Source organism: Salvelinus alpinus, chromosome 11, assembly GCF_045679555.1.
Source record: "Salvelinus alpinus chromosome 11, SLU_Salpinus.1, whole genome shotgun sequence".
NCBI lineage: Eukaryota > Metazoa > Chordata > Actinopteri > Salmoniformes > Salmonidae > Salvelinus > Salvelinus alpinus.
The window spans coordinates 59106880-59167957 of record NC_092096.1 but is presented as its reverse complement, the minus strand read 5'-3'; the positions used below and the strand labels follow the sequence as shown (position 1 = coordinate 59167957).

General features: G+C 42.7%; 1 long non-coding RNA gene and 1 pseudogene across 1 annotated transcript; both read left to right on the top strand.

Moving 5' to 3' along the window:
* Positions 1–17606: 17606 nt before the first annotated feature.
* On the top strand, positions 17607–18998 carry LOC139534928 (uncharacterized). The gene is made up of 4 exons (XR_011667036.1): positions 17607–18354; positions 18442–18618; positions 18709–18770; positions 18853–18998. It is a non-coding gene; the product is annotated as an uncharacterized lncRNA (long non-coding RNA).
* A 36413-nt stretch (positions 18999–55411) lies between these two features.
* On the top strand, positions 55412–58531 carry LOC139534566 (NXPE family member 3-like; annotated as a pseudogene).
* The last annotated feature ends 2547 nt before the right edge of the window (positions 58532–61078 follow it).

The following is a 61078-nucleotide window of genomic DNA, read 5'->3' as shown; positions in this document are numbered from 1 at the left end:
TAGAAACCACAAGGGGCTACTGTAAGATTTATATTCCATATACTCCATATATTGATGTGTATTGAGGGCTTATCTGTAAAATAGAACTAGTCTCAGCATGACTCCCTGTCAAAATAAAGGGGCTTATCTGTAAAATAGAACTAGTCTCAGCATGACTCCCTGTCAAAATAAAGGGGCTTATCTGTAAAATAGAACTAGTCTCAGCATGACTCCCTGTCAAAATAAAGGGGCTTATCTGTAAAATAGAACTAGTCTCAGCATGACTCCCTGTCAAAATAAAGGGGCTTATCTGTAAAATAGAACTAGTCTCAGCATGACTCCCTGTCAAAATAAAGGGGCTTATCTGTAAAATAGAACTAGTCTCAGCATGACTCCCTGTCAAAATAAAGGGGCTTATCTGTAAAATAGAACTAGTCTCAGCATGACTCCCTGTCAAAATAAAGGGGCTTATCTGTAAAATAGAACTAGTCTCAGCATGACTCCCTGTCAAAATAAAGGTTAAGTGCAATTTATAAAGCAGAATTGTATTTGTATAGGCTAGGTGAGAATTTATCATGTGTTTAAGGTCCCATCAATCAAATTTCAATCAAATGTATTTATAAAGCCCTTTTTACATCAGCAGGTGTCACAAAGTGTTATACAGAAACCCAGCCCATGACATTTGGTTGAATTGTCAGTTTGAGTTTGAGGACAATTTGCCAGTTGTTCCTCTAAACATTAGGAGTGTGTGGGAACCATAGAGAATGATAAAGGCCTCTTGTGGCCAAAAGGCCGTTTTAGAATGGGCAACGCCATTGAGGGCTTCCACCATGTTTCCCCATTTTAAAGTAGTCAAATGGGTGGGGATTCCTATGGGTTGTAGCCTCAATAGTGCTGCCCATGCTGTCTCAGACGCTATAATGGGACAGATAAAGAGAATGGCGCCGAAGTAGTTGGCTGCCGTTTTACGATCCCGTAACCAATTGTGTAATTGTGTATGTTTTTTTGCATCATTTGTAACTTCTTTTGTACATAATGTTTCTGTCTTATGAACAGCGATTACCGAGTGGCTAATCTGCCTTTGCCGTCGGTACTATTGGCCAACGTACAATCGCTGGATAGTAAATTGGACGAACTAAAAGCACGTATATCCTACCAACGGGACATTAAAAACTGTAATATCTTATGTTTCACCGAGTCGTGGCTGAACGACGACATGAATAACATACAGCTGGTGGATTATACACTGTATCGGCAGAATAGAACAGCAGCCTCTGGTAAGACCAGGGGTGGCAGTCTATGTATATTTGTAAACAACAGCTCGTGCACGATATCTAAGGAAGTATAGGTTTTGCTCGCCTGAGGTACAGTAGAGTATCTCATGATAAGATGTAGACCACATTATCTACCTAGAGAGTTTTCATCAGTCACTGGCTACATTAATAAGTGCATCGATGACGTCATCTCCACAGTGACTGTACCTACATACCCCAACCAGAAGCCATGGATTACAGGCAACATCCGCACTGAGCTAAAGGGTAGAGCTGCCGCTTTCAAGGAGTGGCACTCTTACCCGGAAGCTTATAAGAAATCCTGCTATTCATTGACTACAGCTCAGCGTTCAACACCATAGTGCCCTCAAAGCTCATCACTAAGCTAAGGACCCTGGGACTAAACACCTCCCTCTGCAACTGGATCCTGGACTTCCTGACGGGCTGCCCCCAGGTGGTAAGGGTAGGTAACAACACATCCGCCACACTGATCCTCAACACAGGGGCCCCTCAGGGGTGCGTATTCAGTCCCCTCCTGTACTCCCTGTTCACTCAGGCCAGGCACGACTCCAACACCATCATTAAGTTTGCCGATGACACAACAGGGGTAGGCCTGATCACCAACAACGACAAGACAGCCTATAAGGAGGAGGTCAGAGACCTGGCCGTGTGGTGCCAGGACAACAACCTCTCCCTCAATGTGATCAAGACTAAGGAGATGATTGTGGACTACAGGAAAAGGAGGACCGAGCATGCCCCCAATCTCATCGACGGGGCTGTAGTGGAACAGGTTGGGAGCTTCAAGTTCCTTGGTGTCCACATCACCAACAAACTAACATGGTCCAAGCACACCAAGACAGTCATGAAGAGGGCACAACAAAACCTATTCCCCCTCAGGAGACTGAAAAGATTTGGTATGGGTCCTCAGATCCTCAAAAGGTTCTACAGCTGCACCATCGAGAGCATCCTGTCTGGTTGTATCACTGCCTGGTATGGCAACTGTTCGGCCTCCGACCGCAAGACACTATAGAGGGTAGTGTGCACGGCCCAGTACATCACTGGGGCCAAGCTTCCTGCCATCCAGGACCTCTATACCCGGCGGTGTCAGAGGAAGGCCCTAAAAACTGTCAAAGACTCCAGCCACCCTAGTCATAGACTGTTCTCTCTGCTACCGCATGGCAAGCGGTACCCGGAGCACCAAGTCTATGTCCAAGAGGCTTTTAAACAGCTTTTACCCCCAAGCTATAAGACTCCTGAACATCTAATCAAATGGCTATGCAGACTTTTTACATTGCCCCCCCTTACCTATACTTTCGCTGCCTCTACTCTCTGTTATTATCTATGCATAAGTCACTTTAATAACTCTACCTACATGTATATATTACCTCAATTACCTTGACTAACCTGTGCCCCCACACATTGACTCTGTACCGGTACCCCCCTGTATATAGCCTCGCTATTGTAATTTTACTGCTGCTCTTTAATTATTTGTTACTTTTATTTCTTATTTTTCTTAAAACTGCATTGTTGGTTAAGGGCTTGTAAGAATTTCACTGTAAAGTCTACACCTGTGTTATTCGGCAGACGTGACAAATAAATTTGGTTTTGAATTGATATAAACATGAGTCCTCTATCTATCTCTATGGGGGGAACACAACTGTCTGCCCAACAAAATTCCTCAATAGCAAATGGGAACTGGGAAGTGACTACCATTGTGGTGTATCTTTGGAGCTCCCAATAATCTGTCTGTCTGTCACTCCCCGGCAGTAGCAGGGGACAGTGATATGTTATAGAGTGGGTTATTATATTGGGTATATTCTGTGATTGGGTATTGTCACGTCTGCTCCTGTTCCTCCCCTCTGGCATACGACGTCGCCAGAGTACTAACCACCGGTCCTGGGATTCATCATTATACACACCAGGCATTCATTATTACACGCACCTGTTAATCATTATTATTCACACCTGGACTCCATTACCTTCATAATTTCCTCCCCTTTATATGTCACTCTCCCATGTTCACTCACCAGTTGGTGTTGTTGTTGTGTATTGGCGTTCTGCCTTATGTTAGTGTCTTGGTTTTGTTTAATTAAAATGTTTCGCCTGCTTTGACTCACTGCCCCATCATTAGAGGTATTATGCTCTGCCGCATTTTATAAGACAATAGTCTGAATCAAAAACACAATTTGAAGAGCTGTGAACCTCCTCTGACTGTAACTATAAAGTAGTTTTACTCAAGTGGACGAAGAGTCTGTGGCTCTGCATCACCAGAGGGAATCTTCCACCAACCTGAGACTTAAAGAGGTCCGTGTATCCACAACTGACAGCACTTCATACATCTGGACAGAGAACAATTCGAGAGTTTGGGATTATAAGGTTCTATCTGTCATTTTTGTCAAAGTTTAGTTATTGACATAGCCTTCTTCTGTTAAATGTTCTCTACCTTTTATAGTACCCGAAAAACCCCAATTCATGTTAAGTTCAAAAGAATACAAGATAAAAACCGCTGACACTATTCAAACCAATGGGGTTTCGGAACTTTAAAGCAAATTATCCCAGAATCATATTTTTGCAGATACGTTTAGTTCCAAGCTCTTGAAATGACAGGACTACTCTAAGGAGCAAGAAGCACTTGCCTGCATGGATTACAGTTGGCTTAAACCTGAAGAAAAAGCAACCATGGCCCCACCTCAAAAATGAATCAGCGCTATATGGCTTACATTTACATTTTAGTCATTTAGCAGACGCTCTCATCCAGAGCGACTTACAGTAGAGTGCATACATTTTTTTACATTTTTTACATACTGAGACAAGGATATCCCTACCGGCCAAACCCTCCCTAACCCGGACGACGCTATGCCAATTGTGCGTCGCCCCACGGACCTCCCGGTTGCGGCCGGCTGCAACAGAGCCTGGGCGTGAACCCAGAGACTCTGGTGGCGCAGCTAGCACTGCGATGCAGTGCCCTAGACCACTGCGCCACCCGGGAGATGCTTGCTGGCGGTCCTGGGTATTGTAGGTCTGTCTGTACTACCTTGGTCTGCTGTAGAAAGTCTTCTCACAGGACTCATGTTTGGAACAGGCAGAGATTCATATGAAAGATAAGGAGCTCTATTCCGTCTGTATTGCTGAAGTGTTACAGATTGCGCAATAGAAATGTAAAGGTAATTTTTGATTGAGCTGACATACTGTATGCAGTGAATGCAGTCTTCGCTAACATGGGAACATTATCTTTGAATTTAAATCACATTAATGCTGAACTTCTGCGATACGGATTGAGCCCAAACAAAAGAAAACAGCTAAAACGTATGTGTTTCAAGGTGCAAGAAGTGATCCAGAGACAATCTGACGTAACATAAAGATGAGATGGAACAAAAGGTGGTGATTTTGCTTTTTATCTGATAAACTCTGTAACTGAGTGGAACAACAACTTCAACAATTAAATAATCCTGGTCAATCAAGAACTTTGAGCATCTGGGACTTGCCTCTGAAATTAAACAATATTTACACCTACCACATAGTACAGTATTTATACGCCTCTTGACTCCCTACGGAGAATGATGCTGCAGATCTGTAGCATGTCCTGTAACCTAGAATGCATTGAACTGACATATTTAATGTGTATTTTCATTGTCTTTGTATTTTTCCTGTTGCTGTTTAAAGGTGAGTTTACAATGTTACAGATGTAGGATCTTAATTTCATCACCCAGGAAATGAAAAACGTGTAGTGTATTTGAGGTTTAAAAAGGCTTCTGAAGTTTGTAATTTCCACTTTCAAATTTCAGACCTGATTTTCCCTTACGAAAAATGTATCAACCCCTACAAAAATTGCCATGAATTATAATCCACATAAAAATACATATTTCTTGTTGCTGCATGATTATTTTCCTCCTGTAAGAAACTGACTGTAACTTTATATTCAGGCACTGATATTTTGTTATTTTACCATTTTATAATATGCTGTAATGTGCTGTATGAAAAGCCTGTATGCTAATATTCAAATTAAAATCAAAAAAAAAAAAAATAATAATATTTTATTATTAAGGGAAAATGGTATAGAATGGAATATAGTAGAATATCTTAATTGTTTTCCAGAGGGACCTTTCATTGTGGCATTCAGAAAAATGGACCTACATTCAGATCTAAGGTCATTTCAGATAAAAAATAATGTATTCATGAACAGGCCCACTGTTTGCCCATGGAACACTATAGTCATTGGATGTCTGAAGTAACATGTATGTCCTGACATGGACACCTTACAGAGGTTCTACTCACTCAATCCAGATCTGTTCCTGGCCAAAGACCTAACTTGACACTTGAGGAAGCAAAGGAGCATCCTAAACTCTGTAAAGGGCGACACAAAACATTTGAAATTGGCAACTACACTCAGTGGCCAGTTTATACACCCATTTAGTACCTAGTCAGACCTCCCTTGTCTCTAGAACAGCCTGAATTCTTAGGGGCTTGAATTCTACAAGGTGTGTCATTCAAACGTTGCTCAATTAGTATCAAGGGACCTAACGTGTGCCAGTAAAACATTCCCCATACCATTAAACCACTGCCACCAGTCTGTACCGTTGACACCAGGCAGGAGGGGGCCATGGACTCATGCTGCTTACACCAAATCCTGACTCTGCCATCAGCATGACGCAACAGGAACCGGGATTTGTCGGCCCAGACAATGTTTTTCCACTCCTCAATTGTCCATTGTCCAGTGTTGTCTTGTTTTTAGCTGATAGGCGTGAACCCGGTGTGGTCATTAGCTTCAGTAGCCCATCCGTGACAATGACTGACGAGTTGTGCGTTCCGAGATGCTGTTCTGCACACCATGTTGTACTGCACTGTTTTTGCCTGTTTGTGGCCTGCCTGTTAGCTTGCACAATTCTTGCCATTCACCTTCGACCTCTCAGCGAGTTGTTTTCACCCACAGGACTGAAGCTGACTGGATGTATTTTGTTTGTCGCACCATTCTTGGTAAACCGTAGACACTGTCGTGATGTGACTATCATTAACGTGATGACTGCTATTTATCGAATAATTACCTACTACATTTAATTATTACTTGATTAAATTAATAATGTAACAATCAACTCATTAGGAATTTGGGGCACCACGGGTAAAGTTGTTTACCGAGTTACTATCCTCTGACTTAATCTTCTGAGTTTATCTAAATAACAGTCAATTATTTATTATTTCCTCATATCAGTCTAATTTTGAACGTCGTTGACTTCGGAAATCTGCACAAACCCTAACGTAAGTGATGAATCAGCGAAACACAAATTGGCTTAATTATTTATTCACTAACTAAATAATCACAGAAATACATAAACACACACACACACACAATATAGGTTATTGATTACTAACATAATGCAATGAAAACAGTCCCTAGTGGACTAACAAAAACATGACCATTTGGTTACACAATGGAAAGGGGGTGGGAAAGATAGAGAGGGAGAGACAGAGAGTCAACTTATCGTACATACATTTGGAAACTACGCTCACCATATCCAGAATATTTAGCACCCTAACAACCGCTCATTCGGATTAGAAATGCAACATATATTTACGCGTAGATGTCTTTCTCTGTCGTCTCTCTGTTGAAACCACTTGGTCCGTCTATGGGGAGTAGTTCCATGTAAGACTGGTTGTCCACCGGAGGTCACAATGTCCTTCTTAGTTGTAGGCTTCTTTGTCTTGGAATGTTCTTAGAATGGATACCTCCAAGTGTGAGAGGGATCTGTCCTTCCCTCCCGTCTTTGGTCAATTGTCCTAGACTACTTCACATACCCAGCTGCAGACTGTGAATGTTTGGTCTCGTCTTCACCTTCTTCACTCGTCGAGAGATTCAGAGGATCTTACCATTTTTTGGTCTTGTAGTTTAAACTATTTCAACGTGTGGACCACGTCCTCACGTTCTCTGGTCTGTATTTAAATTCTCAGAGAGTCCTTTTAAGCACTCTGGCCTTGGAGAGCATTCCGTCCTGTTGACACAATGTCTGTGCTCACATCACATGGCGTGGTTACTGACTGGGCCCAGGTTTATATGAAAAGCCATTATCTCATTTAGAAGGCTAAACTAACATTTCTATCTTTTCAAAAGTATTATTTTACTTAATCATTTATTTCATACAATATTTAGATGCAAACCTGATAACTAGGATGTCTACACTTTGAGTTACAGTTATCTTGTTATACAGTCTTTCTGATAATTTTAATGACATCACAAAATAGACATACATTTTCCATATTTCATCCCTCATCATCCCCAACGTTTGGATGTTAAAATATATTGTCCCAGTGTCCGTTGTTTGATGTTAAAGTTTTGGCAAGAGTCTCTCTCTACACACAGCACATTCCTTTGTTCAATACTGCAGGGCAAGAGAGAGAAAGTTTACGACCTGCGTTAAGTCATAAAACCGGCCCAACTCCCCCATCCTCTCTGGTGGGAGGGGGGGGGGGGGGGGGGTTGGCTATCTGTCATCCCTGTGCCGAGCTGATCTGGCGCCTTTGAGCCTCACCAAGGAGAGAGAGTCATGACAACACTGTCATGCGTGAAAAGCCCAGGAGGCTGTTTCTGAGATACTGGAACTGGACAATCATACCACGCTCAAAGCCGCTTAGGTCACTCATTTTTCCCATTCTAACATTCAATCGAACAGTAAATGAAAGCCTCAATGCCTGTCTGCCTGCTTTATATAGCAAGCCATAGCCACAGCTAACCATTTTCATGAACCAGATGGGGTACCGAATACACTGGCCACTGAGTGTATGTCGCAATAGTAAGAAAACACAGAAGGACAGTCATTTTATGTTTTTCATATCCCCTTGGCCTCCTTTGAGAAAACCCCTAGAGATCTTATCAGAGGATATTGTTGTGTACAACGTTCAAGGCCCATAAGCATTCACTTGAAAGTCCTTTTAATTAAAGCACGTCCCTCAGTGTGAGAGTCTAACTTCCTATTTTTTCCTACGTTCTACAGCTTGTGATGTGAGCTTCTCATGCAAATGAGGGCTGAATTGCTGGACATCTAAAACCACATTGATTTAAATTGATCTGCTGAAGAGGGCCTCTGTTTGCTTTGGAACTAATGAAGTAAAAAAAAAAACATATGGGACCTCTTTTTTTTCTCTCCCTCTGACGCTCTCTCCCTATGCCCAGATCCACACACCTGCCATATGGGAGTGGATGAGAGGAGGGAAAGGATGGAAGCAGCACCTAATGTACGTTCAGTCTCATTCCAAAACACAGCTGAAGGAATCAAAAGTCTCTCTCTTGTCTCTACTGTAGCTTGCTCTCTTGGGCTGGTGCAAGTGAAGGTCACCCTCAACGTCTGCTTGAAGAGTCTTGTTAGTCCATTTACTTAATTTTGTCTTGACTGGACATGCCCAGGTACTGAAAGAGGGTGAGGGAATAAGTATGGGGACATTGAATGTATCAGTTCAGTTTATGCAATTACACACTTTCACAATAAAATATACCTTTTTGCATGTGAACAAGTTATATAGCCCTTGGCTGCACACACCCTAGTGGGCAAAATTTGTCATGGGACGTCATAATGATGTCATTTTCTGGTTGAAATCTGTGTTTTGGGTTGAAGAGATTCCAGTTTACAACCACATAAATATGCATTTTTCTCACCAATAAAACTGTGTAAGATTTAGACAGTTTACAACCTGACCATGACTTCACAAAACAAGCTGATGTCTTTTCAACTAACTTTGCACACAACCAGGATATTATTATATATTATTTTATACAGCCACTGTAACCTTCCCCTGAATCTAATTTCATACAGATGGCTTGGAGATAAAGTTGGAAAGTGTCAAGTGGAGAATTCTGATGTGCTCCAGCCAGGCTAGAGCTATGGAAGCCGGTAGAGCTAGGCCAAGTGGCGCTTTAGCAGAAGGGACAGTAAAAGTTGGTAGTACTGTGGTAGTACTTTTCTGTTTCATTCAGCTTCCAAAAGCTTTCTCCCCACTGAACACAACCCAGGGGTAAAGCTCCACCACCTTAGGATGGGAAGTAGCATAAAGTACAAAGGAGCTGAACAGATGTGAGCAAAAACATCTTCCTTTCTAAACCTAAATAATGCATAGAATAAACAAAAATATTCTGAAAACAGACCCCACCCAGTTAAGCTGCTTGGTGTGAATTAGGCTACATTAACAGAACAGCTCCTAACGTAAACAATAATGACACCCCACACTTCCCCCAAGTGGCAAAGCAATTTGATTGCGTCAGAAGCTATACATTGGGCTGTTTATCACACAATTACATTTTGATGAAGTCAATTTCCTTCTCATCAACTGTCACTTTAACTCACGACTCTCCAGCAAGTAAAAGCCTGGTTTGGACGCCATTCCCCCTCTTTTAGTTATTTTCTCTCGCCCCATCGTTCCTTTCCATATCTGCCAATTCGCCAATAAATAAATTATGATAATTTCTGCTAATAACCAGAGACAGTGCCAGAGAAGGAAAGAAAACAACAGAATTTTCTGTGAAAAGTGTTTCTCCATAGGGCACTTTAAGACCACTTCCTGTGACAAAATTAGGCAGATTTTTTGTTGCGGGTAACTAAAACTATGGTGCGAAGTAGGTATGGAGTCTATTGCCAGCTCGCTTGCACCAGCCAGAATGGCATCACGTAGCGGCTACTGCCGACGCCAACTAACAAACAGCAGGTGACCTCCCCCACTCTCCATTTGCCAAGCTTCACACCTGCTTATTAGCCAATCTTCTGTGTTTAATATAATGCATGTGCCAGCTTGCCGCAGAACCAAACGCAGCACATACACATCTGTCTATAAACATACATGTAAAAATGCACACATACTTACTGTATGTATCAATGGAACAGTTCCACAGAAGTGTGAGTCTGATCCTTCAAACACAACAACATAATGGCTCCACTAGATTAAACACAAATCTCCTTTTTTGACCGAGTAAGGTTTATCAGCTCTTTTTTCATTTCCATTTCTGCTATGTATCAAACACTTCCCGTTCAATGTCAGGCACATGATGTAGACCTGACCTGTTTTTGAAACATGACAAAATAAAATTACTAATACAATTGCTTAGAGAAAGTTGAACAATTTATATATTTTTTTCTCACAAAAAGGTAGGGGTCCAAATTATTGACACTCCTGTTTTCAAAACCTTTCAATACCTCACCTTGCGAGGATATTGTACACCATTCCTCCATACAGAATCCTTCCAGATCCTTGATATCCTTTGCCTGTGCTTATGGACTGCCCTCTTTAAGTCAATCTACAGTTTTTAATGGGTTTCAAGTCCGGAGACTGAGATGGCCATTGCAAAATGCTGATTTTGTGGCCAATTAACAATTTATTTGTGGATTTTGATGTGTGCTTGGAGTTATTATCTTGCTTGAAGATCCACTAGCGGCCAAGTCAGCCTCCTAGCAGAGGCAACCAGGTTTTGGGCTAAAATATCCTGTTCTTGGTATAGTTCATGATGCCGATAACCTTAAGAAAAGTGCCAGGACCAGTGGAAGCAAAATAACCTGATACCATAAAAGATCCACCACCATATTGTGCAGTAGGTATGGGCTTTATTTCTATGGAAGTCTATGCGTGACTTAATTCAATCTTAAATTGTAATGGGCAAATGATACATCAATATTATGTTTGAAATTCCTTTTCCTAAATGGGTATACATTTTTAGTGTCAAAATTCTAATTCAAAATAATATATTGCATTATCATTTTCCTGATTGAGTAAGCATATTGCCTGCCAATTTGAAAAAGAAATAGCAAAGTCTGTTTCATATTTCAGTTCCATGGTACTATCCAGTACAACACTGACACATAATATATTTTTTATGTAAATGCTTGCCATGTTTGCCATTTAATTTCCTTGTGACAGCATGAATTGTGAAAAATAAAATAAATTCTCAATTGCCGTTCACAATGCTTTTCCATATTCTGTGTGGTTTAAGACTATCAAAATTCAAATGATCTATGAAATTCAATCAATCAGTTGCAATGCTTAATTTTGCAATTTCGTTTCCTCATTCCTCCTTTGTGTTTTCAATGTGTTAGACATGTCAATCAAACACTGTGGGCGGGGTTTCGGTAACGTGAGGCAGAAGAGGTTGCCTGGACATGCTAGCAATAGATACACATGGCGAGGTGTGGCTTGATGTGACCACGCCCCGGAGTGGGGTACAGATCTAGGGTACTCCTATTACGGCCATGTAATTAGCCTAACTTTGACGGCATCCTAAGCAAACTCCTGACACTTTTTTGTCATTTCAATAAACGTTTTCATCAGCGTCACGTGTCGTTATTAACATACAGTACTTGGCTGTCACAACAAAAGATTTCCATAATACTTATTCTACCCCGCTAATGTGTTACCCGACGTGGTTTCACCTACATTAAAGCTAGTAAAACTGTTGCATTGTACTTACGTCACTGTTTGTTTACCCCTAGCTTTTCACAGGTTAACTGACGTTAGCTGGCTGGCTAGCAAGAGAAGTTAATCTCAATCTAATTCGCTAGTCTTAGATATGCCACTTAACTACTTCCAGTCTTTGCCTGCCCTTGAACGGTCTGGTATTTAAAAAGTTGATTCTTGTTGGCTTGCCTATATGTCCTTTCAACTTGGCAGGTACCAGCTGTGCAGACAATCCTACCAAATGGCCCAGGTTTACACTGGCAATACACATAGCTAGTTACAGTAGATACAAACAAGTGTTAGCTAGCGACTTACCGTGAATGAATTGCTTCGAACACACAAATGTATTGAGTAACCGGAGCTCACAGATTTCCATCATCATCGCGGCGTATAGCCTGAAACCATGAGGTTCATCTAATCTGGTCCTTGGCCAGTTGATAACACAGTGTCTGTGTTATTTTGCCCATCTTAATCTTTTATTTTTAATGGCCAGTCTGAGATATGGCTTTTTCTTTGCAACTCTGCCTAGAAGGCCAGCATCCCGGAGTCGCCTCTTCACTGTTGACATTGAGACTGGTGTTTTGCTGGCTCGATCCTAGGCCCCACGCTCTTCTCAATTTACTGCAACAACATATCTCAGGCAGTAGGAAGCTCTCTCATCCATTTAAACTCAGAAAAAAAAGAAACGTTCCTTTTTCAGGACCCTGTCTTTCAAAGATAATTCGTAAAAATACCAATAACTTCACAGATCTTCATTGTAAAGTGTTTAAAAACTGTTTCCCATGCTTGTTCAATGACGCATAAACAATTAATGAACATGCACCTGTGGAACGGTCATTAAGACACTAACAGCTTACAGACGGTAGGCAATTAAGGTCAACCTCTAATTCCTCCCAAACCCGGATCCGGGAGCACCCCCCACAGTAAAAAAGCTGACTAGCATAGCCTAGCATAGCGTCACAAGTAAATACTAGCATCTAAATATCATTAAATCACAAGTCCAAGACACCAGATGAAAGATACACATCTTGTGAATCCAGCCATCATTTCTGATTTTTAAAATGTTTTACAGGGAAGACACAATATGTAAATCTATTAGCTAACCACGTTAGCAAAAGACACCACTTTTTTTACTCCACCAGTTTTTTACTCCATCAGTAGCCATCACTAATTCGACCAAATAAAGATATAAATAGCCACCATCCAAGAAACAACTTCATAAGATGACAGTCTGATAACATATTTATTGTATAGCATATGTTCTTTTAGAAAAATTTGCATATTTCAGGTATAAATCACAGTTCTACATTGCAGCTGCAATCTGAAATAGTGCCGAAGCTGCCAGAATAATTACAGAGACCAACGTCAAATACCTAATTACTCATCTTAAAACATTTCTGAAAAATACACAGCATACAGCAAATGAAAGCCCAACATCTTGTGAATCCAGCCAATATGTCAGATTTTTTAAGTGTTTTACAGCGAAAACACAATATAGCATTATATTAGCTTAGCACAATAGCCAGAAACACAAGCAATTTACCAGCAGCACAGGTTAGCGATCGTAACAATACAGCAAAAGATATATAATTTTTGACTAACCTTGATATACTTCGTCAGATGACAGTCCTGTAACATCATATTACACAATGCATATAGGTTTTGTTCGACAATGTGCATATTTAGCAGCACAAATCGTGGTTATACAATGTGATCAGTGGCAACAGGTCATGCATTCTGGCCGGCGCCATCTTGGAAAGGCACCTAATCTAATCAATAAATAATCGTAAACTTGACTAAAAAATACAGGTTGGACAGCAAATGAAAGATGCATTAGTTATTAATGCAACCGCTGAGTTAGATTTTTAAAATTAACGTTACTAGACATACAGTGTGCGTTACAGCCAGACTAGTGCCGCAATAATGGCGGACAAATGCGTTTACATTTTTCCACATAAATACGGAATAACATCATAAATAGCTCTTACTTTTGGACGAGCTTCCATCAGAATCTTGGGCAAGTGGTCCTTTGTCCAAAATAATCGTTGCTTGGTTGTAAAACTTCGTCTTCAACTTCGGAATTAGCAGCTAACATTAGCTATGTGGCCACAACATGCCCAAATGTTCAAAGCGCAATACTAAGGAAATTCCGAAAATAGCAATATACTCGCATAAACTGATATAACTCGGTTTAAAATAACTTCGTTATGATGTTTCTAACACCTATATCGAATTAAATTACAGACGGATATAGCTAAGGCCGATAACTGAGCGTTTCAAAATGCCATTCTGAGGTCTTGCTTTGCACAATGACGAACGTCGAAAAGAGAGCTCCCTTCGTTCCTTGGCCTTTTATGAGCTCTGAGAACTACGTAGACACTCCATTCCACTTCTCATTGGTTACTGACATCCAGGGGAAGGCGGGTGCAGTTCATGTCGACCCATAGGATACATACAGAGCTTTAAACTGATCTGAGAACAGAGCCTCGTTTTCAGGCCCTCGCAGTTCCTGTCATGAATTTCGCTGCAGAAAGAGTTCTGGTTCACCCACAGACATAATTCAAACGGTTTTAGAAACTAGAGATTGTTTTCTATCCAATAGTAATAATACTATGCATATTGTACGAGCAAGAATTGAGTACGAGGCAGTTTAATTTGGGAACGATAAATGTCCAAGTTGAAACAGCACCCCCTGTAGTGTCAAGAGGTTATTAAGGTCACAGTTATGAAAACTTAGGACACTAAAGAGGCCTTTCTACTGACTCTGAAAAACACAAAAAGAAAGATGCCCAGGGTCACTGCTCATCTGCGTGAACGTGCCTTAGGCATGCTGCAAGGAGGCATGAGGACTGCAAATGTGGCCAGGGCAAAAAATTGCAATGTCCGTATTGTGAGACGCCTAAGACAGCGCTACAGGGAGACAGGACGGACAGTTGATTGTCCTCACAGTGACAGACCACGTGTAACAACACCTGCACAGGATCGGTACATCCGAACATCACACCTGCGGGACAGGTACAGGATGGCAACAACAATTGCCAGAGTTACACTAGGAATGCACAATCCCTCTATCAGTGCTCAGACTGTCTGCAATAGGCTGAGAGAGGCTGGACTGATGGCTTGTAGGCCTGTTGTAAGGCAGGTCCTCACCAGACATTACCGGCAACAAAGTCGCCTATGGGCACAAACCCACCGGCGCTGGACCAGACAGGACTAGCAAAAAGTGACGAGTCTGACGAGTCGCGGTTTTGTCTCACCAGTGGTGATGGTCGGATTCGCGTTTACCGTCGAAGGATTGAACGTTACACCAAGGCCTGTACTCTGGAGCAGGATCGATTTGGAGGTGGATGGTCAGTCATGGTCTGGGGCGGTGTGTCACAGCATCATCGGACTGAGCTTGTTGTCATTGCAGGCAATCTCAACGCTGTGCATTACAGGGAAGACATCCTCCTCCCTCATGTGGTACCCTTCCTGCAGGCTCATCCTGACATGACCCTACAGCATGACAATGCCACCAGCCATACTGCTCGTTCTGTGAATATCAGTGTTCTGCCATTGCCAGCGAAGAGCCCGGATCTCAATCCCATTGAGCATGTCTGGGACCTGTTGGATCGGAGGGTAAGGGCCAGGGCCAATCCCCCCAGAAATGTCCGGGAACTTGCAGGTGCCTTGGTGGAAGAGTGGGGTAACATCTCACAACAAGAACTGGCAAATCTGGTGCAGTCCATGAGGAGGAGATGCACTGCAGTACTTAACGCAGCTTTAGGCCACACCAGATACTGACTGTTACTTTTGATTTTGACACCCCCCCCCCCCCCCCCCCCTTTGTTCAGGGACACGTTATTCCATTTCTGTTAGTCACATGTCTGTGGAACTTGTTCAGTTTATGTCTCAGATGTTGAATCTTGTTATGTTCATACAAATATCTACACATGTTAAGTGTGCTGAAAATAAACGCAGTTGACAGTGAGAGGATGTTTCTTTTTTTTCAGAGTTTATATGCAAATGATAGTCTTATACTCAGCTGGCCCCTCCCCGGATTTTGTGTTAAATACTCTACAACAAAGCTTTCTTAGTGTCCAACAAGCTTTCTCTACCCTTAACCTTATTACTACCTCTGAGGGTTTAGAGCTTGAGGTAGTCACTTCATACAAGTACTTGGGAGTATGGCTAGATGGTGCACTGTCTATCTCTCAGAACATATCAAAGCTGCAGGCTAAAGTTAAATCTAGACTTGGTTTCTTTTATCGTAATCGCTCCTCTTTCACCCCAGCTGCCAAACTAACCCTGATTCAGATGACCACCCTACCCGTGCTAGAATACGGAGACATAATTTATAGATCGGCAGGTAAGGGTGCTCTCGAGCGGCTAGATGTTCTTCACCATTCGGCCATCAGATTTGCCACCAATGCTTCTTATAGGACACATCACTGCACTCTATACTCCTCTGTAAACTGGTCATCTCTGTATACCCGTCGCAAGACCCACTGGTTGATGCTTATTTATAAAACCCTCTTAGACTCCCCCCTATCTGAGATATCTACTGCAGCCCTCATCCTCCACTTACAACACCAGTTCTGCCCGTCACATTCTGTTAAAGGTCGCCAAAGCACACACAGCCCTGGGTCGCTGCTCTTTTCAGTTCGCTACAGCTAGAGACTGGAACGACCTGCAACAAACACTCAAACTGGACAGTTTTATCTCAATCTCTTCATTCAAAGACTCAATCATGGACACTCTTACTGACAGTCGTGGCTGCTTTGTGTGATGTATTGTTGTCTCTATCTTCTTGCCCTTTGTGCTGTTGTCTGTGCCCAATAATGTTTGTACCATGTTTTGTGCTGCTACCATGTTGTGTTGTTACCATGTTGTTGTTATGTTGTGTTGCTACCATGCTGTGTTGTCATGTGTTGCTGCCTTGCTATGTTGTTGTCTTAGGTGTCTTTATGTAGTGTTGTGTTGATCCCTTGTTGTGACGTGTGCTTTGTCCTATATTTATATTGTGTTTATTTTTTATTTTTAATCCCAGGCCCCCGTCCCAGCAGGGGGCCTTTTGCCTTTTGGTAGGCCGTCATTGTAAATAAGATCTTGTTCTTAACTGACTTGCCTAGTTAAATAAACGTTAAATTAAAAATGAATACATAAAAAGTTCAAACAACAACAACAAAACGATGTAGCACTCTGGTGCACTGCAAACCATGACCTATTCTGTATCTTACATACTGTCAAATGTAATGGTGTGTGTTGATTAGTTGTTGTTCATACAAGGACATGTACATAGCTAGACATGACCAGATAGCCATTGAGGTGAGACAGGTAGCCTCACTGTAACGATTGTTCTCCTCCTTCTCCTCGAGGAGCATGGATCGGACCAAAACGCAGCTTGTGGAGAATACATGTTTGATTTATTTTTAAAGAAGACGAAACGAAGAACACTGAAAAAACTATATAAAACAACGTCAACAGACCTGAACATGTGAACTTACATATAACGAAGAACGCACGAACAGGATCAGACTAAACAAACGAAACAGTCCCGTGTGATAACAAACACTGACACGGAAAACAAACACCCACAAAACACACGTGAAACCCCGGCTGCCTAAGTATGATTCTCAATCAGGGACAACGATTGACAGCTGCCTCTGATTGAGAATCATACCAGGCCGAACACACAAAATCCCAACATAAAAATCACACATCGACAACCCACCCAACTCACGCCCTGACCATACTAAATAAATACAAAAACAAGGGAAAACAGGTCAGGAACGTGACACTCACCAACAGCAAACACACCTCCATAAACTTATTGTGTAAGAGGAAGTTGGTTTGATGATGATTATATAGTTTCCTCTGTACCAAATATTGTTATTGTGGGAGGAGGGGGCTGCTCATTTCACTGTTAAATGGATCAGTGTCACGTTCCTGACCTGGGGCCTGTTGCACAAAAGTAGAATTAAGACATCCGGGATAAATGACTCAGCTGAGCTCAATGAAGCCAAAACATGTGCGTCCAGGCTTAATTGGTTGCACAAAGACCAAGCCAGGATGAGCAGACACGGATTCATTAAGCCAGGTGAAACCAATCCTGGATAGGTGCGCGCTCACGGCTCACTCAAATAGACCCCGCCACAGATCACAGATTAACTGATCTACCATGGCAACTAGAGCCGCGTACTTTTCCCCGTCGGAAGCACAAATCCTCATGGAGGCATACGAGGAGGTAAAATATATAATTAAGAAGAAAGGCAACACCGCCACAGTGATAAAGCAAAGAGAAAAAGCGTGGCAAAGTATTGCAGACCGCCTGAATGCGTAAGTAGTGCACAATTACACACTCACCGCTCCGCTGAAACATCACAATTACAATTCAAATATTTAATTCACATCTCCAAAAATGCAGTTGTACTGTAATTATGAAACGGTTAAATTTTTAATTGAAATGCACTGCAGATATGAGTGAAATTGTGTAAAGTAACTCCATCACACTGTATAAAGCTATGATAAACTTTTTGATATTTTTACTGAAAACAAGACAAAAATACCAAGTAATTTTTTGCAGTGTGACTCCATTAAATGTGTGTGTGTGTGTGTGTGTGTGTGTGTAGATTAAACATGAACGGGCCAAAACGGACATGGCAGCAGGTCAAAATCAAATACAAGAACATTCTGCAGAATGGTATGGTCCCTGACTAATATTTAACAAAGCACAAGCATATATTGTACCCAGAAGGTGCCTGCTCACACATTGTCTGTACTGTTTTAGCAGTGAAAAAGAATACCCACAGACAAGGCACGGGTGGTGGGTCACCAAAGGCTGACCTTACCCCAGCAGAGGACATGGCCTTGGAGCTAAATAAAGGCAGGCCCGTCTTAGAGGGGATCCCTGGGGGGAAAGAGACGAGCATAGGTTCCTCCCAAGATGCCACCCGCTTCATTCAAGGTATGTCCTTCCATCTCTACATGGGATACAACCACATTCATAATGAATCAATTTGGACTGTCTGACTTTGGTTTACCTATTGCCTTGCAGTGTCTGGCAGCACTGTGTTCCTGTTAGAGCCACCAGCACAAGCACCAGACGATGCTGATCCAGTGAGTACTCCATCAAAGGCATACTGTAGGCCTGGCATGTCTTGTCTACTAGCTTCAATATGAATCCGATTAAATGTGATAGGGTGAAGGCCCCAGTGCAGCAGCAACAGCACATGATGGAGACGATGATGAGGAGGAGACCATCTCTCTGGATTCCAGAAGGCATGAGGTATCATGTTAAGACTGTGAAAGTACTATTTACTCTACAATGGTGAGGAGTCCTCATCAAAATCAAAAAATCTAAAACCTTTCACAGACCCCCAGGAAGCACAGCAGGCCTACAACCATGCCCATGCCAGGACCAGGGCCAGAGTTGAAATGACCTTTGGCCTCCTGAAGGCACGCTTTCACTGCCTTCACAAATTAAGGGTCAGCCCTGTTAGGGCATGTGATATTACTGTGGCTTGTGCTGTCCTCCACAATGTGGCCTGCCTGAGGAAGGAGAGGGCCCCCAGAGTGCCACCAGCCATGGACTGGGACAATCCGGCAATCTTCCCTGATGACGACAGTGGTCGGCTGCTGAGGGACCAATATGTGTTGAATTATTTTAGTTAGTATGTGTGCTTTCAATTTTGGTTAAATATGTCCTGCGGTGGCAGAGGAATTTGGTTTTTTTTGGGTTCGTTTTTTGACGAATTTGGCCTCTTATGATGTTTGTGCGGTATACTGTGTGTAATACAAGGCTGCAGGGAGGCTACTGCATCCATTCATTTGTCTGTTCAGTTGATGTGTATGGATTTGTCCTGCATTTATTTTAGTGTGCAGACATGCAGGGTGTGTTATATACAGACCTTTGAATGTGTATGTATCATTTTGTATAATATGCTTGGATTCTGTGCTTTCCATCTTGTAGAGTCACTGTGACTTCAGTTTCGAAAGGATTTGATGGTTTACCTGCTTTGTTTTGTCCTTATTCAATAAAGGAACATAATGTTACACATTGTGTTTTTATATTCATATGGAATGTGTATTTGTTTATATGACAGAGTACTAGGGCCACACTGAAGAAAAAGGATAAAGTCATAAATTTATGAGGCTGGTTCTTTCTGCAGAAAAGCTACATATTGTTTTTACAGTTTTGATACTTATGACAATGTGATACTTAATATTCTGGCACATCAGCATGTCTTTGTTTATGAAACCATACTGAAGTACAATTTCACGAAATGCCCCACATCTGTCATTTTAACAACTGTCCTCCTTTAAAACAACTGGTTACAATATTATGACTTGTGTTTTTTTCCCCTCTGTGGCCCTAATATTCTATCATTTTATATATAGCCTTATAGTCTATGGGAAACTGTAAATTATCTAATGATAGCAACATCATCTAAAAATAATTTTTTATCCAAAATCATTGAAATTAATGATCACAAACGTTTAAATAATAACAGTGGGTCTAGTTATATGTGATAACAATGTATAGTGAGCAGTGAAATAACTATTGGTTTCCATTTGTGGTGACTGCTGACTGACATTAGGGATGAGATTAAATAGATCCTGGAATTTAGCCTGGTCTGGAGCAGGCTAGCTCCACAGAATAAATCTCCATGGTAATTTATACCATAACATATCCTCCTGCCCCCTATCCATCTTTAGTGCAACCGGATTACGGATCAATTGAGCCAGGATCACCAAGATATCCTGGCTTAATCCCTTATCCTAGTTTTGTGCAACAGGCCCCTGTTTTCCTTTGTTTTGTATTTGTTTTAGTTGGTCAGGGCGTGAGTTGGGTGGGTTGGTCTAGGTTTGATTTTCTATGTTGGGATTTTGTGTTCGGCCTGGTATGATTCTCAATCAGAGACAGCTGTCAATCGTTGTCCCTGATTGAGAATCATACTTAGGCAGCCTGGGTTTCACCTGTGTTTTGTGGGTGTTTGTTCCTGTGTCAGTGTTTGGGCCACACAGGACTGTTTCAGGTTAGTCACGTTTGTTGGTTGTTGTATTTTGTAGTGTTTGTTGTTGTCCCATTAAAATATGAATACTTACCAATCCGCATCTTGGTCCGATCCATGCTCCTCCTCGTCTGAGGAGGAGAACGACTACGACAGCCGTTACAATCAGGCCTTTGTTGACAAGCATCTGAACTGCCATAACCTCGTATCACGCTCAGACAGCCTTGGATATAAGTGCAATTTGATGGCACTGATATTTTGCCGTCTCGGCCACGTACATAGGCTTACGGTATGTGGCCTTCAGATTGCAGGCCTGTCTAAGAGCAGAGCAACTGGTGAAGCACTGCTCTGTTACAACTGTTATGGGCAGCCTACAGTAGCTGTACGGAGAAAGATGATTTTTGTATTCTTGTGTCCTTGTGTCCTTTTATCCAAGACCTTTGAAATGTTTTAATCATTGTTAATGTAATGCAATTTGTGGATTCAAATAAAGTACTGGTATTTAATGTCATCTTAAATCAAATGTTTGCATGCGTGTGTGGTTTAAGTGAGGGATCAGCAGTGTGGCCACTTTTGTTGGGTTGTATTACAGAAATCTCACAATAAAAGTAGTGTGTGTGTTCTGTCCGATACATAATGTTAGAGGTACGCAACCCTGGTCCTGGAGTGCTGTAGGCACTTCATGTTTTTTTTATTTAACCTACCTGGAAGACCAGGTGTGTTGAATGAATGCAATAACTTTTTAATTAGCTAAGTAGCTCAGGGTTTGGGGTTGAAAAATGGGGATAGGGGAAAGAGAACCAAGGGGATATTTTGTGAACAGTAGGACGTAGATAGGGAGAGATTGTATGAATGTACAGCAATGGTCACCTATCATTTGGCACACTCTTATGCAAGCATTCTGTCCCCGTATGTACTTGGCCTCTGGCTACAAATACATTTTGCACAATGAATCCTTCTATCTAACCCATAACAGATTAGTCACTACTGCTAGTCCACTTACATAGTTATAAGCATACTAAAATGTCCTCAAGTCAATTGTACTGTATCATCCAGAAAGTCATATGTATTGATGTGCTATAACATTAGAATTCTGAATACATGTCAAAGCAAAACCCCTACTATCAATGACAGTTTTCAATACTCCTCGTTGAGTCTATCACTCAAATTCAAGAACTTCAACTTAGCACACACCAACACAGTTAGAATGTACATTTACAAACAGGGGACCGTATACAGACAGTTTGTACTTATTACCAGTAATAACTTTTCTCATTACAGCCACCATTTATCCCTGTCTTAAACTGTTGTGAGTGGCATGTTAATGTCAGATCGGTATCTCAATGCATTCGTAGTCTAAATTACTATACATTTCGATGTATGCAGACCTCCACACTCAACATGATACCCCAAATAAACAATTACGTGCACGGTTGCTTCTGTTCACATGGAGGCCACTTTAATTACTTGTGAGACCTCCTCCCTTTCGTCAATTCTCTAAATCTGTTTTAGAATAAGATGGAATAAAGTGTCTCACGAGGTTAAAACCCCTAGGGCTTTCCTGAGTCTGCGAGGAGTGTTTGTTTGTGACAAAGAACGCATTGTTCCTACTCGATCAAGTGTAATTAGCATTGTGATTTCCTAAATCCAGACCTCCAAATATGTTCTCGTTTCGCTGGTTGTACTTCCCCATATGATGCCTTGTGACCCTGCTCTACTAAATAGTTTACTAATGTGGTGATGTCTGACATATGAATTTCTTAGTCTTTTTACACCAAAAACAAGTCACGACATACTGTATCAACACAGAACCCTCAAATGTACACCCTTTTAGCGATTGTTCAAATGCAGTGTGATACGAAGTTGGACTTTGTAAACATCATTGTTGCTCTCGCCCATATTTACAATTTAATATGGTACCTTTTAGAATCCACTGTCTTTGACTCTCGCAAAGATTATTCAACCCCAAAATACACATGGTTAGCAGATGTTAATGCGAGTGTAGTGAAATGCTTGTGCTTCTAGTTCCGACCGTGCAGTAATATCTAACAAGTAATCTAACAATTTCACAACTACCTTATACACACAAGTGTAAAGGAATAAATAAGAATATGTACATATAAATATATGGATGAGCGATGGCCGTGCGGCATAAGCAAGATGCAGTAGATGGTATAGAGTACAGTATATACATATGAGATGAGTAATGTAGGGTATGTAAGCATTATATAAAGTGGCATTGTTTAAAGTGACTAGTGATACATTTATTACATCCAATTTGTAATTATTAAAGTGGCTAGAGATTTGAGTCAGTATGTTGGCAGCAGTCACTCAATGTTAGTGATGCCTGTTTAACAGTCTGATGGCCTTGAGATAGAAGCTGTTTTTCAGTCTCTCGGTCCCAGCTTTGTTGCACCTGTACTGACCTCGCCTTCTGGATGATAGCGGGGTGAACAGGCAGTGTCTCGGGTGGTTGTTGTCCTTGAGGATCTTTTTGGCCTTCCTGTGACATCGGGTGGTGTAGGTGTCCTGGAGGGCAGGTAGTTTGCCCCCGGTGATGCGTTGTGCAGACCTCACTAAAGAGCCTTACGGTTGTAGGCGGAGCAGTTGCCGTACCAGGCGGTGATACAGCCCGACAGGATGCTCTCGATTGTGCATCTATAAAAGTTTGTGAATGTTTTCGGTGACAAGCCAAATTTCTTCAGCCTCCTGAGGTTGAAGAGGCGCTGTTGCGCCTTCTTCACCATGCTGTCTGAGTGGGTGGACCGTTTCAGTTTGTCCATGATGTGTACGCCGAGGAACTTTCCACCTTCTCCACTACTGTCCCGTCAATGTGGATAGGGGGGTGCTCCCCCTGCTATTTCCTGAAGTCCACGATCATCTCCTTTGTTTTGTTGACGTTGAGTGTGAGGTCATTTTCCTGATACCACACTCCGAGGGCCCTTGTCTCCACCCTGTAAGCTGTCTCGTCATTGTTGGTAATCAAGCCTACCACTGTAGTGTTGTCTGCAAACTTGATGATTGAGTTGGAGGCGTGCATGGCCACGCAGTCATGGGTGAACAAGGAGTACAAGAGAGGGCTGAGAACGCACCCCTGAGAACGTCCCAGTGTTGAGGATCAGCAGGGTGGAGATGTTGTTTCCTACCTTCACTACCTGGGGTCGGCCGTTAGAAAGTCCATGACCCAGTTGCACAGGGCGGGGTCTCAAGCTTAATGACGAGTTTGGAGGGTACTATGGTGTTAAATGCTGAGCTGTAATCGATGAACAGTATTCTTACATAGGTATTCCTCTTGTCCAGATGGGTTAGGGCATTGTGCAGTGTGATTTTGACTGCGTCGTCTGTGGACCTATTGGGGCGGTAAGCAAATTGGAGTCGGTCTAGGGTGTCAGGTAGGGTGGAGGTGATATGATCCTTGACTAGACTCTCAAAGCACTTCATGATGACGGAAGTGAGTGCTACGGGGCGATAGTTGTTTAGCTCAGTGGGAACAGGAACAATGGTGGCCCTCTTGAAGCATGTGGGGAACAGCAGGCTGGGATAGGGATTGATTGAATATGTCCATAAACACACCAGCCAGCTGGTCTGCGCATGCACTGAGGACGCGGCTAGGGATGCCGTCTGGGCCGGTAGCCTTGCGAGGGTTAACACGTTTAAATGTTTTACTCACGTTGGCCATGGAGAAGGAGAGCCCGCAGGTTTTGGTAGCGGGCCATGTCAGTGGCACTGTATTGTCCTCAAAGCAAGCAAAGAAGTTGCTTAATTTGTCTGGGAGCAAGACGTCGGTGTCCGCGACAGGGCTGATTTTCTTTTTGTAATCCGCAGTTGTAAATGAGAACTTAATAAATTGACTGCAGACCCTGCCACATACGTCTCGTGTTTGAGCCGTTGAATTGCGACTCTACTTTGTCTCTATACTGACGCTTAGCTTGTTTGATTGCAGAGGGAATAGCTACACTGTTTGTATACGGTCATGTTTCCGGTCACCTTGCCATGATTAAAAGCAGTGGTTCGCGCTTTCAGTTTTGCGCGAATGTTGCCATCAATCCACGGTTTCTGGTTGGGGAAGGTTTTAATAGTGACTGTGTGTACAACATCACTGATGCACTTGCTAATAAACTCGCTCAACGAATCAGCATATACATCAGTGTTGTTGTCTGAGGCTATCCGGAACATATCCCAGTCCACGTGATCGAAGCAATCTTGAAGCGTGGACTCCGATTGGTCGGACCAGCATTGAACAGACCTGAGCAAGGGCGTTTCCTGTTTTAGTTTCTGTCTATAGGCTGGGAGCAACAAAATGAAGTCGTGGTAAGATTTGTCGAAAGGAGGGCGATAAATGATCCAGAATGCTGCCAGCCCGGGTCGCGCATTCGATATACTGATAAAATTTAGGGAGCCTTGTTTTCAGATTAGCTTTGTTAAAATGCCCAGCTACAATAAATGCAGCCTCAGGATACAGTATATGGTTTCCAGTTTACACAGATTCCAATGAAGTTCTTTCAGGGCCGTCGAGGTGTCTGCTTGGGGGGGATATACACGGCTGTGATTATAATTGAAGAGAATTCTCTTGGTAGATAATGCGGTCGGCATTTGATTGTAAGCAATTCTAGGTCAGGTGAACAAAAGGACTTGAGTTCCTGTATGTTGTTATGATCACACTAAGACTCGTTAATCATAAGGCATACACCCCCGCCCTTCTTCTTACCCGAGAGATGTTTGTTTCTGTCGGCGCGATGCGTGAAGAAACTGGGTGGCTGTACCGACTCTGATAACATCACCATGTAAAATTATCCGGGTATTGTTACTGGTCCCATGTTCAAAGACATGGGTAGTAATCGCATCGCTTTTGATTCTGCGCATGTCCCCACTAAATATAATACTTTTTCTGTCGGAAATTTTGCCAATATTGCCCCAACACTCACTTTTCGAATAACCAACGGCCTCACAAGCGTCGGTATTTTTCCACTAGCCCTGCAATATCCATTTCGATAACAGGTTTCAAACCTGCAATCAAAACATATGTACACATTTTATCAATATAGTCACATACCCAAGCGGTGTTCGAATACCCATACTAATATACTGTATACTACATACTTAATGAGTATATTTTTCATACTATTAGTTAATTGTAGTATACTGTGAACAAACAGTAACCTGTCAGTTGAGCTTCGCATGTCTCCCGGAAGTTAATGCTCTTGCTATGCCGCTTCTTGCTAGCTTGTTAGAATAACACATTTGGAAATTCAGACTGTTAAGAGCGCACACTGCCCGCTCTGGCCAAGGAGCAGGGTTGATCCAAGCTCTGACCTCACAAAGGCAGTCAAGCACCCAAGCTAACTGGCTGAAGTTGGCTAGCTTGCTAGCTACTTCCAGACACAAATAAGATACACCTCCTCATTCCGACCATTCTGTCACATGGGGCCAAGGGGGAGAACCCAAGAGTGGACTCAGATGAGGAAGCCGGGATGATGAACCAAATGTTTATTGTAACAGAGAGATATGGAGTGCTGAACCGGGGTAACTTGGATGAGTAGCAGGAAAACCGGAAGAGGAGAATGAGGTTGGAGTTGGCTGAGTTGAACAGGGTAAGCAGGTGGTTGGGTGGTGAGATGTGGAACAGGAGACAGGATCCAAAGATAGAGCGGTAACTGTAATGAGAGGATAAAATGGTGTAAGGCAGGGAAACATGCACAGCAGAGCAACAGGATCTTGAGTAGTAACTAAAGGCTAGGATAATGACTGACTGAGAAGAGATTACGATCTGGCAGAGTGGAATTGGCAGGAATGGGTATTTGGTCTTGATTTATGGAACGAGTCGCAGCTGGTAGGGATCTGCTCTGACTCCAGCACACCTGTCTCCAACCACACCATCACACACAAACAGAAAGAGAGGGGGAGAGAGAGAAAGTGTACTGGGGGAATAGCTGTAGGTGAAGCAGATGCTGGATGACCACTAGGGGGTGTGGCAGGAGTAGATGTGACACATTCTAGTCATCCTAGCAGAGCTGGTTAGGATTTTTTTTCATGGTTTCCAAAGCGTTGGTAACTACCTGTGCTGCTGGCAACAATTTAATGAAGTTTTTTCCCCCTGACGTTTACTGACACCGGACATTTTCAACAGGTGTTGAGTGTTCCTAAATTCATCAGTTATTCTGCGCTCTGGTACATTCAGACGAGAGTGCTCTGAAATCTGAGCAGATAGCCAGAGCGAATTTACGAAGCACCCGAATTAACTATGTCCGATGAGAACGCACAACGACTATACCATTTTAGCTAAGCTAAGAATGACGGGAATAATCTAGTCAATAAACGTTGGATAGCTAGTTAGATAGCATTTAGTTCATATACAGGCAAGTTCAATGTATTAGTAGCCAACTAACGTTAGGTAGCTAGCTAACATACAGTGGGGAGAACAAGTATTTGATACACTGCCGATTTTGCAGGTTTTCCTACTTACAAAGCATGTAGAGGTCTGTAATTTTTATCATAGGTACACTTCAACTGTGAGAGACGGAATCTAAAACAAAAATCCAGAAAATCACATTGTATGATTTTTAAGTAATTAATTTGCATTTTATTGCATGACATAAGTATTTGATCACCTACCAACCAGTAAGAATTCCGGCTCTCACAGACCTGTTAGTTTTTCTTTAAGAAGCCCTCCTGTTCTCCACTCATTACCTGTATTAACTGCACCTGTTTGAACTCGTTACCTGTATAAAAGACACCTGTCCACACACTCAATCAAACAGACTCCAACCTCTCCACAATGGCCAAGACCAGAGAGCTGTATAAGGACATCAGGGATAAAATTGTAGACATGCAACAGGCTGGGATGGGCTACAGGACAATAGGCAAGCAGCTTGGTGAGAAGGCAACAACTGTTGGCGCAATTATTAGAAAATGGAAGAAGTTCAAGATGACGGTCAATCACCCTCGGTCTGGGGCTCCATGCAAGATCTCACCTTGTGGGGCATCAATGATCATGAGGAAGGTGAGTTATCAGCCCAGAACTACACGGCAGGACCTGGTCAATGACCTGAAGAGAGCTGGGACCACAGTCTCAAAGAAAACCATTAGTAACACACTACACCGTCATGGATTAAAATCCTGCAGCGCACGCAAGGTCCACCTGCTCAAGCCTGCGCATGTCCAGGCCCGTCTGACGTTTGCCAATGACCATCTGGATGATCCAGAGGAGGAATGGGAGAAGGTCATGTGGTCTGATGAGACAAAAATAGAGCTTTTTGGTCTAAACTCCACTCGCCGTGTTTGGAGGAAGAAGAAGGATGAGTACAACCCCAAGAACACCATCCCAACCGTGAAGCATGGAGGTGGAAACATCATTCTTTGGGGATGCTTTTCTGCAAAGGGTACAGGATGACTGCACCGTATTGAGGGGAGGATGGATGGGGCCATGTATCGCGAGATCTTGGCCAACAACCTCCTTCCCTCAGTAAGAGCATTGAAGATGGGTCGTGGCTGGGTCTTCCAGCATGACAACGACCCGAAACACACAGCCAGGGCAACTAAGGAGTGGCGCCGTAAGAAGCATCTCAAGGTCCTGGAGTGGCCTAGCCAGTCTCCAGACCTGAACCCAATAGAACATCTTTGGAGGGAGCTGAAAGTCCGTATTGCCCAGCGACAGCCCCGAAACCTGAAGGATCTGGAGAAGATCTGTATGGAGGAGTGGGCCAAAATCCCTGCTGCAGTGTGTGCAAACCTGGTCAAGAACTACAGGAAACGTATGATCTCTGTAATTGCAAACAAAGGTTTCTATACCAAATATTAAGATCTGCTTTTCTGATGTATCAAATACTTATGTCATGCAATAAAATGCAAATTAATTACTTAAAAATCATACAATGTGATTTTCTGGATTTTTGTTTTAGATTCCGTCTCTCATAGTTGAAGTGTACCCATGATAGAAATTACAGACCTCTACATGCTTTGTAAGTAGGAAAACCTGCCAAATCGGCAGTGTATCAAATACTTGTTCTCCCCACTGTATATTACCGGTACATACTGCTGTAATGATACGCTATGCAGAAAGTAGTTACGGTATTTGTGCCTTTTAATTGGTAACGGTTTTGATACCTTGTATTAGAACCAATACTGGAACGTCTGCCAATTCACTACTGGAGAATATGTGTTCCTTTATTCGATCACACAGTGCAACCAGTCAGGCTGACAGGGTCCATCATTCGTCCACAATGTAAATCTTTTGTCAATACACACACTCAGGAAACAAACACAAAACAAAGAGTATTTGGTTAGGAACGTCTTCCTTTCCTATCATTTGAAAAGAGTAATTTCTTCTCCAAACTATTATTCTATTATCTATGTCATTTTAAATGTTTCACCCACATGGTAGTTCCTCCTACTGTATACACATTTCCGTGTAGGGTTTAAATTTATAGCTGGTTTCCCAATCATAACCAACTGTTTTACCAGTATACTGATTGTAACGATGTGCGCTGAGAGTCGGGAAGCAAGTTCAGGGAGTGAGTGTTTTAATAAATAAACACAACATAATACAAAATAAGAAATGCGAACAGCGCACAGACATGACACAGAAACAATAACGCCTGGGGAAGGAACCAAAGGGAGTGACATATATAGGGAATGTAATCAGGGAAGTGATGGAGTCCAGGTGAGTGATGACACGCAGGTGCGCGTAACGATGGTGACAGGTGTGCGCCATCAAGAGCAGCCTGGTGACCTAGAGGCCGGAGAGGGAGCACACGTGACACTGATGAACAAATTATATTTTACAATGTTTATTTAATTTGTTATGTTTTTTGTATTTTTATTTTACTTGTTTTTTCCTGCAGGAATATTTTCTTTTTTCTATCTCAGGATTGTGCCCTGGAATCACATAACCCTTAACTGTGTCATATAATCCCATGGCCGCTACTCTGCTTCAACAGAGAAACACAACCCCTGTATCTAACCAGGATACTTCTGCTTCAACAAAAAGATCCCAATCAGAGCAGTCCTCTGCTCCTACAGGGTCACCCTGCTCCAACAGGGTGTTTGCCCTAGAATTACTTCTAGGACTTCCCCTATTCAGAAATAACTCTGAATACAAAGTGTTATGTTGGGGCAAATCCAACACAACACATTACTAAGTACCACTCTTCATATTTTCAAGCATGGTTGTGGCTGCATCATGTTATGGGTATTCTTGTCATCGGCAAGAACTAAGGAGTTTTTTTAGGATAATGTCACAGCCGTCAAAAGAAGTGGACCAAAGTGCAGCGTGGTTAGCGTACATTTTCCTTTATTTTGAGTAGATGTCGCCAACAAAACAACAAACGAAGAAACAACCGTGAAGCTTACTAAGTGCCACTAACAAAGATAACTACCCACACTGAAATGAGGGAAAAAGGGCTACCTAAGTATGATTCCCAATCAGAGACAACGATAGACAGCTGTCCTTGATTGAGAACCATACCCGGCCAAAACATAGAAATAAAGAAACATAGAAAACAAAGCATAGAATGCCCACCCCAAATCACACCCTGACCAAACCAAATAGAGACATAAAAAGGCTCTCTAAGGTCAGGGCGTGACAGATAAAAATAAATGGGATAGAGCAAAGCACAGTCAAAATCCTAGAGGAAAACCTGCTTTAGTCTGCTTTCCAACAGACACTGGGACACAAATTCACCTTTCAGCAGCACAATAAACTAAAACACAAAAACAAATATATACTGGATTTGCTTACCAAGATGACATTGAATGTTCCTGAGTGGCCTAGTTACAGTTTTGACTTAAATCGTCTTGAAAATCTATGGCAATACTTGAAAATGGCTGACTAGCAATGATCAAAAACCAACTTGACAGAGCTTGAAGAATTTTCAAAGTAATAATGTGCTAATATTGTACAATCTAGGTGTGCAAAGCTCTTAGAGACTTACCCAGAAAGACTCACAGCTGTAATCGCTGCCAAAGTTGATTCTATCATGTATTGACTCAGGGGTGTGAAGACATATGTAAATTAGATATTTCTGTATTTAATTTTCATAAAATTTGCTCAAATTTCAAAAACATGTTTTCACTTTGTCATTATGGGGTACAGTGTATAGATAAAAACATATATTTAATCAATTTTGAATTCAGGCTGTAACACAACAAAATGTGGAATAAGGTAAGGGGTATGAATACTAAGTAACTATATGTTCTTGAACCAAGTATTTTAAAATCACATACAGAAGAAATTAGAAGGATAATTTAGTTGCTAATGGCAGCCTGCAGTACCCCGGTCGGCCTTCAACTTGAGTTATTCAATGAGAGGGGGCAACACTGAGCTAGCCTGCAACGTCACTTCCTGGAATAGCTCAAACTGAGCATGTTATGTCTCCATGAGACGCCATCTTAAGCAAATTAATTTGCCTTCAATGCGCTGTTGAGTCTTCACATTGGAATGAATGGTGTCACATGATCAATGGCTTTATCCATCCATACTGTACCAGTCAAAAGTTTGGGCACACTTACTTATTCAAGGATTTCTTTATTTTTACTACATTCTAGAATAATAGTGAAGGCATCAAAACTATGAAATAACACATATGGAATCATGTAGTGACCCCAAAAAAAGCGTTAAACAAATCAATATATATATATATATTTTTTGATTGTAGAAATAGTTAAAATAAAGAAAAACCCTTGAATGAGTAGGTGTGTCCAAACTTTTGACTGGTACTGTATATACAGTCAGTGTTTTAACTACTTTCTAAATTGATATTTTCCTTGGAATAATCACAGATTTGTATGTGATTGAAAATATCAGGAAGAAAGGAAGCATTTCTAATGTGATTGAACAGGGCCATGTCTTTGTCCGACCTATGTCTTCACACCATTCACAATATGTATCTCATTTTACATTTATTTTCTTTCCTAACACTTTGTCTACTACAGGCAATGTGTCTATCTACTGGGCATATCCCAAAACAAGCTACAACCAAACCATTACCAACGGACCTACAACCAGACCTTCATCAAAAAAAATGTGGCTTGTCACCAAAAGCACTCACAAACTTCTACAGATGCACAATCGAGAGCATCCTGTCGGGCTGTATCACCGCCTGGTACGGCATCTGCTCCACCCACAACCGTAAGGCTCTCCAGAGGGTAGTGAGGTCTGCACAACGCATCACCGGGGGCAAACTACCTGCCCTCCAGGACACCTACACCACCCGATGTCACAGGAAGGCCATAAAGATCATCAAGGACAACCACCCGAGCCACTGCCTGTTCACCCCGCTATCATCCAGAAGGCGAGGTCAGTACAGGTGCATCAAAGCTGGGACCGAGAGACTGAAAAACAGCTTCTATCTCAAGGCCATCAGACTGTTAAACAGCTACCACTAACATTGAGTGGCTGCTGCCAACATACTGACTCAACTCCAGCTCACTTTAATAATGGAAATTGATCAAAAATGTATCACTAGCCACTTTAAACAATGCCACTTAATATAATGTATATGTATATACTGTACTCTATATCATCTACTGCATCTTGCCATCTTTATGTAATACATGTATCACTAGCCACTTTAAACTATGCCACTTTTATGTTTACATACCCTACATTACTCATCTCATATGTATATACTATACTCGATACCATCTACTGCATCTTGCCTATGCCGTTCTGTACCATCACTCATTCATATATCTTTATATACATATTCTTAAATCCTTTACACTTGTGTGTATAAGGTAGTAGTTGTGGAATTGTTAGGTTAGATTACTCGTTGGTTATTACTGCATTGTCGGAACTAGAAGCACAAGCATTTCGCTACACTCGCATTAACATCTGCTAACCATGTGTATGTGACAAATAAAATTTGATTTGATTTGATCAATGGCAGCTACAAACCTGACGATCACCAACCCAAACCATTTTTTAACAAAAATTATTTGCTTTCACTACCTGTATGCTGTGGATACCTGCGATTGCACTCCCACTGGATGCCCACAAGATGAAACTAGGCATCGCAGAGAGCAACATAGAACAACACACATAATGGTTCTTTCTTCAGCAAATGATGTTCAGCAAACATTGTTTGCACTCCTGCACTTTTAACCTGCTTTTGTGTCTGCTCACTTGTCTATCCGGGGGATAACAGATACTCTGCTCCCTACCTATAGTTTGGCGTTGATCAGCTGAGCACCTTCCGAAGATGGGGAGCACCTCAAGGAGCATGTGATGTCAAACAAATACATGACTTCACATGATGGAACCTCATTTGGGGCAATGACAGGATAAGACATTACACTCATGATGCATTATAAGTTATTCTTCAAGAATAAATGGGCACGCTGTATATCATAACAGCAGGACACCTTCCAGATTGTGGTAGAAAATGTCCATCATGCAGTCACTACCTTTTGAAAAAGGCCATGTAAAAGCTTCCTGTTGAAGCTTCCTGTTGAAGCGAGCTACACTGCTTCCTGCCTTTGATTTTTGTCTATGTTAATGCCAAGAGACTGAACTAAGAGATTGAACCAAATATTGGTTATAACCACACTTTAAATGTAGTGCAGACAATGGTATGGGGTTAGTGTTATATCTACATTCGATCACTTAGAAAATGGTGGAGATGGTACAGTAAGGTGTGGCTAGCACTGAGGAGGGTTTCCTATTGCAGGAGGCCCAATTCTGTTATAAAAGGAAGGAGTAGGATACTATAACTTTATTCATTGTTTTTCTTTTAGATGCTGAAAATCGGATAGACTTGTGAGTATTCTGAGGTCATTTTATTTACAAGTTGGGGAGTTTGTATATTTATAACTAACCCAAGATAGTTTATCTGTGTCGTTTACAGTGGGAGCAAGAAGTGAACATTTTTTATCTTGTATTGTAATGTTGATTGACTATTGACTGACATGCTGCATTTTTTTTACTCTGATAGCCTCCTTAGCCATGTTGAACCGTTGGTTGTGAGTAGGTGACTGGTCATTAGCGGTTAGATCCACATTTGGGTTATGTGCGTCACCCCAGTAATTGAATGGGCAAAGCACGGTAAGGGTACTTAGTGCATTGACTGGCTCCAAGGGTTTTTCTAACACATAAAATGTTTGTAAGTAAGGCGTGGTATGGTTTTAATAATATGGAATAGTTAACTGCAAGTTTAGCCTTCTATCCAAGGGGCAACTGTAATTTAAGTATACATACTTTTGCTCCTTGGACACTAAATAAATATTGCCTGATTAATTTAGTATGGAAGAAGACAAACCGTAACAGAGAGGCTGAAGCAGCACTAAATGAAAGGGCAAGGAAATGGTTTGTGTTTAGTGTCTGACACCAAATAAGCTGCATGAGGAGATATATGCACAGCTGATGTGTTCTCTGAAGTCAAAAGTAATTTTTTTTGTATATGGTTAACTTTTTTATCTTAGAGGTAAGCAATAGGAATGGATGTAATCGAAGCCTTCGAAATCCTAGTGAAAGGTGTAAGGGAGGGAAGATGTATACTGTTAATTTGTTGAAGTTAGTTAACCCTTGATGGGATCTGGTAAACATACAGCACAAAAGTCTAGGTCAAATCTGTATTAGGGCTGTACGGGTTTAAAGTATGGTGTTATAGTGGAAAATGTGTCCAAGCTGGACTGAGTCTTGGTGGAATGAGAGACATTGTGTAGATGTTACTAGGTCAAAATGTTAGAAAGTAACAATAATGATTAAGCATAACTGCTGATTTTGACCTCAAGTTTCTAAGAATATGTAAAACTGTTAATATGTCTAAAGGGGGTGGATTTGAGTTGATTATGGATTATGATGAATTTAATAGTTGAGGCAATGTATTATATGTGATCGCTTGCTGACACGTGTCGTCACTTTCGTCGTAACGAGGAGACCAAGGCGCAGCGTGGTATGCGTACATTCTAATTTATTAAACGAATGAACACTAAACAAAATAACAAAGAACGTGAAGCTATATAACACAAGTGCTGACAGGCAACTACACAGACAAGAACCCACAAAACCAAAATGGCAATGGCAACCTAAATAGGATCTCCAATCAGAGGCAACGATAAACAGCTGTCTCTGATTGGGAACCAATTCAGGCCACCATAGACCTACAATATGCCTAGACTAACAAACACCTCTAGACATACAACAACCCTAGACAAGACAAACAAGGATACCCACCCTCGTCACACCCTGACATGACCAAAATAATACAGAAAACATAGATAACTAAGGTCAGGGCGTGACAGTAGGTGCGGACTCCCGACCGCAAACCTGAACTTATAGGGGAGGGTCCGGGTGGGCATCTACCCTCGGTGGCGGCTCTGGTTCTGGACGCCGTCCCCCCATCTTTACACTGGTCCCTCCGCCTTTGTAGAGCTGAACCGTGGCTCATCGCCAGAGGCTCTGGACTGTGGATCATCTCCGGAGACCGCGGGCTGGGGCCCGTCGCCAGGAGGTTCCGGACTGGGGCCCGTCGCCAGGAGGTTCCGGACTGGGGCCCGTCGCCAGGAGGTTCCGGACTGGGGCCCGTCGCCAGGAGGTTCCGGACTGGGGCCCGTCGCCAGGAGGTTCCGGACTGGGGCCCGTCGCCAGGAGGTTCCGGACTGGGGCCCGTCGCCAGGAGGTTCCGGACTGGGGCCCGTCGCCAGGAGGTTCCGGACTGGGGCCCGTCGCCAGGAGGTTCCGGACTGGGGACTGAGGTCCGGACTGAGGTACTCGCCGGAAGCTCCGGACTGAGGTACTGTCGCCGGAAGCTCTGGACTGAGGTACTGTCGCCGGAAGCTCTGGACTGAGGTACTGTCGCCGGAAGCTCTGGACTGAGGTACTGTTGCCGGAAGCTCTGGACTGAGGTACTGTCGCCGGAAGCTCTGGACTGGGTACTGTCGCCGGAAGCTCTGGACTGGGTACTGTCGCCGGAAGCTCTGGACTGTGGAGGCGCACTGGAGGCCTGTTGCGTGGTGCCGGAACTGGTGGTACCGGGCTGAGGACACGCACCTCAGGGCGACTGCGGGTAGGAGGAACAGGACGGACCTGACTGGGGACACGCACTTGAGGAAGAGTGCGAGGAGCAGGAACAGGACACACCTGACTGGGAAAGCGCACTTGAGAGAGAGTACGAGGAGTTGGCACAGGACGCACTGGGTTGTGAAGGTATACTGGAGACCTGGTGTGTATAGCCAGCATCAATTGTTCCGTAACTTTAACACACGTTTCAGGATGAGTACGGGGAGCTGATTCAGGTGGCACCAAACTGACAACACGTTCCTTTATTCCAAATCCGGGCGTCCTCCACCAACTCAACAACTCCCCCATTTCTCCTTCTTCTCCCAGACTGGCTCTGGTCCACTCCTCGGCTCCGCCAACTGCTCCATGTGCCCCCCCAAAATAATTATCTTTGGGTTTCTGTGGCCTACCTCCCTGACGTTGTTGCTGTCCTCTCTTACTCCTAGGCGACTCCTCAGCCTGCATCCAGGGTCCTGCTCCGTCCAAAATGTCCTCCCATGTCCATTCCTCCTTAACAAGCTGCTAGGTCCATTTTTGGTGGGTTCTTCTGTCACGTTCGTCGTAACGAGGAGACCAAGGCGCAGCGTGGTATGCGTACATTCTAATTTATTAAACGAATGAACACTAAACAAACTAAACAAAATAACAAACCGGACGTGAAGCTATATAACACAAGTGCTGACAGGCAACTACACATAGACAAAACCCCACAAAACCAAAATGGCAATGGCAACCTAAATAGGATCCCCAATCAGAGACAACGATAAACAGCTGTCTCTGATTGGGAACCAATTCAGGCCACCATAGACCTACAATATGCCTAGACTAACAAACACCTCTAGACATACAAAAACCCTAGACAAGACAAACAAGCATACCCACCCTCGTCACACCCTGACCTGACCAAAATAATACAGAAAACATAGATAACTAAGGTCAGGGCGTGACACATGTTCACATTACAATATATCCTTGGTAGGTTGCTGCTTGACCTTGTGATTTTGAGTTTGAACACTGAATGTCCAGGAGCTATGGAATGATAGTGGTGCTAATACCTGGACAATCTGAGGCTTTGCAGCATTAGTGGAGAGGCAATTTTCTTTTTCGATCATTTTACTCTACATAGACAAAATATGTGATGTTTTTATGAGTTGTGAGTCTCCCTCTGCCATCTCTGCCTAGAATTATTTTTCTGCACTGAGCAAATTTCAGGTCTGATGAGCACAAACTTGAACATTCTGCAAATTCTGTGCTATAACTGTGAACACTGAAGATGTACTCGATTTAAGTTCCAGTTCCAGACTGTAGTCAAGTAGACTACTGTGGCTATTTGATCATAATTGTAGGCCTACCAAAAACAATGGAGAATGGATCCCATAACATGTTAACATGGAAATAGCTGTTCTATCATTCAGCCTACAGTAGCAGCCAATATGTGGTGTTCAATGTAGGCCTACATTTCATGAGACTTGGACATTAACCTGTTTATCCACTTGTCCTTCAGACATGGAGGTGACTGAAAATAGTGTTGTGTTGTTTGATGCAAGAAACCACTTTACAAAATAAAATGCATTATTATTCCCACACCATTATTACAAATAATCAGACAAATGATGCTACCCTCTGCCTATTAGCTACTTAGCTTATTAAAGCCTGTCTCATAATACATAAACAACAATACCCCTTCAAGAAAAAAAAGCTCTTTACCTGACTCGCTTTTCAAAGATGTCTAGAAATGTACAAGTTCTGTGTTCTTGTAGATAGCAATCACTCCCCCATTCCTGTCTACAAATGATCTAGAACTGGGCTAATAACTCACTAGCTAGCAAAGGATATGAACAAATGCGCACACATAGCTACATGTAGCTCTCGCTTCGATCTCAAACAAGCATGTCTACTCACGACCACTCATGCTGTAAACACAGTCCAGTTTAAAGTGAATGGCACAGATCCATATGTGGCAATGGTCTATTTGCATATAGGCCTACTGCAGCTCTGATTGGTTATGGCACACTGGTCGGTGCAGAGTATGGGCTGAGTCTTGCATGTCAATGCAATAGAATCCTACTCCGATGCCTTATGCCTACAACAAAATCTCTTGCATAGTTAGTTTTGCATACTAAGTCTTGCATAGGTCGTTTTGTTTCGGTGTGTTGCATTGAAAGTGGCTAATATTGTGTTGATTCAATCACAATTCCCACAGTAAAAGGAACCATTGATAGTGTTAAATAAATAAGGGGGACAACTCTTGAAAGTAAAGTGAAGTTTAATCTTGTGCTTATCTGAGTGGGCTGATATTTCTTCTGCGTGGCAGTCTCGGGGATGCAGCTTAGAGGGAACATTGATGTGCACAATACTAAAATGGCCTGGAGCATTTAATATCCAATGCTTATTTGTACGACTTATCCAACTGTCCACGAATGGCAGCAAAAATACATAGCCTCATATAATTCATTTTCTAAGACACAATTAGGCATATCAGACACTGACAAAATTGTGCAGAAGTGGAATAATAAAATACCGTAAGTGTGGGGAATAACAGTAGTGCAAACTAATTACGCTGGAGAGTTGTTCAACTGATCAAACAAAATAAAGTTAATTTGTAAGAAAATCTACATCCTAACCAAATAATTTTTACATTTATTGTCCCCCTTCTAGAATCAAATGTACACTTTCAGGTTCAAAATCTGTTTGGCTAAATTATTTTCATTGTTACAAATCAGGTCACCCTACCAAACTTTCCTTCTAAAACAGACTGTAGGTCTGTCTGCTGCCTTTTCGTTGTCACAGCCTAAATGCCAATCACCAAAGGAGGGGACTAACCTCTGGTCATTCATAACACATACATAAAGGCTTAATGATGTAAACACAAATGTATTAACACTTAGGGTATTATCAATAACAGCTAAAACAAATAAACATTAAAGACATGTTAAAACTATACATTTTATTTTATTTTATTTGTACTACATTTTTACATTGAATATTAGACAGGGCTGTGAATAGTGTAGCTTGTCCCTGAGCTGGTGGACGAATGGTTCTGTCTGCTGGAGGTACTGCATGTTGGTTCCAATCTTAAAGTAACAACAAAGAAAGTTAGCAGGTCTGTTAGGAAATGCCTTTGTCACACCATCTGGATAATGGCATTTCTGTGCTGCGCCAAAAACTCTTAATGGGAAGATGGGAAACCCCATTCAATTCGTATGATTATATTCCTCTTTAATTTACAAATATCATGACATGACTGTGAGACATAGCTGTATCTAGGGGGATTTGTATTTAGCTGAGCCTGCTACAGTAGCCAGCAAAATGATTATAAATAATGATTGACAGTATGTAATCTAACTCAACACTTAACTACTAAAAACTCATTTAAATTACAATAAATAAAGGTCAATTTACTTGTTTTTCACTGTCCAGAGTAAGTACAAGTGGTGCTTTTGAATAGCAAACACATCACATGATCAGCGTATCACACCCTGATCTGTTTCACCTGTCTTTGTGCTTGTCTCCACCCCCCTCCAGGTGTCGCCCATCTTCCTTCTTATCCCCAGTGTATTTCTACCTGTGTTCTCTGTTTGTCTGTTACCAGTTCGTCTTGTCAGGTCTTACCAGCGTGTTTTCCCGTCTCACTGCTTTCTCAAGTTCTGTTTCATTGTTTCTCCGGTTCTGACCATTCTGCCTGCCCTTACCCCGAGCCAGCCTGCCCTTCTGTACCTGCCTGACTCTGACCCATTTACGAACCTCTGCCTGTCCTGACCCCAAGCCTGCCTGCTGTTCTGTACCTTATTTGCTTGCCCCCTGTTTGGGTCTATAAACATCTGTGACTCTAGCTGTCTGCATCTGGGTCTTATCCTGAGTTCTGATACAGCAACTCCTCAGCCACTAAAAACTACTTCGGGTCATGGAATTTCAGAGATTTTCAAAATAAAAGTCCCCCACATAATAGTAGAAAATTGTAAATAACCATTCATAATACAGTATATGAGAAATTATTGTCTAAACATTAACAATGATTCACATTTGTTCATATTTAAGTGACATTTATATTAACTTTGTGTTTTAAAACATGTTCCAAGTTGAAATAAATGCCCCCAATGCGAAACACTGTATATGGAATGTATATGGAACAGCTCATAATAATGGCCATAACAGAGCAAATGTAATGGCATCAACCACCTGGAAAACATTTGTTTGATGTATTTGATACCATTCCACTGATCCCGCTCCTGTCCTTACCATGAGCCTGTTCTCCCCAATTAAGGTGCCACCAACCTCCTGTGATGGAATACATATTGACTTAGAGCAATAACTATTCTGGGTGCAGCAGTAAAAGTATTGTAGGGAATACTCAGTAGGGTCTGTAGAATGTACAGTGCCTTCGGGAAAGTATTCAGACTGCTTGACTTTTTCCTCATTTTGTTATGTTACAGCCTTATTCCAAAATGCATTAAATCGTTTTCTTTGCTCATTAATCTACACACAATACCCCATAATGACAAAGCAAAACCTGCTAATTTATATAAATAAAGAATTACATTACCATAAGTATTCAGACCCTTTACTCTATAAATGTAATTTTTGAAGTGGTTACTGTTGCACAAAGGCTGTTACGGTTATGGGTCAAAGTTTTACAACCGGCTCACTTCTGAAAGGGTTAAAGCAACAGTCACATGGGAAAATGTGACATTCTTAATCTGGTGTGCCTCGGCCAGGTCAACAGGATTTTTTGGGGTTCTTGTCTAGGTCTGATAAATGCACACCCTGTTTTAGGAAATCAAATACAGCCAAGTTGTAACGGTTGCTCTCCTCCTCTTCGTCTGAAGAGGAGAAGCAGGGATCGGACCAATACGCATCGAGGTATTCTGACATAATGAATTTATTGACAAGACGAACACTGACACGATCTACACTTGAATGATACAAAATAACAAAACGACGTAGACTGACCTAAACATGAGAACTTCCATAGACACGAAGAACGCACGAACAGGAACAGACTACATACACGAACGACAACCGAAACAGTCCCGTGTGGTGCGACATACACAGACACGGAAGACAATCACCCACAAACAAACAGTGAGAACAAAGAATACTTACACAAATGACGTAAAGGTAATGTAAGGGTAATGGCGGGCTGAAGGGATTTATGTAGAGCACCTCAAGATAAAACATAATATTCGAATTATCTGCTAAATTAGACTAAAATATTAGCACTACATAATCTGGTGAGTGATAACCTTCAATCTGGACAATAACACAAAACAAATCCTAAAACTAGAGACATTTATCGACAAATATTACGAAAACAGGCAACAACCAAACATGACGGAGAGTAAGACAGGGGAACCGATTACAAAACGAAAACGTGACTCTTCTACAGACACTAATGATTTAATATTCTCACCACCGGGAATGGTAAAGGTCGAAACCGATCTGTTAAAATCAATCAATGACAAACTGGGTATACTTGAATTACTTAGTAAGGATATAAAAGAGTTGAAGGCAAGCCTAGAGATGAGTGATGAAAAAGCTGCGACATTGGAGAAGGAAACACACAAGCTAAAAGGGACAGTCAATAAGATTGAAACCGAAATGAATGGAATTAAAAAGGAGAACACCGTTCTGAAGGAAGCCTTACTGGACATACAAACTAGATCCATGAGAGAGAATTTGGTACTTACAGGTATCCAAGAAAAAGAAGGAGAAGTTCCTGAATCTATAGTTAGAGAGTTCCTCCTTACAGCGCTTCAGATTCCACGCGAAGTTATCGACAAAATCCAACTTGAACGTGTTCACCGCTTCGGACAGAGAGGGCAGAGGTACGAACGCCCAATCGTTGCCAAATTTGCTTCATTTAAAGATAAAATAATGGTTAAAAGCCAGGGTAAAAGACTTGCTGGGACCAAAATTGGCATGAATGATCAGTTTCTGAAGGAAATTGCAGAACGGCGCAAAGTTCTGTATCCAATTTTCAAAGAAAATAGATTAAAAGCGAAACGAGTAGCTCTCGTCGTTGATAAACTATATATTGATAACCAGTTGTTCAGAGACACAAAGACTCTCCATGGTTATTTTAAAAATTACAAAGTTCTCATAGACGAGGAAAATAAACACAATTCAAGCCCGGTTACTGATTGTAACAATACAACAAAAAATATAGCTTTTCTATAAATCTTCACATATAACTAATTGAACACACAAGCACTATTTTTACATAGTGAAGATAAAAACTAAGTAAACAGAAGGCACAGTATGTGTGGATGGTATGGTTTGTGTTTATTTTTTTATTTTATTTGTTATGTTTGGAAAGTTGAGTGAGTGAGTAATGAAATGGTTGCATATCCCAGAGCCAATGTACTGCTGTGAGCCGGGTATGAGAGGGCTTTCAATGTTGTTCAGATGATGGATATACTTTTATAATGAATTATACGTCTTATTTATTTATTGTCCTATCATGGAGAACTACATTTTTTTAATTTATTTTTTTATAAATTATATCTAATTATTTATTATCCTATTTTAATGGTACGGTCCATGGCCCTATACCCTAGACACCCACCTGAATGACCCAGATACTAAGGAGAAGTCCCTAACTGTTTTATGTGCTCGCTGTAAGCGGTCTGTATGCAGCTAAAATGAGGTCAGAGACCAAGAGCAGCACTGCCCCCTCAAGATTCTGAGCCTGCTTGGCAGGGTTGGTCCTGCAAAGCCAAAGCCCCCTAAAGGGAGAGCATAATATACAAGGAAATTCTCAAAGCTGCTAATGAGAACCTTGACGACCTTGTACCTAGCCGGTGGGGATTCCGGTGGGGTGCCCCCACCCAGGCAGTGGCAGTGCTGGCAACACTAGCTGCAGTAACCCATGGGGAGGGGGTCACACTCGGACATTCAGAGAGGGGGTATATTATTGTGGCCCTGGCGGCACAAAATCAAAGTCGGACTGCATGGAGATGCGTGGGGACATGGTCATGACGGGTGGCCGTATTGTGGGTGTTTCAGGAATAAGGTGTACATTTGACCACCATTATCTAGGATGTGACAATGGTAAATAAATCTCTCAATTTTTGCTCATTTTTGCGCGGTCTTGCAGGCCTTCTCATGCAGCTGCAACTGCAATAGCATTTGTAAATCATGACCCATCTTGAGTTGGGCTTTGGGATGGTGCAATTGTTGAGAAAGTGAGCTTATGGTTGTGTGGGGGTAAGGGCTGAGTGTGTGTGGGTGTATGTGTGTATCCCACAACTGTTGCGAAGGAAGAAGTAAAAGATGTTAAGGGACAATAGAGGATGATCCACAGCTATATATAATACAAATCGAGGTGAGGGCAATGGAAATGCATATGGCAATTGATCTACTTCAATTCGGTAAATGGCACTGTATGCTCTTTTCAAAGAATGGATCCCAGTCGGTTCAGGGCTATGGGATACAGGGGGTCGAGGGTGGTCTGCCGGGCATTGGGATGACAACCCAACTCGGGATGAGGAGGGTCGAATCCAAGGTGGCTTAGCAGTTCAGACGTCTTTTTCTGTTCCGTATTGTTCGTGTCCTGTATATATATATATTTACACCTTTCTTCGCATATCTTTTATCTATTTTATTATCCAAGAACTCAACTACAAAAGCTTTCCTGCAAAAGCTTTCCTGCAACCCGCTTCACCAATTACAAAAAGTATTACTTACCTCAATCTGAAAATCCATCGTGGAAGCTAGCCAGGGGCTAATTCAGAAGCTAGCCTGAAAGCTTAACCAGAAGCTACTCCGATAGCTAGCCAGAAGCTAATCTGTAGCTGCCCCGAAATTAGCCGGTTTGCTGGCTAGCGTTGGTGTTTCAGCTGCCCACGTTTAGTGGTCATCAGCTATTCCTTTAGCTCGATAATCTACCGGCACTTTTGTGCAACGCGACTCGGACCGGAGCATTCCGGGACTCTTTTTTTTTTTTCTCTCAGTTTCCCCGGATTCCAGCCGCAGGCTCTGGACACTTGTACCTTGATTTCGCAGCTAGCTAGCTGCAAACCGTGTGACTATTGGCTTACGTCGACCCCGGAGCAAACTCTAATCATTCTGGAGCTAGCCAGCTGAGGAGTTCCATCACCATCCGGACCCGTTTCTTTTGTTGCTGCTGCAGATACGGAACCCCACCGGGCCTTCACGACTGACTGCCGCGACTGACTGCCGACGTTATCTGCCCGAGGGATTTATCCAACTGGCACCTCCGTCCCGACGTTACCTGAGCGCTCATCTGAGGCCCGCTAATCGTTAGCTGTCTTATCGGCTGCTATTTGAACAAGTATATTGGACAACTATTATTATTATTATTATTTATTTATTTTATTTTTTCCTTGGGTCACTATATCTATTTTGCCAATTTGGATTGATCCCCTCTACCACACGGAACCCCACCACACGGAACCCCACTAACCTACCGACGGAAACGCACGAGGTATCTACAAACAGACCTCCATCCTATGCTGCTACCGATAGCCATATACCCGGCCAGCTGTCTGGATCGCCACGACCCCAACCAACCTCTACTCACTGGACCCTTATTGATCACTCGATTAGCATGCCTCTCCTTAATGTAAATATGCCTTGTCCATTGCTGTTCTGGTTAGTGTTTATTGGCTTATTTCACTGTAGAGACTCTAGCCCTGCTCTCTATACCATATCCAACCTCTCAGTTCCACCACCCACATATGCGATGACATCACCTGGTTTCAATGATGTTTCTAGAGACAATATCTCTCTCATCATCACTCAATACCTAGGTTTACCTCCACTGTATTCACATCCCACCATACCTTTGTCTGTACATTATTCCTTTAAACTATTTTATCGCCCCCAGAAACCTCCTTTTACTCTCTGCTCTAGTAGCTCTAGGCGACCAATTCTCATAGCTTTTAGCCGTACCCTTATCCTACTCCTCCTCTGTTCCTCTGGTGATGTAGAGGTGAATCCAGGCCCTGCAGTACCTGGCTCCACTCCTATTCCCCAGGCGCTCTCTTTTGATGACTTCTGTAACCGTAATAGCCTTGGCTTCATGCATGTTAACATTAGAAGCCTCCTCCCTAAGTTTGTTTTGTTCACTGCTTTAGCACACTCTGCCAACCCGGATGTTTTAGCCGTGTCTGAATCCTGGCTTAGAAAGACCACCAAAAATTCAGACATTTTCATCCCCAATTACAAGATTTTCAGACAAGATAGAACGGCCAAAGGGGGCGGTGTTGCAATCTACTGCAAAGACTGCCTGCAGAGTTCTGTTATACTATCCAGGTCTGTTCCCAAACAATTTGAACTTCTACTTTTAAAAATCCACCTCTCTAAAAACAAGTCTCTCACCGTTGCCGCCTGCTATAGACCACCCTCTGCCCCCAGCTGTGCTCTGGACACTATATGTGAACTGATTGCCCCCCATCTATCTTCAGAGCTCGTGCTGCTAGGCGACCTAAATTTGAACATGCTCAACACCCCAGCCACCCTACAATCTAAGCTTGATGCCCTCAATCTCACACAAATTATAAATGAACCTACCAGGTACCACCCCAATTCCGTAAACACGGGTACCCTCATAGATATCATCCTAACAAACTTGCCCTCCAAATACACCTCTGCTGTTTTCAACCAAGATCTCAGCGATCACTGCCTCATTGCCTGCATCCGTAATGGGTCAGCGGTCAAACGACCTCCACTCATCACTGTCAAACGCTCCCTGAAACACTTCAGCGAGCAGGCCTTTCTAATCGACCTGGCCGGGGTATCCTGGAAGGATATTGATCTCATCCCGTCAGTAGAGGATGCCTGGTCATTTTTTAAAAATGCCTTCCTCACCATCTTGAATAAGCATGCCCCATTCAAGAAATTTAGAACCAGGAACAGATATAGCCCTTGGTTCTCTCCTGACCTGACTGCCCTTAACCAACAGAAAAACATCCTATGGCGTTCTGCATTAGCATCGAACAGCCCCCGTGATATGCAACTTTTCAGGGAAGCCAGAAACCAATATACACAGGCAGTTAGAACAGCCAAGGCTAGCTATTTCAAGCAGAAATTTGCTTCCTGCAACACAAATTCAAAAAAGTTCTGGGACACCGTAAAGTCCATGGAGAATAAGAACACCTCCTCCCAGCTTCCAACCGCTCTGAAGATAGGAAACACTGTCACCACCGACAAATCCACTATAATTGAGAATTTCAATAAGCATTTTTCTACGGCTGGCCATGCTTTCCACCTGGCTACCCCCACCCCGGACAACAGCACTGCCCTCCCCTCTGCTACTCGCCCAAGCCTTCCCCATTTCTCTTTCTCCCAAATACAGTCAGCTGATGTTCTAAATGAGCTGCAAAATCTGGACCCTTACAAATCAGCCGGGCTAGATAATCTGGACCCTTTCTTTCTAAAACTATCTGCTGAAATTGTTGCCACCCCTATTACTAGCCTCTTCAACCTCTCTTTCGTGTCGTCTGAGATCCCCAAAGATTGGAATGCAGCTGCGGTTATCCCCCTCTTCAAAGGGGGGGACACCCTTGACCCTAACTGCTACAGACCTATATCTATCCTACCCTGCCTTTCTAAGGTCTTCGAAAGCCAAGTCAACAAACAGATTACCGACCATTTCGAATCCCACCACACCTTCTCCGCAATGCAATCTGGTTTCAGAGCTGGTCATGGGTGCACCTCAGCCACGCTCAAGGTCATAAACGATATCGTAACCGCCATCGATAGGAAACAATACTGTGCAGCCGTATTCATTGATCTGGCCAAGGCCTTTGACTCTGTCAATCACCACATCCTCATTGGCAGACTCGACAGCCTTGGTTTCTCTAATGATTGCCTCGCCTGGTTCACCAACTACTTCTCTGATCGAGTTCAGTGTGTCAAATCGGAGGGTCTGTTGTCCGGGCCTCTGGCAGTCTCTATGGGGGTGCCACAGGGTTCAATTCTTGGACCGACTCTCTTCTCTGTTTACATCAATGATGTCGCTCTTGCTGCTGGTGATTCTCTGATCCACCTCTACGCAGACGACACTATTCTGTATACTTCTGGCCCTTCTTTTGACACTGTGTTAACAACCCTCCAGGCGAGCTTCAATGCCATACAACTCTCCTTCCGTGGCCTCCAACTGCTCTTAAATACAAGTAAAACCAAATGCATGCTCTTCAACCGATCGCTGCCTGCTCCTGCCCGCCTGTCCAACATCACTACTTTGGACGGCTCTGACTTAGAATATGTGGACACCTACAAATACCTAGGTGTCTGGTTAGACTGTAAACTCTCCTTCCAGACTCACATCAAACATCTCCAATCCAAAGTCAAATCTAGAATTGGCTTCCTATTCCGCAACAAAGCATCCTTTACTCATGCTGCCAAACATACCCTTGTAAAACTGACCATCCTACCAATCCTCGACTTCGGTGATGTCATTTACAAAATAGCCTCCAAAACCCTACTCAATAAATTGGATGCAGTCTATCACAGTGCCATCCGTTTTGTCACCAAAGCCCCATATACTACCCACCACTGCGACCTGTACACTCTCGTTGGCTGGCCCTCGCTTCATACTCGTCGCCAAACCCACTGGTTCCAGGTCATCTACAAGACCCTGCTAGGTAAAGTCCCCCCTTATCTCAGCTCGCTGGTCACCATAGCAGCACCTACCTGTAGCACGCGCTCCAGCAGGTATATCTCTCTAGTCACCCCCAAAACCAATTCTTCCTTTGGACGCCTCTCCTTCCAGTTCTCTGCTGCCAATGACTGGAACGAACTACAAAAATCTCTGAAACTGGAAACACCTATCTCCCTCACTAGCTTTAAGCACCAGCTGTCAGAGCAGCTCATAGATTACTGCACCTGTATATAACCCATCTACAATTTAGCCCAAACAACTACCTCTTTACCTACTGTATTTATTTATTAATTTATTTTGCTCCTTTGCACCCCATTATTTCTGTCTCTACTTTGCACTTTCTTCCACTGCAAACCAACCATTCCATTGTTTTTTTAGTTTTTATTTTACTTGCTGTGTTGTACTCACTTCGCCTCCATGGCCTTTTATATTTTTATTTATTTATACATATATTTGTTTGCCTTCACCTCCCTTATCTCACCTCACTTGCTCACATTGTATATAGACTTATTTTTTTTTCACTGTATTATTGACTATATGTTTGTTTTACTCCATGTGTAACTATGTGTTGTTGTATGTGTCGAACTGCTTTGCTTTATCTTGGCCAGGTCGCAATTGTAAATGAGAACGTGTTCTCAATTTGCCTACCTGGTTAAATAAAGGTTAAATAAATAAATAAAAAAAAGGGCTTTTAGAGGGTGGAATAGTAGGGACCAATTGGAGGTTTAGTTAGTAGAAATGCAAATATCATGGTACAACTATATAGACACTCAATCATTATGTTACTTTTTAATAGTACGTTTACAAAAATATATTCTGATTAAAAGAATGAAAGGTGTGTCTCATTATGGTAAGTGGTGAAATAAGTATAGCCAGTTACAATTGTAATGGCTTAGCAGATAATAAGAAAAGACGATCATCAGTATTTACCTGGCTAAAAGAGAAGGATTATAATATCTATTGTTTACAGGAAACCCATTCAACAGTTTTAGATGAAGTTTTGTGGAAAAAGAACTGGGGGGGCAAAATATATTTCTCCCATGGGCAAAGAAATTCAAAAGGGGTGATGGTCTTAATTAACAATAATTTTGATCCAAATGTGCAAATTGTCCAAACAGATCCTCAAGGTAGATGGATTATTTTAAATATGTTGTTGGACAATAAACAAATATGGCTTGTTAACCTATACGGTCCGAATAATGATGATCCAAGCTTCTTTGAAAATATATATAAGAATTTATCAACTCTACAAGCAACACTAGACTCTATTATTATAGTGGGAGATTTTAATACGGTCTTAAATACCTCTATAGACCGGAAAGGAAATCTCACTACAAACTATCACCCTCAGGCACTTAAGGAAATCATGAATGTCATGGATATATTGGAATTAGTGGATATATGGAGACTTAAATACCCTGATTTAGTGAGATATACATGGCGGAGGCTGAATCAAGCTAGTCGTCTTGACTACTTTCTTATACCATTCTCTCTGGCACCAAAAGTTAAAAAAGTGTTGATAGGGGACAGAATGCGGTCGGATCATCACATAATTGGCATATATATTTCTCTTACAGAATTTCCACGTGGGCGAGGATATTGGAAATTTAATCAAAGTCTACTAGATGATAAATTGTTTAGAACTAGGACAGAAGATTTTATAACTGACTTTTTCAGACATAACATAGGTACAGCAGATCCCCTTATTGTATGGGACACTTTTAAGTGTGCCTTTAGAGGCCATGCAATTCAGTACTCATCTATAAAACAAAAGCAATTTAGATCAAAAGAGTCCATATTAACAAAGGAAATTGAAGGACTAACAGTACAGTTAGATAGCAATAAAAACGGTACCATAGAGGCACAGAATAAGTTAGAGGAAAAACAAAAAGAAATGGAGGAACTTATTCAAGAAAGATCCAGTGTAATATATTATAAAAATAAAGCGAACTGGATGGAATATGGGGAAAAATGCACCAAATTCTTTTTCAATCTTCAATATAGAAATGCTACTAAAAAAAATGTATTAAAACTTGTTACAAATGATGGAGTCACGCATGATTCACCAAATGATATTTTGAAAGAGGAAGTAAAGTACTTTAAGAATATGTTTTCGTTTCAGGCTCCTCCATCTCCACTAACTGAAACTAATTGTATGGATTTTTTTCCTATTAATAATGTCAAATTAACATCTGTACAGAAAGACTCATGTGAAGGCCAAATTACAGAGGAGGAACTGCTTGATGCAATTGGGGCCTTTAAGGATGGGAAAACTCCAGGGCTGGATGGCATACCAGTGGAAGTATACAAAACTTTTTGTTGATATACTCAAAGGACCATTATTAGCTTGTTTTAACCACTCCTATATAAATGGTAGATTATCAGACACGCAACAAGAAGGTCTGATATCGTTATTACTGAAACAGGACCCAAGTGGTATATATAAAGATCCAGTCCAATTAAAAAATTGGAGACCTCTTACACTTCAGTGTTGTGATGCAAAAATCCTAGCAAAATGCTTGGCGCATAGAATAAAAAAAGTTTTGTCAGATATTATTCATCCTAATCAGACAGGTTTTTTACATGGACGATACATTGGAGATAATATAAGGCAAGTACTGGAAACAATAGAACACTATGAAATATCAGGGACACCAGGCCTGGTTTTCATAGCTGATTTTGAAAAGGCTTTTGATAAAGTACGACTGGAGTTTATATATAAATGCCTAGAATATTTCAATTTTGGGGAATCTCTAATAAAATGGGTTAAAGTTATGTATAGTAACCCTAGGTGTAAAATAATAAATAATGGCTACATCTCAGAAAGTTTTAAACTATCTAGAGGAGTAAAACAAGGTTGTCCACTATCGGCATATCTATTTATTATTGCCATCGAAATGTTAGCTGTTAAAATTAGATCAAATATTAATATTAAGGGATTAGAAATCCGTGGCTTAAAAACTAAGGTGTCATTGTACGCTGATGATTCATGTTTTCTTTTAAAACCACAACTAGAGTCTCTCCAGGGCCTCATAGAGGATCTAGATACCTTTGCTATCCTCTCTGGATTAAAACCAAATTATGATAAATGTACCATATTACGTATTGGATCACTAAAAAATACACATTTTATATTGCCATGTAGTTTACCAATTAAATGGTCTGACGGAGATGTGGACATACTCGGTATAAAAATCCCAAAAGAAAGAAATGATCTCACTCCAATAAATTTTTATAGAAAGTTAGCAAAAATAGATAAGATCTTGCTACCATGGAAAGGAAAATATCGGTCTATTTGTGGAAAAATCACCCTGATTAACTCTTTAGTCATATCACAGTTTACCTATTTGCTTATGGTTTTGCCTACACCTAGTGACCTGCTTTTTAAATTATATGAACAAAAAAGATTCAATTTTATTTGGAACGGCAAGCCAGATAAAATTAAAAGGGCCTATTTATATAACAAACATGAATTCGGAGGGCAGAAATTATTAAGTATTAAAGCATTAGACCTCTCACTAAAGGCATCAGTCATACAAAAGTTATACTTAAATCCAAACTGGTTCTCTAGTAAATTGGTACGAATGTCTCATCCTATGTTCAAGAAGGGCCTTTTTCCCTTTATTCAGATTACACCTGCTCACTTTCGGTTGTTTGAAAAGGAAATAATCTCCAAAATATCCTTATTTTTTAAACAAGCCTTAGAAAGTTGGTTGCAATTTCAGTTTAATCCACCTGAAAGGACAGAACAAATAGTACAACAAATATTGTGGTTAAATTCAAATATAGTAATTGATAAAAAAAACTATTTATCGAAGAAATGTTTAAAAAAGGTATAATTTTTGTGAATGATATCATAAATAGGACTGGTGGAGTTATGTCACACATGCAGCTAACACAGACATATGGAAATGTCTGCTCTACCCAAAATTACAACCAATTAATTGCAGCATTACCACAAAAATGGAAGAGGCAAGTAGAAGGGGAAAAAAGTAAGGAACTTGTATGTCGGCCCTGTATTATAGAACATAAATGGTTAAAGAAAAGTGTGATAAATAAAAACATATACCAATTTCATTTAAGGACCAAAAAACTGACAGCTGTGCCATATAAATTGCAAAATAGTTGGGAAGAGATTTTCGATGTACCCATCCCATGGCACATGGTTTATGAATTGATACGCAAAACAACGCCGGATTCAAAACGTCGAATTTTTCAATTTAAATTACTGTACAAAATTCTTGCAACTAATAGAATGTTATATATATGGGGTATACAATCTTCCCAGCTCTGCAGATTCTGTTGTGAGGAGGCAGAGTCATTAGATCATTTATTTTGGTATTGTCCATATGTAGCTCGTTTTTGGTCACAGGTCCAGGAATGGCTGAAGAATTGCAACATTTGCCTAGAACTAACGCTACAGATAGCAATACTGGGGGATTTGAAAAGCCATAGTCAATCAATCAATAATATAATAATTATTTTAGCAAAAATGTTTCTTTTTAATTTACAATCTGTAGAAGCTATGAGAATAGGAAGGTTCAAGTCTTTTGTGAAGCATCACAGCACAGTTGAAAAATATATGGCAAATAAAAATCCGAAATGGATGATGTTGGAAGATAGATGGGAGGGGTTGAGTGGAACTGAAGGGTGGGACTAATAACAAGATAAACAATGTAGGGCATACGGGATCTGTGAAATGTGTATAGGTGCGGAGCTTTTGTGAAATAGCACAGTTACAAGTGGAAATAAAATTGGATGGACAACAGAAATAGAGGAAGGACTAAGAACAAACAAGAGAGAACTATTGTAAAGTGGACTGTGTCTGTAAGATGGGTATAAGATGTATAAATTGAAGGTAAAAGCAGAAGTGTTTATTAGTTTACTCCATTTGGGGGATCGGTGGTAGGGTTGCGGGGAATAATAATAAAGGTATATTCTTTAAAAAAGTATGTATGTCTATATAGGTATGTGTATGTATATATGTGTATATGTATGCATGCGTGTATGGATATATATATTTACCCAACAAAAATATGGGGGATTGGAAATGATGCAGACAATTACATTGGAAGCAACATTCTTTCCGCAATATTAAGCTGATCCACCCCCTCGAAAAGAAAATAAATAAATATATATATATATAATAAAAATAAAATAATAATAATAAAAATAAATAAAAAACTGTGAGAACATCCTACCCTTAATATGGTTCTCAATCAGAGGAAATGTAAAACATCTGCCTCTAATTGAGAACCATATCAGGCAACCCATTTAAACCAACATAGAAACACATAACATAGAATGCCCACCCCAACTCACGCCCTGACCAACTAAACACATACAAAACAAGAGAAAACAGGTCAGGAACGTGACATAACCCCCCCCTCAAGGTGAGAACTCCGGACGCACCAGCATAAAGTCTAGGGGAGGGTCTGGGTGGGCATCTGTCCACGGTGGCGGCTCAGGCTCTGGGCGTGGTTCCCACCCCACCATAGTCAATCCCCGCTTTTGTAGCCCCCTCCCAATGACCACCCTCCAAATAAACCCACCTAAATTAAGGGGCATCAGCGGGATAAGGGGCAGCACCGGGATAAGGGGCAGCACCGGACTGAGGGACGGCAGCTCCGGACTGAGGGACGGCTCGCTGACGGCTCTGGCTGCTCATGGCTCGCTGACGGCTCTGGCTGCTCATGGCTCGCTGACGGCTCTGGCTGCTCATGGCTCGCTGACGGCTCTGGCTGCTCATGGCTCGCTGACGGCTCTGGCTGCTCATGGCTCGCTGACGGCTCTGGCTGCTCATGGCTCGCTGACGGCTCTGGCTGCTCATGGCTCGCTGACGGCTCTGGCTGCTCATGGCTCGCTGACGGCTCTGGCTGCTCATGGCTCGCTGACGGCTCTGGCTGCTCATGGCTCGCTGACGGCTCTAGCTGCTCAGGGCTCGCTGACGGCTCTGGCTGCTCATGGCTCGCTGACGGCTCTGGCTGTTCATGGCCCGCTGATCCTGTCTGGCTGCTCATGGCTCGCTGACGGCTCTGGCTGCTCATGGCTCGCTGATCCTGTCTGGCTGCTCATGGCTCGCTGACGGTTCTGGCTGCTCATGGCTCGCTGACGGCTCTGGCTGCTCATGGCTGGCGGACGGCTCTTGCTGATCCTGTCTGGCGGACGGCTCTGGCTGATCCTGTCTGGCGGACGGCTCTAGCGGCTCGGGACAGACGGGCAGCTCAGACGGTGCTTGGCAGACGGGCAGCTCAGACGGTGCTTGGCAGACGGGCAGCTCAGACGGTGCTTGGCAGACGGGCAGCTCAGACGGTGCTTGGCAGACGGGCAGCTCAGACGGTGCTTGGCAGACGGGCAGCTCAGACGGTGCTTGGCAGACGGGCAGCTCAGACGGTGCTTGGCAGACGGGCAGCTCTGACGGTGCTTGGCAGACGGGCAGCTCTGACGGTGCTTGGCAGACGGGCAGCTCTGACGGTGCTTGGCAGACTGGCAGCTCTGGCCGGCTGAGGCACACTGTATGCCTGGTGCGTGGTGCCGGAACTGGAGGTACCGGGCTAAGGACACGCACCTTCAGGCTAGTGCGGGGAGAAGGAACAGGGCATACTGGACCCTGGAGACGCACATTAGGCCTAGTGCGTGGTGCCGGCACTGGTGGTACCGGGCTGGGGACACGCATCTCAGGGCTAGTGCGGGGAGAAGGAACAGGGCATACTGGACCCTGGAGACGCACATTAGGCCTAGTGCGTGGTGCCGGCACTGGTGGTACCGGGCTGGGGACACGCATCTCAGGGCTAGTGCGGGGAACAGCAACAGGGCACACTGGACTCTCAAAGCGTACTATAGGCCTGGTGCGTGGTACCGGCACTGGTGATACCGGGCTGAGAGCACGCACATCAGGGCGAGTACGGGGAGAAGGAACAGTGCGTACAGGACTCTGGAGACGCACAGGAGGCTTGGTGCGTGGTGTAGGCACTGGTGGTAATGGGCTGGAGACACGCACCACAGGGCTAGTGCGTGGAGGAGGAACAGGGCTCTGGAGACGCACAGGAAGCCTGCTGCGTGGTGTAGGCACTGGTGGTACTGGGCTGGGGCGGGAAAGTGGCGCCGGAAATACCGGACCGTGCAGGCGTACTGGCTCCCTTGAGCACTGAGCCTGCCCAACCTTACCTGGTTGTATGCTCCCCGTCGCCCGACCAGTGCGGGGAGGTGGAATAACCCGCACCGGGCTATGTAGGCGAACCGGGGACACCATGCGTAAGGCTGGTGCCATGTATGCCGGCCCGAGAAGACGCACTGGAGACCAGACGCGTTGAGCCGGCTTCATGGCACCTGGCTCAATACTCAATCTAGCCCGGCCGATACGAGGAGCTGGTATGTACCGCACCGGGCTATGCACACGTACAGGAGACACCATATGCTCTACTGCGTAACACCTACCTGACTTCGCCACACTCCCTTTTAGCCGCCCCCCCCAAGAAATTTTTGGGGTTTCCTTTCGGTTTTCCAGCCACGTCTCCTTGCTGCCTCCTCATACCACCGCTCCTGGGCTTTCGCTGCCTCCCTCTCTTCAAAAGAGCGGCGATATTCCCCTGTCTGAGCCCAGAGTCCCTTTCCGTCCAGAATCTCCTCCCAATTCCTGTAATCCTGCGTTTGTTGTTGCTGCTTTCTCCCTCGTTGCTTGATCCTTGGTTGGTGGGTGATTCTGTAACGGTTGCTCTCCTCCTCTTCGTCTGAAGAGGAGAAGCAGGGATCGGACCAATACGCATCGAGGTATTCTGACATAATGAATTTATTGACAAGACGAACACTGACACGATCTACACTTGAATGATACAAAATAACAAAACGACGTAGACTGACCTAAACATGAGAACTTACATAGACACGAAGAACGCACGAACAGGAACAGACTACATACACGAACGACAACCGAAACAGTCCCGTGTGGTGCGACATACACAGACACAGAAGACAATCACCCACAAACAAACAGTGAGAACATCCTACCTTAATATGGTTCTCAATCAGAGGAAATGTAAAACATCTGCCTCTAATTGAGAACCATATCAGGCAACCCATTTAAACCAACATAGAAACACATAACATAGAATGCCCACCCCAACTCACGCCCTGACCAACTAAACACATACAAAACAAGAGAAAACAGGTCAGGAACATGACACAAGTGGAGAAATCATGTTGTTGTATTTTGAGTGTAACAGCCACATGCTATGCAAACACAGAGTAGATGAACAGATTATTTATGTCAATATCAGGGGGACTGGCGACTGGGGCCATGTGGAACCGCAGGTCCAAATATAGATGCATCTTCCTGCTGACCCTGGCAGGCCTTGTCTTCTTTTTACGCAACAACAACATTCTGGAGGTAAGGAGAGAAAGTGTTCTTCTCCCATTACCATCTACCTACATTTGCCTACCACCAGTGGAGGCTGCTGAGGGGAGGACAGCTCATAATAATGACTGGAATGGAATAAATGGAGTGGTATCAACCACATGGAAACCACATCTTTGATGTGTTTGATGCCATTCCATTTGCTCCATTCCAGCCATTATTATGAGCCGTCATCCCCTCAGCAGCCTCCATTGCTTACCACCCGTTCCCCCTTAGTGACCTCTATTCTCCTCCACAGCGGAAATTGGACCCACACAGGATCCACTCAGAGGGCCCTCCTCCCCTGGACCGCGAGCGACGCTTCTGTAGCCACTTGGGTACAAATCCCTCACCTGAGGAGGCTCTGGAGGAGCGTTACCTCCTGGAGTCCATCGCCTGGCCAGAGCCTCAGCCATGGTCCACGTCTTCACCCCTGAACCAGACCAGTGACCCTGCACACAGCCAGTTTGCAATCCTCCCTGCAGGGGGTAGGAGAGAGTGGCACGTGGGGGACCAGCTGGAGGCTCTGGTCATTATGAAAGATTTTCAGGGACTTCCCAAGAGCCATGGCGGGGACTTCTTGCTGGCCCGGCTGCACTCCCCAGAGCTGGAGGCAGGTGTTGCAGGACATGTATTGGACCACGGGAATGGGACTTACTCTGCCATTTTTCCATTACTGTGGGAGGGGTCTGTATGGGTGGACGTGACATTGGTCCATCCTAGTGAGGCAGTTCCTGTTCTACGGCGCTTACGTGAGGAACACCCCGACAGGGTGCTTTACAAGAGCCTGTTTCGCTCTGGATTACTGTCTGAGACCACCATGTGTAACCTGTGCCTGCCAACTAACCAGCAGCCGCTGTGCAATTACACAGATCCCCACACAGGTGAACCCTGGTACTGCTACAAGCCCAAGCTGCTGCTGAGCTGTGATACACGGATCAACCACTTCAAGGCAGGCTACCAGAAAGATCTGATAACCAAGAAAGAAGCACTGCTTTTCCAAAGGTAAGTGCGGGGTAAAAAAAGAGTGGTTTTGGGAATAAATGGAAGTTTTACCTTGGACATATGCAGCATATTTGCCTTTTGTCATATAGAAATTACAGAGTATGGTTCTGGGGAATGTTATTACTTGCTATCAAATGTAAAATGATTCTCTATCTTTTTTAGTGGTGTAAACCTCAAAACACGTATTCATGCTAAGGCGTATGACAGTGTCACTGTGCTACCTAAGAAAAAAGGTAGGAGTTTTGTAGTGTGAAGAAAATCTGAGTTTCTGTAAAGTGGTGGTAGCTGGTGCCTCATGCCTCCTCTTGTATTTCAGACAAACAAGAGGTGGAAAGCAACAGTGAAAAGGCAGCGCCTATCAGGACCACAGCCTCTGGGTATTACTTCCAAGGGTCATGGCGGGGGCTGGGTGGTGTCGTGATGCACCAGTTTAACGACCCCTCTGCCATTACTCAGTGTCTGAAGGGCAAGATGGTATACATGTATGGAGACTCCACCGTCAGACAGTACTACGAGTTCCTCACCAGCTTCTTGCCAGGTGACTGCTGTTTGCCAATACAATTACATCTCAAACTCAGATGTCTCAGGTGTATTCAAATTCTCTCTCTCTCTCTCTCCCTCAACATTTATCTCCCTCTCTCTGTCAAAGAGCTGAGGGAGTTCAACCTTCAAAGTCCTGTGAGCGCAGGGCCCTTCATGGCAGTGGACATCACCCATAACATCCTGCTGAAGTACCGGAGCCATGGTCCCCCCCATCTCCTGGACCCCTATCAGCATCAGTCAGCTGCGCTATGTAGCTAACGAGCTGGATGGCCTTGCCGGGGGCTCAGACACTATTGTCGTCATCAGCATTTGGGCTCATTTCAGCACCTTCCCTGTGCAGGCCTACATTCGCCGACTACGCCACATTCGAAGGGCGGTGGTGCGGCTTCTGGACCGGGCTCCGAAGACCGTGGTAGTGGTGCGCTCAGCCAACCTCCGGGCCCAAAGCCTACAGGAGAGCCTCATCTTCAGTGACTGGTTCTCAGTGCAGTTGGACGGGGTACTCAAGGCCATGTTCAGGGGCCTGAATATCTTGTTAGTGGACACCTGGGAGATGACCCTTGCCCATCACCACCCTCACGATATCCACCCATGTCCTCCCATCATCAAGAACATGATAAACACTATCCTCTCTCACGTCTGCCCAGTGAAGAACTAGCAGAGAGAGTTAAATTAGTTCTGCCACAATTCTTCATTGTTCAACATCTGTGCAATATTGATAAAATAACTAGCATGGGCGGAGCATAGTCTGACCGGCATTACATGATTCATCACTTGAGCCCGCAAAATTTTAACAACTTTGGCCTATTTATTGCCTTTACCTCCCTTATCTTACCTCATTTGCACACACTGTTTATATACTTTCCCCCCCTATTGTGTTATTGACTGTATGTTTGTTTATTCCATGTTTGATTATTCCACTCTGTGTTGTTTGTGTCGCACTGCTTTGCTTTATCTTGGCCAAGTCGCAGTTGTAAATGAGAACTTGTTCTCAACTAGCCTACCTGGTTAAATAAAGGTGAAATAAAATTAAAAAATATATATTTTTTAAACAACTGCCAAAACAAAGTAGGTCTCAACACCATTAAGTCAAAATGACAATGGCATCCTACTAGCATATTTGTGACCCAATTCAGGAAACTAGGTGTATGTCGCAACTCACAACTTCACAGGAGAGCTGGTTGAATGTAAACATATTTTTTTATCAAAATGCGTTTATTGGCAGAAATGCCTTCTTGAACATGTGAACTTTCATGTGCCTTAATGAAACTTTTATGCCATCTGTAAATACAAATAAAATTGTTAAATTACGAGCCTAGTTGGTTTATCCAAAGAAAAAGTCAGGAACTTTCCCTCTAGCCATGATTGGCTGAGATAATGAGTGTGCTGGACATGCCGAGAGATGAGTTTTAGATTGGTCTGCGGTGTAGCATCTTGTGTCTATAAAATGAGCTGCTTGTTATGCGTAGATAATCCTTTCTACTGCAGTTTATTTGAAAGATAGAACGTTATCCATTGAGAACTGCAAATATGTTGCTACTGCTCTCAATAACATTGCTGCCCTGAATTTATCAGGCGCTATTGACAAAGGTCAGTGGGAAAAAGTTGTGATGGACTACTTTCTGGAGGACGATCGTGCCAAGTTGATTCTCTCTGACTCTGAAAATGAGTCAGACGATGACGAAATCCCTGATTTAGGTTAGAAAAAATATTGACAAGACATTGTAGAGTCTTCTGATGACAGTGATAGGGAAGAAACAGCGATCAACAGTGTTGTTGTCAAGGAAAAATTTGACCGGGTTTTGAAATCAGTGGAACACAACAGGTCAAACAAGCAGGGCAAACGAAACAGAAACGACACAGAACATCTTATTTAATAAAAGGGGTTGCAGTCTGCTATGAAGCTTTCATCCATGTATACGGGTAAGAATCTAGCTACAGTTTCATATATTATACGTTTCTAATTTTGTCAGAACATAGTTTTCATTGCAAGTTAACAATAGGGGGAGCTGTTAGCACTATTTTTTTTTTTACATTTCCAAATTAAACTGCCTCGTACTCAATTCTTGCTCGTACAATATGCATATTATTATTACTATTGGATAGAAAACAATCTCTAGTTTCTAAAACCGTTTGAATTATGTCTGTGGGTGGAACAGAACTCATTCTACAGCACTTTTCCTGCCAGGGAGTGAGATTTCAGAAATCTTGGCCTCTGTTCCCAGGTCAGTTTATAAGTCCCTGTGAATGCTGTGGGGCTACAAACACTGCCTACGCCTTCCTCTAGATGTCAGTAAGTGGTGACAATTTGAATGGGGTCGATTGCGCAATCTGGGACTTTATATAAGCCCAAATTGCGGAAGTACCTTTCTTTTCTGCCCTGCGCTTGACGCACGATGGACGTCGGACTGGCCTCCTTCCAAGCTTTGGTTTAGCAAGTTCTATATCCCCGGTCATGTTTTTATTCGTTATAGGTGTTAAAGACATCATAAGGTAGTTAATTTAAACCGACTTATAGCAGTTTATAGCAGTTTATTGCGATTTTCTGGCATTTCTTTGTGACGCACTTTCAAGAGTTGGACACTTTTCCGGTACATGCCGAACGTTAGTGGCCATTTCGACAGGACAAGAGGACATCTTTCGACCAAAAGAAGATTGTTCTGGACAACGGACACCTTTCCCAAGATTCTGATGCGAGTTCATCTAAAAGTAAGAACTATTTATGCTGATAAATCGTTGTTCTGTTGAAAAATGTTAAATGCATAAGCGGCCATTAATTTTTGGGTAGCTTCGCTTTAGCGCACCTTGTATTGCGCAGTAAGGTTAATTTTTAAAATGTAATTCAGCGATTGCATTAAGAACTAATTTGTCTTTCAATTGCTGTCCACCCTGTATTTTTTAGTCAAGTTTATGATTATTTATTGATTAGACTAGGTGTCTTTCCAAGATGGCGCCCGACATTTTCTGACCAGCTTGGCTACTTTTCTCATTGTATAACCACGATTTTTGTGGCTAAATATGCACATTTTCGAACAAACTCTATATGTATGTTGTAATATGATGTTACAGGAGTGTCATCTGAAGAATTCTGAGAAGGTTAGTGAAAAAATTAATATATTTTGGTGGTGATAACGTTATCGCTCTTTTTGCCTTGAATCAATGCTGGGGTAATGTTTGCACATGTGGTATGCTAATATAACGATATATTGTGTTTTCGCTGTAAAACACTTAGAAAATCTGAAATATTGTCTGGATTCACAAGATCTGTGTCTTTCAATTGCTGTACGCTGTGTATTTTTAAGAAATGTTTTATGATGAGTAATTAGGTAATACACGTTGCTCTCTGTAGTTATTCTAGTCGAGTTGTGATGGTGGCTGCAATGGTAAACTATGATTTATACCTGAAATATGCACATTTTTCTAACAAAACATATGCTATACAATAAATATGTTATCAGACTGTCATCTGATGAAGTTTTTTCTTGGTTAGTGGCTATTTATTTCTTTATTTGGTCGAATTGGTGATAGCTACTGATGGAGTGAAAAAATGGTGGAGTAAGAAAAATGGTGTCTTTTGCTAACGTGGTTAGCTAATAGATTTACATATTGTGTCTTCCCTGTAAAACATTTAAAAAATCAGAAATGGTGGCTAGATTCACAAGAAGTGTATCTTTCATCTGGTGTCTTGGACTTGTGATTTAATGATATTTAGATGCTAGTATTTACTTGTGACGCTATGCTAGGCTATGCTAGTCAGCTTTTTTACTGGTGGGGGGTGCTCCCGGATCCGGGTTTGGGAGGAACTAGAAGTTAAAGCTTGCTGTAAGCTAGCCAGCTGGAGTTTGATGGCTG